The sequence below is a fragment of the Oenanthe melanoleuca genome, unplaced genomic scaffold (genome assembly GCF_029582105.1).
Source record: "Oenanthe melanoleuca isolate GR-GAL-2019-014 unplaced genomic scaffold, OMel1.0 S008, whole genome shotgun sequence".
Lineage (NCBI taxonomy): Eukaryota > Metazoa > Chordata > Aves > Passeriformes > Muscicapidae > Oenanthe > Oenanthe melanoleuca.
Window position 1 is genome coordinate 31,361 of NW_026612657.1, and position 60,948 is coordinate 92,308.

The 60,948-nt window shown below is 46.6% G+C and overlaps 1 protein-coding gene and 1 long non-coding RNA gene across 2 annotated transcripts; both read left to right on the forward strand.

The window, feature by feature from the left end:
- Positions 1-34,465: 34,465 nt before the first annotated feature.
- On the forward strand, positions 34,466-56,221 carry LOC130266274 (kinesin-like protein KIF20B). The gene is made up of 8 exons (XM_056515591.1): positions 34,466-36,727; positions 38,513-38,661; positions 40,478-40,605; positions 41,203-41,356; positions 41,563-41,710; positions 43,120-43,268; positions 45,041-45,081; positions 56,107-56,221. The coding sequence occupies exons 3-8, from the start codon at positions 40,478-40,480 to the stop codon at positions 56,219-56,221; spliced, it is 735 nt and encodes a 244-aa protein (XP_056371566.1). The 5' UTR covers positions 34,466-36,727; positions 38,513-38,661.
- A 1,937-nt stretch (positions 56,222-58,158) lies between these two features.
- Positions 58,159-59,358, forward strand: LOC130266277 (uncharacterized). The gene is made up of 2 exons (XR_008842808.1): positions 58,159-59,109; positions 59,184-59,358. It is a non-coding gene; the product is annotated as an uncharacterized LOC130266277 (long non-coding RNA).
- The last annotated feature ends 1,590 nt before the right edge of the window (positions 59,359-60,948 follow it).

Genomic DNA, 60,948 nt, shown 5'->3' on the forward strand with positions numbered 1-60,948 from the left:
GATCCTCCCATGGGGGATGGAGCTGGTGCAGAGCACGAAGCTCTTCCCACACTCGGGGCACTCACAGGGCTTCCCTTAGTGATGGCTCCGTTGGTGTTGGGTCAAGTGAGAGCTGTGTGAGAAGCTCTTCCCACACTCAGGACACTCGTAGGACCTCTCCCCAGTGTGGATGCGCTGGTGGCTCCTCAGTTGAGAGCTCAGCCCAAAGCTCTTCCCACATTCCAAGCAGGTGTAGGGCTGTTCTCCAGTGTGGATCACCTGGTGCTACATCAGGTAGTGGCTCTCTCTGAATCCCTTCCCTCCTTTCCCACACTCATAGGGCTTCTCCCCAGTGTGGATCCTCTGGTGCTGGATCAGATGGCAGCTCCAGCTGAAGCCCTTCCCATATTTCAAGCACTTGTGGGGCTTCTCCCCTCCATGAGGCTTCTCCACCAGCTCTGAGCTCTGAGCTCTGCCTGCATCTCCGGCCGCCTTCCCGGCTCAGGGAGGGTCTTTCCTCCTCATTGCAGCTCCCTGGGCTGGGTTTGCAGCCCCTCCTTGGGAGGGATCTCCGGGGCTTTTCCTCTTCCTCCATCTGCCCGCGCCTTGGGAATGAAAACTCCTGGTTTGGAAGAAAAAAAACAAGAGGAGAGGGCCTTGGGCTGGGGGTTCCTCCTCACCCAAGTGCAACTCAGGAAGACATTGGGCATCTTGCATGTATAAGAACATCCCAAACACCAAGATTCAGCCCAAAACTTCTCCAAAAATCACAACACAGATGAAAAAGCCACCAAAAAACAAGATTTGGCCAAAACCCCCTCCAAAATATAAAAATTCAGCACCTAGAAGAAAACACAAAAAACACCAACATTTAGCCCAATAAAGCTCAGAAACACCAAGATTGACCCCTGTGAAAATCCTGGATCCCCCTCTCTGGTCACCTGCTACATGTGATGGGGACAACGCTCCTGGGCTTGGGCAGAGGCTGCAGGTACAGGGAGGGATGGAACTCTGTGCTCCTTCCTGTTTCTGTTCCTCCTCCTCCTGTGTCCCTACCCTTCCTCACATTCATCTTCCTCCTCCTATTACTCCTTCTCCTGCATAATCCCACCTTTTCCTCCCACATGAATGGTTTGACCATTTGCATTGGGATTTTTTCTGTATATATGTGTGCGGTTCTTAGTGATGGCAAAATTTTGGTATGGGTTTTTCAATGTTCACATTTAGGATGGATTTTGCAAAACTGGAAGAGCCTTAAAGGTGATACTTCAACAGATAAAAAGTTAATAGAGTATTGTTAATAAGAAAAAAAAAAAAAAGCAGATTGTGGGGCAGCCACATATGAGTCATCCAATGGCTGCTCTACAAGAGAAGCAGGGTTCCAGACAGCCAGGAGAGGAGCTTTAGAAATGCAAATTAACACTGCTGGGGTAAAGTGTGGGCAAGCCACCAGGGTCTCCTTGCCTGGCGGAGGATTTGGGCTGCTTCCCTCTGGCCCTCACCCCAAGCTCTGCCTGCTTGCACAGATGGAATTTGCACAGCTAAAGGCAGAGCCCACAGTGAGTGCTCTTGAGGGGCATCCCCAGGCCAGGCCATGGCCCCTGATAGCAGCCTAGTCCCAGGGCGCCTCCAGTGCCTCTGATGCCAAAGGCTTCAGAGGCTTCAAAAAGCGCTGTGTGCTTTGCAGCTGCTCCTGAGCGGGCGTGGGCTCAGCAGCGAGCCGGGGCATGGCATTCTCTAAAGGCTTTAGAGAAATCTTTTACTAATTCGGATTTACAGACCAAGTGAGATCCTTTGGTCTTGGCACAGGGCCCAGATAATTATGAACAAAAAGTAAAGCCTAAGATAAACCCAGGCAGTTCACTGAATTGTGAGGCTCTGTAGGAGTTGTTATATTCATTGCAGACATAGTGAGTATTTTGACAAATCTAATATGTAAGGTTATGGTCCCATAGGGGAGAATTTAGGTGCTCTTTTAGTAGGAAGATCTGGTAGTACTATTCAGGGTATTAATGTCCATTTAGGTGTTATTAATTCTGATTATTTGGAACAAATTTATGCCATGGTATCGGTTAGTGACCCTATTGTTATAGCTGACTAAATGTTCTGTTCTAAATGTCAGCCAGACAAAATATATTATTTTATTGTGCTGTTTTTCTGAAGATTAATATGAAATGAATAGAAAAGGAACCTGTATTGTTCAACTGATACCTTTTGTGAGTTGTGATCCAATTGTAGTGGACTGGAGTCGTGGCATAGGAGGTTTTGGGATATGCAGGACCATCTCTGGTATTTTGGACTTAAGAAATGACAGAACATCATCTGGAACAACAGTGCATTGTCACAGCCAAGGGACATCATCCAGAGACTATAATTATCACAGCTTTGATTGACACAAGAGCAGATGTGACTGTCATTTCACTGCTTTTTTGGCCTTGGTCATGGCCCCTCACTCGAGCAGATTTTGGAGTTGTAGGATTGGGTGATGTAACTGTAGGTGGTCTGTCTGCTGTTGTAATTAATGTGAAACATGCTGAGGGCCAACAAGCTGACATCAGGTCTTGTGTTGCCAATGCTCTGTATAATTTATGGGGACAAGATTGTTTATCTCAATGGGGTGTAGAAATCACTGTGGGTTTTTAGCAAGGGCCACTGTGCTGTAGGATCCTGAATGATGGTTGTGACCTTGGCATGGTTTACAGATAAGCCTGTTTGGGCCCCCCCTATTGAAAAGCTTACTGCCCTGCAAAAATTTAGTAGCAGAACAGCTGCAAGCTGAGTATATTGAAGAATTCCTCAGCCCATGGAATACCCTAGGTTTTGTGATAAAAAGAAGTCAGGGAAATGGAGATTTTTGCAGAGTTTATGGCAGATAAATGCTGTGATGGCCAAAATGGGAGCTTTGCAAGCAGGTCTCCTAACATCCACAATGATTCTACAGAGATGGAAAATAGTTATCATTGAAATAAAATATTGTCTTTTTCCTATTCCATTGACTGAACAAGAGAAAGAAAACTTGCTTTTACTGTGCCCTCTTTAAATCATGCTGAGCCTAGGAAATCATTACATGGATGATATCTTCTTGGCATCTGAAAATGAACAACAATTGTCAGCTCTTGAACAATGTGCTGTCACAATTTTGGAAACTATTGGTTTAATTATTGTCCCAGAGAATGTACAGAAACAAATGCCTTGGAAATATTTGGGGTTGATAATGGCCAATACTCAGATTATGTCTCAACTTGTCAAATTGGACACTAAAGTTAAAACTGTTATTGATGTATAAAAATTGGTTGGTGCAATAGGTTGGATTAGGCCATATTTAGGGATAATTAATCATTAACTATTACCTTTATTTGAATTGCCATCAGGGACTACTTTCTTTACTGATAAGATATATTTGACTGCTGCAGCAGAAAAGGCTTTAGAAGAAACTGGACTGGCTTTGACGTGTAAATCTGTTAACAGGATAGATCCTTGTGTTGGAGTGTTATTATTTACCTTAAAAGATCATGAAGTGCCATGTGGAATATTGGGTCAATGGAATGATGAGTGGGGAGATACATTGCTTATTTTGGAGTGGATATTTTTATCTTTCAGATCCTGGAAAACAGCTCCAGGGCTTTATGAACTTTTTGCAGACATTATCATCAAAGGTCGCAGACGTTGTCATGAGATTTTAGGCCATGATCCTCTAACTGTTGTGATAGCTGGACAGCAATGATACTTTGAACGGTGTTTTCAAAAGCCTTATGAATTGTAATCTGCTTTGTTTTATTTTACAGGCCAAATAACATATCATTAGCTTTCTCACCCTATTTTGACTTTAACCAGGGATACTAGCTTTCAGGGGAAAAATCTATCATTTTTTCTTGTCCTGATTGTCAGATGACTCATATTTCAAAATATTACGGTACTAATCCCAGGGGTCTACTCCCTTTGCAAGAATGGCAAACTGATGTTACAAGAATGCCTGAATTTGCTCATTTAAAGTATGTTCATATTATGGTTGATACTTTTTCTCATGCTGTAGTTGCATCAGCATTTGCAGGTGAAACAGCTCAAGATGCTATTCATCATTTTTGTCATGCTTTTTCTATTTTAGGTGTTCCCTTGCATATAAAAATGAATAATGGTCCAGCATATTATTTCACAGAAATTGCAAATATTTTCAATCTGTGGGATTGAACACTCTATGGGTATCCCCCATACCCTGGCAGGCCAAGCAATTATTGAAAGTGCTCATGGTGAAGTGCCAAATTCAAAAGCAAAAATGGGGGAATGTAAAGGGGAAGCACCTCACGTGAGATTGGACAAAGCTGTTTATGTGTTAAACTTCTTGTGTCCTTTGCCTGATTCACAGATGTATCCTATATTTCTTGATTTTTCTTCTTTAAATTCTAAACAGCCGAATTTTCATAAGGATGTTAAGGTATGGGTTAAGGATTTCATTACTGGAATATGGGCTGGCCCAGTGCAATTAATAACATGGGGAAGAGGCTATGCTTGTGTTTTGGCTGAGGATGGCCCTTGTTGGGTTGCTGCTCACTGTGTTAAGCCGTACTTGGAGCACACCAGAAGGAGCAGGATGGATGATTCCACAGCCAAAGCAGAATGCATGGGAGACACTGACCATCAGGTGGATTGAAGTGTGGACTCTGAAAGAACACCGTGTGAAGGTGATCACTCAGGGCAAGTAAATGGGGACATCTGACTCAGGCTGAAAACACAAATTTAAATTGGTGGATGTTACCTTTACTTTAGGTTTTGTTCTCCTCCACAGAGAGGTTGGCAGGACTGAGTGATGTGTCTTGCACCATTTCCTTTCACACAGCATTTACTACCCCAAAAGAGAGGAACTCAATGTACCTAGGGGAAAGGTATTGCTTTTGTATAAGGGTGTTAAATTAGTAGCTGAAAGCCCACACTTTAAGCAACTAGGTTTGCTTGCATTATGATAGCAGTGGCCAGTTGTAAAGTGGATGCTGCTTAGTTCTAATTGGTGAGTGGACAGATGACTTGGTCTTTTGGCCACAAAATGCAATTCTATGTGGAGGAAAATTTATTGAACTAAAAGTGAAGGTATCATTCTGCCACAAATGTGTCATCAAGGGATTGTGGAGTCTGTAACTCTATTTGAAAGTTCATTTTCTATGTGTCTTTTTAATGTAATTTTTATTGATAATGTAAGGTTATGGATGCCGGGATTCTGAGAGTGTGTATTTTATGGATTTACCAGATTGCAATGAGTCAATTTATGGGAATATTTTAATTTTGAAGATGAGAATAATTGAATGGTTTCCTTGAGAGTTGAGGTATTGCTTTGTCTCCCAGCTGTGTGCTTGGATTTCTGCAAGAGCCCTGCAAAATCCTTAGTAGCTGCACTCTTGGTTTAAATAAAAAAAAAAAAGGGGGGGGGGTTGGATTATGGAAGGGGATTACAGCTGGTCTGTGAGCCAGAGAGAGTTAATTGATAAGGTTTACTTCTGAAAGTAGTTTTATCAAGGCCATTGGTATGGAGACTGAGAAGAGAAGAAGAAAATAAGCAAGAAGAAACAAACCTGCAGCTGAGAAAAGTATTTTTAGAAAAGTTTTGTGAGAAACAGAGGTGGAGATGGTTTTACACCAGTGAACCTCATGTCGATCTACTGTAACCAATGAATAAAGTGTAAACTTTGTAGAGTGTATGAAAGACAGCATGCTGTTCTAATAAACAGATTTTACCCTTCTGAAATGCAGTGCATCCTTTTGATGCCTTCAGATCCCAGCTTTCTGTTCTGCTTGGGTATGCTTTCTGTTGTGCTTTAGGGTGATAAAGGTGAAACAGTCTGATACCAGCTATGGGCTCAAGGACAGTTTCTTCAGACTCCAGGCCCAAAGTATAAACAACCTGAGAAGAGGAGGGCAGACCAGCCAAGAGAAGAGGAGGAGGACACCTTACAATTTGAAACTATTAATTGGATGGCTGACTCCTGTATGTAAATGGACTGAAGTCTATAAAAATGTAAAATCATGTGACCAAGCTCTCTTTTGCAGCCACCTTGGAGCCACTCGGGCAGGGCAGGGGCCACGCTGTGGCACTGTTGCTGCCAGGGTGTGGCCTTTGAAGGCCTTTCAATAGATACCCATTTATTTCCCCTAACTCTGTGTGATCTCTGTTCCAGCTCGTAAAGGCAACAGTTTCATGTGTCACATCCGCCCCCACAGCGACACACCAGTCCATCCCAGTCTCTCCCAGTGCTCCCCCACCTGTGCATCTCGGCCTCCTCAGAGCCTCCCCAGTCCTTTCAGTGTCACCAGTCTCTCCTAATTCCTCTCAGTCCACAGCCATTCCATTCCCAATCCACTCCCAGTCCTTCTAACTCCACTCCCAGACCTCCACCCTCTCCCCCAGTGCCCCTCCAGTCCCTCCCAAGTCCCTTTCAGTCCAATCCCAGACTGACATCCCCTCTCCCAGTACCCTGATCCAATCCACTCCCTCCCAGTGTTCTCCCACTCTCTCCAAGTTCATCCCCAGTCCCTCTCAGTGCCACACCACCCCTCTCCCATCACTCCCAGTTCCCCTCAGCTGATCCCAGCGTATCCTCGCTCTCTCCCAGTGCCCCCCAGCGTGTCCATCTCACTGTGGCCCTCGAGCTCCCAGCCCAGCCCTGGCTGCCTGCTCTGCTCTGTGATGGATTTCTACCCTGCCCAGATCCAGCTGAGGTGGTTCCAGGGCCAGCAGGAACTCTCAGGGCATGTAGTGGCCACCGACCTGGTCGCCAGTGGGGACTGGACTCTTTCAAGCTCCTGGTGCTGCTGGAAACCCTCCCCAGGTGTGGGGGTCACCTCCAGCTTCCAGGTGGAGCACATCAGCCTGGAGCACCCCCTGAGCCTGCACTGGGGCACAGCCTGGACCCTGCAGTGCAAGGGCAGTGTGGAGGTACTGGGGGGGCAGGGAGAGGGACTGAGATGTCCTGGGAGTAACTGGGAGCAAGTTTGAGATAACCTGGTTTAAACTGGGAGAGGGGTTTCAGGGTTTAGAATGACTGACAAGGGGTTTGAAGGATGCTGAGGAGGGTGTGATGGGGTTCAGCCGGTCCTGATGGGCACTGGGAGGGAGTTTGGGGGTGCTGGGTGTAACAGAGTGGGATTTGAGTGAGCTTGGAGGGGCTGGAAAAAGATCAGGGATTGGAAAGTAGGGTTGGAATGAGGCTGCTTCTGCTAGGAAGAGACTGGAAGGAGTCTTGTTGAGTCATGGAGAGGCTGGGAAGGGACTGGGAGAGGGTTTGGGAGTCCTGGGGTTGTGGGGGGCAACTGGGAGGGGGCTGTGGGATCCTGAGAGGGACAGGAAAGGCTTTGGTGGGTCCCGGGGAGGCTGGTACAAGACTGGGAGGAGGTTTCAGGGGGTCCTCGGTGGGTTGGGGGAGATTGGAGAGGTGCTTAGAGGGGCTTGGGGTGTCTGTGAAGGGATCTGGAGGATCCGGACCCTGCGGAACCCAATGATGTTGCCGCCGGACACCGGGTGCAGCAAAGTGCTGACGGGGATCGGGGTCTTCAAGTTGGGCGTCGTCTTCCTGACGCTGGGGCTCGGAATCTATGCAAGAAGGTGAGGGAGTGGCCGGGAGCGTGTGTGCTCCCCCTGGGGCCACCAACCCAGTGTCATCCACTTTTCTCTGCTCTGAGAGCTCCTGACCCAGCAGTGGCTGCACCCCCTCCCCGTGGCCGCAGGCCCGGCCAGGACCCCCCGCTCTGTCCCCTTGCTGATTTAGGGGGGGGGGATTGTGTGTACCCCCAGCCCTGCTGTCACTCTGCCCGTGCCCAGCTGTTCCCAGTGTTCCCACTAAGGCTTCCCAGTTAGACCCAGTTCCATTTACTGGGAGGCGGGACTTGGGGGGACCCCGCGGGGGGATCGTGGTTGCGCGGGGAGGGCGGGGTCCAGGTGGGGAACACTGGGTGCTGCGGGTCTGCCCGGCAACCGGTGAGTCATCAGAGCTGCTCTCTCTGATTGGCTGAAACTTCTCCATCGCATTGTCTGATTGGCTGAGGAGAGGCCCGGGAGTTGAGAGAAGGAACAGGAGAGATCCCGTCCCGAGCACCGACAGGGAACAACAGACCCAGCCTGGGCACAGGGAGGGAATTTATTACCAACCAAATCACAGCAGGACAAGGAGAAGAGAGAGAAATCTCGGCAACCCCGTCCCGCCACACAACGGGGATCACCACGGCCACGGATCACCAGGGCTCTGCCCAACAGGGGTCACTGGGGATCATCCAACACCGATCCTCCCATGGGGGATGGAGCTGGTGCAGAGCACGAAGCTCTTCCCACACTCGGGGCACTCACAGGGCTTCCCTTAGTGATGGCTCCGTTGGTGTTGGGTCAAGTGAGAGCTGTGTGAGAAGCTCTTCCCACACTCAGGACACTCGTAGGACCTCTCCCCAGTGTGGATGCGCTGGTGGCTCCTCAGTTGAGAGCTCAGCCCAAAGCTCTTCCCACATTCCAAGCAGGTGTAGGGCTGTTCTCCAGTGTGGATCACCTGGTGCTACATCAGGTAGTGGCTCTCTCTGAATCCCTTCCCTCCTTTCCCACACTCATAGGGCTTCTCCCCAGTGTGGATCCTCTGGTGCTGGATCAGATGGCAGCTCCAGCTGAAGCCCTTCCCATATTTCAAGCACTTGTGGGGCTTCTCCCCTCCATGAGGCTTCTCCACCAGCTCTGAGCTCTGAGCTCTGCCTGCATCTCCGGCCGCCTTCCCGGCTCAGGGAGGGTCTTTCCTCCTCATTGCAGCTCCCTGGGCTGGGTTTGCAGCCCCTCCTTGGGAGGGATCTCCGGGGCTTTTCCTCTTCCTCCATCTGCCCGCGCCTTGGGAATGAAAACTCCTGGTTTGGAAGAAAAAAAACAAGAGGAGAGGGCCTTGGGCTGGGGGTTCCTCCTCACCCAAGTGCAACTCAGGAAGACATTGGGCATCTTGCATGTATAAGAACATCCCAAACACCAAGATTCAGCCCAAAACTTCTCCAAAAATCACAACACAGATGAAAAAGCCACCAAAAAACAAGATTTGGCCAAAACCCCCTCCAAAATATAAAAATTCAGCACCTAGAAGAAAACACAAAAAACACCAACATTTAGCCCAATAAAGCTCAGAAACACCAAGATTGACCCCTGTGAAAATCCTGGATCCCCCTCTCTGGTCACCTGCTACATGTGATGGGGACAACGCTCCTGGGCTTGGGCAGAGGCTGCAGGTACAGGGAGGGATGGAACTCTGTGCTCCTTCCTGTTTCTGTTCCTCCTCCTCCTGTGTCCCTACCCTTCCTCACATTCATCTTCCTCCTCCTATTACTCCTTCTCCTGCATAATCCCACCTTTTCCTCCCACATGAATGGTTTGACCATTTGCATTGGGATTTTTTCTGTATATATGTGTGCGGTTCTTAGTGATGGCAAAATTTTGGTATGGGTTTTTCAATGTTCACATTTAGGATGGATTTTGCAAAACTGGAAGAGCCTTAAAGGTGATACTTCAACAGATAAAAAGTTAATAGAGTATTGTTAATAAGAAAAAAAAAAAAAAGCAGATTGTGGGGCAGCCACATATGAGTCATCCAATGGCTGCTCTACAAGAGAAGCAGGGTTCCAGACAGCCAGGAGAGGAGCTTTAGAAATGCAAATTAACACTGCTGGGGTAAAGTGTGGGCAAGCCACCAGGGTCTCCTTGCCTGGCGGAGGATTTGGGCTGCTTCCCTCTGGCCCTCACCCCAAGCTCTGCCTGCTTGCACAGATGGAATTTGCACAGCTAAAGGCAGAGCCCACAGTGAGTGCTCTTGAGGGGCATCCCCAGGCCAGGCCATGGCCCCTGATAGCAGCCTAGTCCCAGGGCGCCTCCAGTGCCTCTGATGCCAAAGGCTTCAGAGGCTTCAAAAAGCGCTGTGTGCTTTGCAGCTGCTCCTGAGCGGGCGTGGGCTCAGCAGCGAGCCGGGGCATGGCATTCTCTAAAGGCTTTAGAGAAATCTTTTACTAATTCGGATTTACAGACCAAGTGAGATCCTTTGGTCTTGGCACAGGGCCCAGATAATTATGAACAAAAAGTAAAGCCTAAGATAAACCCAGGCAGTTCACTGAATTGTGAGGCTCTGTAGGAGTTGTTATATTCATTGCAGACATAGTGAGTATTTTGACAAATCTAATATGTAAGGTTATGGTCCCATAGGGGAGAATTTAGGTGCTCTTTTAGTAGGAAGATCTGGTAGTACTATTCAGGGTATTAATGTCCATTTAGGTGTTATTAATTCTGATTATTTGGAACAAATTTATGCCATGGTATCGGTTAGTGACCCTATTGTTATAGCTGACTAAATGTTCTGTTCTAAATGTCAGCCAGACAAAATATATTATTTTATTGTGCTGTTTTTCTGAAGATTAATATGAAATGAATAGAAAAGGAACCTGTATTGTTCAACTGATACCTTTTGTGAGTTGTGATCCAATTGTAGTGGACTGGAGTCGTGGCATAGGAGGTTTTGGGATATGCAGGACCATCTCTGGTATTTTGGACTTAAGAAATGACAGAACATCATCTGGAACAACAGTGCATTGTCACAGCCAAGGGACATCATCCAGAGACTATAATTATCACAGCTTTGATTGACACAAGAGCAGATGTGACTGTCATTTCACTGCTTTTTTGGCCTTGGTCATGGCCCCTCACTCGAGCAGATTTTGGAGTTGTAGGATTGGGTGATGTAACTGTAGGTGGTCTGTCTGCTGTTGTAATTAATGTGAAACATGCTGAGGGCCAACAAGCTGACATCAGGTCTTGTGTTGCCAATGCTCTGTATAATTTATGGGGACAAGATTGTTTATCTCAATGGGGTGTAGAAATCACTGTGGGTTTTTAGCAAGGGCCACTGTGCTGTAGGATCCTGAATGATGGTTGTGACCTTGGCATGGTTTACAGATAAGCCTGTTTGGGCCCCCCCTATTGAAAAGCTTACTGCCCTGCAAAAATTTAGTAGCAGAACAGCTGCAAGCTGAGTATATTGAAGAATTCCTCAGCCCATGGAATACCCTAGGTTTTGTGATAAAAAGAAGTCAGGGAAATGGAGATTTTTGCAGAGTTTATGGCAGATAAATGCTGTGATGGCCAAAATGGGAGCTTTGCAAGCAGGTCTCCTAACATCCACAATGATTCTACAGAGATGGAAAATAGTTATCATTGAAATAAAATATTGTCTTTTTCCTATTCCATTGACTGAACAAGAGAAAGAAAACTTGCTTTTACTGTGCCCTCTTTAAATCATGCTGAGCCTAGGAAATCATTACATGGATGATATCTTCTTGGCATCTGAAAATGAACAACAATTGTCAGCTCTTGAACAATGTGCTGTCACAATTTTGGAAACTATTGGTTTAATTATTGTCCCAGAGAATGTACAGAAACAAATGCCTTGGAAATATTTGGGGTTGATAATGGCCAATACTCAGATTATGTCTCAACTTGTCAAATTGGACACTAAAGTTAAAACTGTTATTGATGTATAAAAATTGGTTGGTGCAATAGGTTGGATTAGGCCATATTTAGGGATAATTAATCATTAACTATTACCTTTATTTGAATTGCCATCAGGGACTACTTTCTTTACTGATAAGATATATTTGACTGCTGCAGCAGAAAAGGCTTTAGAAGAAACTGGACTGGCTTTGACGTGTAAATCTGTTAACAGGATAGATCCTTGTGTTGGAGTGTTATTATTTACCTTAAAAGATCATGAAGTGCCATGTGGAATATTGGGTCAATGGAATGATGAGTGGGGAGATACATTGCTTATTTTGGAGTGGATATTTTTATCTTTCAGATCCTGGAAAACAGCTCCAGGGCTTTATGAACTTTTTGCAGACATTATCATCAAAGGTCGCAGACGTTGTCATGAGATTTTAGGCCATGATCCTCTAACTGTTGTGATAGCTGGACAGCAATGATACTTTGAACGGTGTTTTCAAAAGCCTTATGAATTGTAATCTGCTTTGTTTTATTTTACAGGCCAAATAACATATCATTAGCTTTCTCACCCTATTTTGACTTTAACCAGGGATACTAGCTTTCAGGGGAAAAATCTATCATTTTTTCTTGTCCTGATTGTCAGATGACTCATATTTCAAAATATTACGGTACTAATCCCAGGGGTCTACTCCCTTTGCAAGAATGGCAAACTGATGTTACAAGAATGCCTGAATTTGCTCATTTAAAGTATGTTCATATTATGGTTGATACTTTTTCTCATGCTGTAGTTGCATCAGCATTTGCAGGTGAAACAGCTCAAGATGCTATTCATCATTTTTGTCATGCTTTTTCTATTTTAGGTGTTTCCTTGCATATAAAAATGAATAATGGTCCAGCATATTATTTCACAGAAATTGCAAATATTTTCAATCTGTGGGATTGAACACTCTATGGGTATCCCCCATACCCTGGCAGGCCAAGCAATTATTGAAAGTGCTCATGGTGAAGTGCCAAATTCAAAAGCAAAAATGGGGGAATGTAAAGGGGAAGCACCTCACGTGAGATTGGACAAAGCTGTTTATGTGTTAAACTTCTTGTGTCCTTTGCCTGATTCACAGATGTATCCTATATTTCTTGATTTTTCTTCTTTAAATTCTAAACAGCCGAATTTTCATAAGGATGTTAAGGTATGGGTTAAGGATTTCATTACTGGAATATGGGCTGGCCCAGTGCAATTAATAACATGGGGAAGAGGCTATGCTTGTGTTTTGGCAGAGGATGGCCCTCGTTGGGTTGCTGCTCACTGTGTTAAGCCGTACTTGGAGCACACCAGAAGGAGCAGGATGGATGATTCCACAGCCAAAGCAGAATGCATGGGAGACACTGACCATCAGGTGGATTGAAGTGTGGACTCTGAAAGAACACCGTGTGAAGGTGATCACTCAGGGCAAGTAAATGGGGACATCTGACTCAGGCTGAAAACACAAATTTAAATTGGTGGATGTTACCTTTACTTTAGGTTTTGTTCTCCTCCACAGAGAGGTTGGCAGGACTGAGTGATGTGTCTTGCACCATTTCCTTTCACACAGCATTTACTACCCCAAAAGACAGGAACTCAATGTACCTAGGGGAAAGGTATTGCTTTTGTATAAGGGTGTTAAATTAGTAGCTGAAAGCCCACACTTTAAGCAACTAGGTTTGCTTGCATTATGATAGCAGTGGCCAGTTGTAAAGTGGATGCTGCTTAGTTCTAATTGGTGAGTGGACAGATGACTTGGTCTTTTGGCCACAAAATGCAATTCTATGTGGAGGAAAATTTATTGAACTAAAAGTGAAGGTATCATTCTGCCACAAATGTGTCATCAAGGGATTGTGGAGTCTGTAACTCTATTTGAAAGTTCATTTTCTATGTGTCTTTTTAATGTAATTTTTATTGATAATGTAAGGTTATGGATGCCGGGATTCTGAGAGTGTGTATTTTATGGATTTACCAGATTGCAATGAGTCAATTTATGGGAATATTTTAATTTTGAAGATGAGAATAATTGAATGGTTTCCTTGAGAGTTGAGGTATTGCTTTGTCTCCCAGCTGTGTGCTTGGATTTCTGCAAGAGCCCTGCAAAATCCTTAGTAGCTGCACTCTTGGTTTAAATAAAAAAAAAAAAGGGGGGGGGGTTGGATTATGGAAGGGGATTACAGCTGGTCTGTGAGCCAGAGAGAGTTAATTGATAAGGTTTACTTCTGAAAGTAGTTTTATCAAGGCCATTGGTATGGAGACTGAGAAGAGAAGAAGAAAATAAGCAAGAAGAAACAAACCTGCAGCTGAGAAAAGTATTTTTAGAAAAGTTTTGTGAGAAACAGAGGTGGAGATGGTTTTACACCAGTGAACCTCATGTCGATCTACTGTAACCAATGAATAAAGTGTAAACTTTGTAGAGTGTATGAAAGACAGCATGCTGTTCTAATAAACAGATTTTACCCTTCTGAAATGCAGTGCATCCTTTTGATGCCTTCAGATCCCAGCTTTCTGTTCTGCTTGGGTATGCTTTCTGTTGTGCTTTAGGGTGATAAAGGTGAAACAGTCTGATACCAGCTATGGGCTCAAGGACAGTTTCTTCAGACTCCAGGCCCAAAGTATAAACAACCTGAGAAGAGGAGGGCAGACCAGCCAAGAGAAGAGGAGGAGGACACCTTACAATTTGAAACTATTAATTGGATGGCTGACTCCTGTATGTAAATGGACTGAAGTCTATAAAAATGTAAAATCATGTGACCAAGCTCTCTTTTGCAGCCACCTTGGAGCCACTCGGGCAGGGCAGGGGCCACGCTGTGGCACTGTTGCTGCCAGGGTGTGGCCTTTGAAGGCCTTTCAATAGATACCCATTTATTTCCCCTAACTCTGTGTGATCTCTGTTCCAGCTCGTAAAGGCAACAGTTTCATGTGTCACATCCGCCCCCACAGCGACACACCAGTCCATCCCAGTCTCTCCCAGTGCTCCCCCACCTGTGCATCTCGGCCTCCTCAGAGCCTCCCCAGTCCTTTCAGTGTCACCAGTCTCTCCTAATTCCTCTCAGTCCACAGCCATTCCATTCCCAATCCACTCCCAGTCCTTCTAACTCCACTCCCAGACCTCCACCCTCTCCCCCAGTGCCCCTCCAGTCCCTCCCAAGTCCCTTTCAGTCCAATCCCAGACTGACATCCCCTCTCCCAGTACCCTGATCCAATCCACTCCCTCCCAGTGTTCTCCCACTCTCTCCAAGTTCATCCCCAGTCCCTCTCAGTGCCACACCACCCCTCTCCCATCACTCCCAGTTCCCCTCAGCTGATCCCAGCGTATCCTCGCTCTCTCCCAGTGCCCCCCAGCGTGTCCATCTCACTGTGGCCCTCGAGCTCCCAGCCCAGCCCTGGCTGCCTGCTCTGCTCTGTGATGGATTTCTACCCTGCCCAGATCCAGCTGAGGTGGTTCCAGGGCCAGCAGGAACTCTCAGGGCATGTAGTGGCCACCGACCTGGTCGCCAGTGGGGACTGGACTCTTTCAAGCTCCTGGTGCTGCTGGAAACCCTCCCCAGGTGTGGGGGTCACCTCCAGCTTCCAGGTGGAGCACATCAGCCTGGAGCACCCCCTGAGCCTGCACTGGGGCACAGCCTGGACCCTGCAGTGCAAGGGCAGTGTGGAGGTACTGGGGGGGCAGGGAGAGGGACTGAGATGTCCTGGGAGTAACTGGGAGCAAGTTTGAGATAACCTGGTTTAAACTGGGAGAGGGGTTTCAGGGTTTAGAATGACTGACAAGGGGTTTGAAGGATGCTGAGGAGGGTGTGATGGGGTTCAGCCGGTCCTGATGGGCACTGGGAGGGAGTTTGGGGGTGCTGGGTGTAACAGAGTGGGATTTGAGTGAGCTTGGAGGGGCTGGAAAAAGATCAGGGATTGGAAAGTAGGGTTGGAATGAGGCTGCTTCTGCTAGGAAGAGACTGGAAGGAGTCTTGTTGAGTCATGGAGAGGCTGGGAAGGGACTGGGAGAGGGTTTGGGAGTCCTGGGGTTGTGGGGGGCAACTGGGAGGGGGCTGTGGGATCCTGAGAGGGACAGGAAAGGCTTTGGTGGGTCCCGGGGAGGCTGGTACAAGACTGGGAGGAGGTTTCAGGGGGTCCTCGGTGGGTTGGGGGAGATTGGAGAGGTGCTTAGAGGGGCTTGGGGTGTCTGTGAAGGGATCTGGAGGATCCGGACCCTGCGGAACCCAATGATGTTGCCGCCGGACACCGGGTGCAGCAAAGTGCTGACGGGGATCGGGGTCTTCAAGTTGGGCGTCGTCTTCCTGACGCTGGGGCTCGGAATCTATGCAAGAAGGTGAGGGAGTGGCCGGGAGCGTGTGTGCTCCCCCTGGGGCCACCAACCCAGTGTCATCCACTTTTCTCTGCTCTGAGAGCTCCTGACCCAGCAGTGGCTGCACCCCCTCCCCGTGGCCGCAGGCCCGGCCAGGACCCCCCGCTCTGTCCCCTTGCTGATTTAGGGGGGGGGGATTGTGTGTACCCCCAGCCCTGCTGTCACTCTGCCCGTGCCCAGCTGTTCCCAGTGTTCCCACTAAGGCTTCCCAGTTAGACCCAGTTCCATTTACTGGGAGGCGGGACTTGGGGGGACCCCGCGGGGGGATCGTGGTTGCGCGGGGAGGGCGGGGTCCAGGTGGGGAACACTGGGTGCTGCGGGTCTGCCCGGCAACCGGTGAGTCATCAGAGCTGCTCTCTCTGATTGGCTGAAACTTCTCCATCGCATTGTCTGATTGGCTGAGGAGAGGCCCGGGAGTTGAGAGAAGGAACAGGAGAGATCCCGTCCCGAGCACCGACAGGGAACAACAGACCCAGCCTGGGCACAGGGAGGGAATTTATTACCAACCAAATCACAGCAGGACAAGGAGAAGAGAGAGAAATCTCGGCAACCCCGTCCCGCCACACAACGGGGATCACCACGGCCACGGATCACCAGGGCTCTGCCCAACAGGGGTCACTGGGGATCATCCAACACCGATCCTCCCATGGGGGATGGAGCTGGTGCAGAGCACGAAGCTCTTCCCACACTCGGGGCACTCACAGGGCTTCCCTTAGTGATGGCTCCGTTGGTGTTGGGTCAAGTGAGAGCTGTGTGAGAAGCTCTTCCCACACTCAGGACACTCGTAGGACCTCTCCCCAGCGTGGATGCGCTGGTGGCTCCTCAGTTGAGAGCTCAGCCCAAAGCTCTTCCCACATTCCAAGCAGGTGTAGGGCTGTTCTCCAGTGTGGATCACCTGGTGCTACATCAGGTAGTGGCTCTCTCTGAATCCCTTCCCTCCTTTCCCACACTCATAGGGCTTCTCCCCAGTGTGGATCCTCTGGTGCTGGATCAGATGGCAGCTCCAGCTGAAGCCCTTCCCATATTTCAAGCACTTGTGGGGCTTCTCCCCTCCATGAGGCTTCTCCACCAGCTCTGAGCTCTGAGCTCTGCCTGCATCTCCGGCCGCCTTCCCGGCTCAGGGAGGGTCTTTCCTCCTCATTGCAGCTCCCTGGGCTGGGTTTGCAGCCCCTCCTTGGGAGGGATCTCCGGGGCTTTTCCTCTTCCTCCATCTGCCCGCGCCTTGGGAATGAAAACTCCTGGTTTGGAAGAAAAAAAACAAGAGGAGAGGGCCTTGGGCTGGGGGTTCCTCCTCACCCAAGTGCAACTCAGGAAGACATTGGGCATCTTGCATGTATAAGAACATCCCAAACACCAAGATTCAGCCCAAAACTTCTCCAAAAATCACAACACAGATGAAAAAGCCACCAAAAAACAAGATTTGGCCAAAACCCCCTCCAAAATATAAAAATTCAGCACCTAGAAGAAAACACAAAAAACACCAACATTTAGCCCAATAAAGCTCAGAAACACCAAGATTGACCCCTGTGAAAATCCTGGATCCCCCTCTCTGGTCACCTGCTACATGTGATGGGGACAACGCTCCTGGGCTTGGGCAGAGGCTGCAGGTACAGGGAGGGATGGAACTCTGTGCTCCTTCCTGTTTCTGTTCCTCCTCCTCCTGTGTCCCTACCCTTCCTCACATTCATCTTCCTCCTCCTATTACTCCTTCTCCTGCATAATCCCACCTTTTCCTCCCACATGAATGGTTTGACCATTTGCATTGGGATTTTTTCTGTATATATGTGTGCGGTTCTTAGTGATGGCAAAATTTTGGTATGGGTTTTTCAATGTTCACATTTAGGATGGATTTTGCAAAACTGGAAGAGCCTTAAAGGTGATACTTCAACAGATAAAAAGTTAATAGAGTATTGTTAATAAGAAAAAAAAAAAAAAGCAGATTGTGGGGCAGCCACATATGAGTCATCCAATGGCTGCTCTACAAGAGAAGCAGGGTTCCAGACAGCCAGGAGAGGAGCTTTAGAAATGCAAATTAACACTGCTGGGGTAAAGTGTGGGCAAGCCACCAGGGTCTCCTTGCCTGGCGGAGGATTTGGGCTGCTTCCCTCTGGCCCTCACCCCAAGCTCTGCCTGCTTGCACAGATGGAATTTGCACAGCTAAAGGCAGAGCCCACAGTGAGTGCTCTTGAGGGGCATCCCCAGGCCAGGCCATGGCCCCTGATAGCAGCCTAGTCCCAGGGCGCCTCCAGTGCCTCTGATGCCAAAGGCTTCAGAGGCTTCAAAAAGCGCTGTGTGCTTTGCAGCTGCTCCTGAGCGGGCGTGGGCTCAGCAGCGAGCCGGGGCATGGCATTCTCTAAAGGCTTTAGAGAAATCTTTTACTAATTCGGATTTACAGACCAAGTGAGATCCTTTGGTCTTGGCACAGGGCCCAGATAATTATGAACAAAAAGTAAAGCCTAAGATAAACCCAGGCAGTTCACTGAATTGTGAGGCTCTGTAGGAGTTGTTATATTCATTGCAGACATAGTGAGTATTTTGACAAATCTAATATGTAAGGTTATGGTCCCATAGGGGAGAATTTAGGTGCTCTTTTAGTAGGAAGATCTGGTAGTACTATTCAGGGTATTAATGTCCATTTAGGTGTTATTAATTCTGATTATTTGGAACAAATTTATGCCATGGTATCGGTTAGTGACCCTATTGTTATAGCTGACTAAATGTTCTGTTCTAAATGTCAGCCAGACAAAATATATTATTTTATTGTGCTGTTTTTCTGAAGATTAATATGAAATGAATAGAAAAGGAACCTGTATTGTTCAACTGATACCTTTTGTGAGTTGTGATCCAATTGTAGTGGACTGGAGTCGTGGCATAGGAGGTTTTGGGATATGCAGGACCATCTCTGGTATTTTGGACTTAAGAAATGACAGAACATCATCTGGAACAACAGTGCATTGTCACAGCCAAGGGACATCATCCAGAGACTATAATTATCACAGCTTTGATTGACACAAGAGCAGATGTGACTGTCATTTCACTGCTTTTTTGGCCTTGGTCATGGCCCCTCACTCGAGCAGATTTTGGAGTTGTAGGATTGGGTGATGTAACTGTAGGTGGTCTGTCTGCTGTTGTAATTAATGTGAAACATGCTGAGGGCCAACAAGCTGACATCAGGTCTTGTGTTGCCAATGCTCTGTATAATTTATGGGGACAAGATTGTTTATCTCAATGGGGTGTAGAAATCACTGTGGGTTTTTAGCAAGGGCCACTGTGCTGTAGGATCCTGAATGATGGTTGTGACCTTGGCATGGTTTACAGATAAGCCTGTTTGGGCCCCCCCTATTGAAAAGCTTACTGCCCTGCAAAAATTTAGTAGCAGAACAGCTGCAAGCTGAGTATATTGAAGAATTCCTCAGCCCATGGAATACCCTAGGTTTTGTGATAAAAAGAAGTCAGGGAAATGGAGATTTTTGCAGAGTTTATGGCAGATAAATGCTGTGATGGCCAAAATGGGAGCTTTGCAAGCAGGTCTCCTAACATCCACAATGATTCTACAGAGATGGAAAATAGTTATCATTGAAATAAAATATTGTCTTTTTCCTATTCCATTGACTGAACAAGAGAAAGAAAACTTGCTTTTACTGTGCCCTCTTTAAATCATGCTGAGCCTAGGAAATCATTACATGGATGATATCTTCTTGGCATCTGAAAATGAACAACAATTGTCAGCTCTTGAACAATGTGCTGTCACAATTTTGGAAACTATTGGTTTAATTATTGTCCCAGAGAATGTACAGAAACAAATGCCTTGGAAATATTTGGGGTTGATAATGGCCAATACTCAGATTATGTCTCAACTTGTCAAATTGGACACTAAAGTTAAAACTGTTATTGATGTATAAAAATTGGTTGGTGCAATAGGTTGGATTAGGCCATATTTAGGGATAATTAATCATTAACTATTACCTTTATTTGAATTGCCATCAGGGACTACTTTCTTTACTGATAAGATATATTTGACTGCTGCAGCAGAAAAGGCTTTAGAAGAAACTGGACTGGCTTTGACGTGTAAATCTGTTAACAGGATAGATCCTTGTGTTGGAGTGTTATTATTTACCTTAAAAGATCATGAAGTGCCATGTGGAATATTGGGTCAATGGAATGATGAGTGGGGAGATACATTGCTTATTTTGGAGTGGATATTTTTATCTTTCAGATCCTGGAAAACAGCTCCAGGGCTTTATGAACTTTTTGCAGACATTATCATCAAAGGTCGCAGACGTTGTCATGAGATTTTAGGCCATGATCCTCTAACTGTTGTGATAGCTGGACAGCAATGATACTTTGAACGGTGTTTTCAAAAGCCTTATGAATTGTAATCTGCTTTGTTTTATTTTACAGGCCAAATAACATATCATTAGCTTTCTCACCCTATTTTGACTTTAACCAGGGATACTAGCTTTCAGGGGAAAAATCTATCATTTTTTCTTGTCCTGATTGTCAGATGACTCATATTTCAAAATATTACGGTACTAATCCCAGGGGTCTACTCCCTTTGCAAGAATGGCAAACTGATGTTACAAGAATGCCTGAATTTGCTCATTTAAAGTATGTTCATATTATGGTTGATACTTTTTCTCATGCTGTAGTTGCATCAGCATTTGCAGGTGAAACAGCTCAAGATGCTATTCATCATTTTTGTCATGCTTTTTCTATTTTAGGTGTTTCCTTGCATATAAAAATGAATAATGGTCCAGCATATTATTTCACAGAAATTGCAAATATTTTCAATCTGTGGGATTGAACACTCTATGGGTATCCCCCATACCCTGGCAGGCCAAGCAATTATTGAAAGTGCTCATGGTGAAGTGCCAAATTCAAAAGCAAAAATGGGGGAATGTAAAGGGGAAGCACCTCACGTGAGATTGGACAAAGCTGTTTATGTGTTAAACTTCTTGTGTCCTTTGCCTGATTCACAGATGTATCCTATATTTCTTGATTTTTCTTCTTTAAATTCTAAACAGCCGAATTTTCATAAGGATGTTAAGGTATGGGTTAAGGATTTCATTACTGGAATATGGGCTGGCCCAGTGCAATTAATAACATGGGGAAGAGGCTATGCTTGTGTTTTGGCAGAGGATGGCCCTCGTTGGGTTGCTGCTCACTGTGTTAAGCCGTACTTGGAGCACACCAGAAGGAGCAGGATGGATGATTCCACAGCCAAAGCAGAATGCATGGGAGACACTGACCATCAGGTGGATTGAAGTGTGGACTCTGAAAGAACACCGTGTGAAGGTGATCACTCAGGGCAAGTAAATGGGGACATCTGACTCAGGCTGAAAACACAAATTTAAATTGGTGGATGTTACCTTTACTTTAGGTTTTGTTCTCCTCCACAGAGAGGTTGGCAGGACTGAGTGATGTGTCTTGCACCATTTCCTTTCACACAGCATTTACTACCCCAAAAGACAGGAACTCAATGTACCTAGGGGAAAGGTATTGCTTTTGTATAAGGGTGTTAAATTAGTAGCTGAAAGCCCACACTTTAAGCAACTAGGTTTGCTTGCATTATGATAGCAGTGGCCAGTTGTAAAGTGGATGCTGCTTAGTTCTAATTGGTGAGTGGACAGATGACTTGGTCTTTTGGCCACAAAATGCAATTCTATGTGGAGGAAAATTTATTGAACTAAAAGTGAAGGTATCATTCTGCCACAAATGTGTCATCAAGGGATTGTGGAGTCTGTAACTCTATTTGAAAGTTCATTTTCTATGTGTCTTTTTAATGTAATTTTTATTGATAATGTAAGGTTATGGATGCCGGGATTCTGAGAGTGTGTATTTTATGGATTTACCAGATTGCAATGAGTCAATTTATGGGAATATTTTAATTTTGAAGATGAGAATAATTGAATGGTTTCCTTGAGAGTTGAGGTATTGCTTTGTCTCCCAGCTGTGTGCTTGGATTTCTGCAAGAGCCCTGCAAAATCCTTAGTAGCTGCACTCTTGGTTTAAATAAAAAAAAAAAAGGGGGGGGGGTTGGATTATGGAAGGGGATTACAGCTGGTCTGTGAGCCAGAGAGAGTTAATTGATAAGGTTTACTTCTGAAAGTAGTTTTATCAAGGCCATTGGTATGGAGACTGAGAAGAGAAGAAGAAAATAAGCAAGAAGAAACAAACCTGCAGCTGAGAAAAGTATTTTTAGAAAAGTTTTGTGAGAAACAGAGGTGGAGATGGTTTTACACCAGTGAACCTCATGTCGATCTACTGTAACCAATGAATAAAGTGTAAACTTTGTAGAGTGTATGAAAGACAGCATGCTGTTCTAATAAACAGATTTTACCCTTCTGAAATGCAGTGCATCCTTTTGATGCCTTCAGATCCCAGCTTTCTGTTCTGCTTGGGTATGCTTTCTGTTGTGCTTTAGGGTGATAAAGGTGAAACAGTCTGATACCAGCTATGGGCTCAAGGACAGTTTCTTCAGACTCCAGGCCCAAAGTATAAACAACCTGAGAAGAGGAGGGCAGACCAGCCAAGAGAAGAGGAGGAGGACACCTTACAATTTGAAACTATTAATTGGATGGCTGACTCCTGTATGTAAATGGACTGAAGTCTATAAAAATGTAAAATCATGTGACCAAGCTCTCTTTTGCAGCCACCTTGGAGCCACTCGGGCAGGGCAGGGGCCACGCTGTGGCACTGTTGCTGCCAGGGTGTGGCCTTTGAAGGCCTTTCAATAGATACCCATTTATTTCCCCTAACTCTGTGTGATCTCTGTTCCAGCTCGTAAAGGCAACAGTTTCATGTGTCACATCCGCCCCCACAGCGACACACCAGTCCATCCCAGTCTCTCCCAGTGCTCCCCCACCTGTGCATCTCGGCCTCCTCAGAGCCTCCCCAGTCCTTTCAGTGTCACCAGTCTCTCCTAATTCCTCTCAGTCCACAGCCATTCCATTCCCAATCCACTCCCAGTCCTTCTAACTCCACTCCCAGACCTCCACCCTCTCCCCCAGTGCCCCTCCAGTCCCTCCCAAGTCCCTTTCAGTCCAATCCCAGACTGACATCCCCTCTCCCAGTACCCTGATCCAATCCACTCCCTCCCAGTGTTCTCCCACTCTCTCCAAGTTCATCCCCAGTCCCTCTCAGTGCCACACCACCCCTCTCCCATCACTCCCAGTTCCCCTCAGCTGATCCCAGCGTATCCTCGCTCTCTCCCAGTGCCCCCCAGCGTGTCCATCTCACTGTGGCCCTCGAGCTCCCAGCCCAGCCCTGGCTGCCTGCTCTGCTCTGTGATGGATTTCTACCCTGCCCAGATCCAGCTGAGGTGGTTCCAGGGCCAGCAGGAACTCTCAGGGCATGTAGTGGCCACCGACCTGGTCGCCAGTGGGGACTGGACTCTTTCAAGCTCCTGGTGCTGCTGGAAACCCTCCCCAGGTGTGGGGGTCACCTCCAGCTTCCAGGTGGAGCACATCAGCCTGGAGCACCCCCTGAGCCTGCACTGGGGCACAGCCTGGACCCTGCAGTGCAAGGGCAGTGTGGAGGTACTGGGGGGGCAGGGAGAGGGACTGAGATGTCCTGGGAGTAACTGGGAGCAAGTTTGAGATAACCTGGTTTAAACTGGGAGAGGGGTTTCAGGGTTTAGAATGACTGACAAGGGGTTTGAAGGATGCTGAGGAGGGTGTGATGGGGTTCAGCCGGTCCTGATGGGCACTGGGAGGGAGTTTGGGGGTGCTGGGTGTAACAGAGTGGGATTTGAGTGAGCTTGGAGGGGCTGGAAAAAGATCAGGGATTGGAAAGTAGGGTTGGAATGAGGCTGCTTCTGCTAGGAAGAGACTGGAAGGAGTCTTGTTGAGTCATGGAGAGGCTGGGAAGGGACTGGGAGAGGGTTTGGGAGTCCTGGGGTTGTGGGGGGCAACTGGGAGGGGGCTGTGGGATCCTGAGAGGGACAGGAAAGGCTTTGGTGGGTCCCGGGGAGGCTGGTACAAGACTGGGAGGAGGTTTCAGGGGGTCCTCGGTGGGTTGGGGGAGATTGGAGAGGTGCTTAGAGGGGCTTGGGGTGTCTGTGAAGGGATCTGGAGGATCCGGACCCTGCGGAACCCAATGATGTTGCCGCCGGACACCGGGTGCAGCAAAGTGCTGACGGGGATCGGGGTCTTCAAGTTGGGCGTCGTCTTCCTGACGCTGGGGCTCGGAATCTATGCAAGAAGGTGAGGGAGTGGCCGGGAGCGTGTGTGCTCCCCCTGGGGCCACCAACCCAGTGTCATCCACTTTTCTCTGCTCTGAGAGCTCCTGACCCAGCAGTGGCTGCACCCCCTCCCCGTGGCCGCAGGCCCGGCCAGGACCCCCCGCTCTGTCCCCTTGCTGATTTAGGGGGGGGGGATTGTGTGTACCCCCAGCCCTGCTGTCACTCTGCCCGTGCCCAGCTGTTCCCAGTGTTCCCACTAAGGCTTCCCAGTTAGACCCAGTTCCATTTACTGGGAGGCGGGACTTGGGGGGACCCCGCGGGGGGATCGTGGTTGCGCGGGGAGGGCGGGGTCCAGGTGGGGAACACTGGGTGCTGCGGGTCTGCCCGGCAACCGGTGAGTCATCAGAGCTGCTCTCTCTGATTGGCTGAAACTTCTCCATCGCATTGTCTGATTGGCTGAGGAGAGGCCCGGGAGTTGAGAGAAGGAACAGGAGAGATCCCGTCCCGAGCACCGACAGGGAACAACAGACCCAGCCTGGGCACAGGGAGGGAATTTATTACCAACCAAATCACAGCAGGACAAGGAGAAGAGAGAGAAATCTCGGCAACCCCGTCCCGCCACACAACGGGGATCACCACGGCCACGGATCACCAGGGCTCTGCCCAACAGGGGTCACTGGGGATCATCCAACACCGATCCTCCCATGGGGGATGGAGCTGGTGCAGAGCACGAAGCTCTTCCCACACTCGGGGCACTCACAGGGCTTCCCTTAGTGATGGCTCCGTTGGTGTTGGGTCAAGTGAGAGCTGTGTGAGAAGCTCTTCCCACACTCAGGACACTCGTAGGACCTCTCCCCAGTGTGGATGCGCTGGTGGCTCCTCAGTTGAGAGCTCAGCCCAAAGCTCTTCCCACATTCCAAGCAGGTGTAGGGCTGTTCTCAGTGTGGATCACCTGGTGCTACATCAGGTAGTGGCTCTCTCTGAATCCCTTCCCTCCTTTCCCACACTCATAGGGCTTCTCCCCAGTGTGGATCCTCTGGTGCTGGATCAGATGGCAGCTCCAGCTGAAGCCCTTCCCATATTTCAAGCACTTGTGGGGCTTCTCCCCTCCATGAGGCTTCTCCACCAGCTCTGAGCTCTGCCTGCATCTCCGGCCGCCTTCCCGGCTCAGGGAGGGTCTTTCCTCCTCATTGCAGCTCCCTGGGCTGGGTTTGCAGCCCCTCCTTGGGAGGGATCTCCGGGGCTTTTCCTCTTCCTCCATCTGCCCGCGCCTTGGGAATGAAAACTCCTGGTTTGGAAGAAAAAAAACAAGAGGAGAGGGCCTTGGGCTGGGGGTTCCTCCTCACCCAAGTGCAACTCAGGAAGACATTGGGCATCTTGCATGTATAAGAACATCCCAAACACCAAGATTCAGCCCAAAACTTCTCCAAAAATCACAACACAGATGAAAAAGCCACCAAAAAACAAGATTTGGCCAAAACCCCCTCCAAAATATAAAAATTCAGCACCTAGAAGAAAACACAAAAAACACCAACATTTAGCCCAATAAAGCTCAGAAACACCAAGATTGACCCCTGTGAAAATCCTGGATCCCCCTCTCTGGTCACCTGCTACATGTGATGGGGACAACGCTCCTGGGCTTGGGCAGAGGCTGCAGGTACAGGGAGGGATGGAACTTTGTGCTCCTTCCTGTTTCTGTTCCTCCTCCTCCTGTGTCCCTACCCTTCCTCACATTCATCTTCCTCCTCCTATTACTCCTTCTCCTGCATAATCCCACCTTTTCCTCCCACATGAATGGTTTGACCATTTGCATTGGGATTTTTTCTGTATATATGTGTGCGGTTCTTAGTGATGGCAAAATTTTGGTATGGGTTTTTCAATGTTCACATTTAGGATGGATTTTGCAAAACTGGAAGAGCCTTAAAGGTGATACTTCAACAGATAAAAAGTTAATAGAGTATTGTTAATAAGAAAAAAAAAAAAAAGCAGATTGTGGGGCAGCCACATATGAGTCATCCAATGGCTGCTCTACAAGAGAAGCAGGGTTCCAGACAGCCAGGAGAGGAGCTTTAGAAATGCAAATTAACACTGCTGGGGTAAAGTGTGGGCAAGCCACCAGGGTCTCCTTGCCTGGCGGAGGATTTGGGCTGCTTCCCTCTGGCCCTCACCCCAAGCTCTGCCTGCTTGCACAGATGGAATTTGCACAGCTAAAGGCAGAGCCCACAGTGAGGATACCTGACTGCAACAGAAATTGGTTAAGCTGCAAAGGGAAACAGCAAACAGAGAATGTTGTGAAAACTTTACTAAAAAAACTGGGGGGGAATCATCCCTCTCCTCACTCCAACATGTGCTGTCACTGTCTAGGTTATATAGGGTATATTAGAGCACTGGGGTGTTTTTGCTAGTCCAGAGAAATCAGTTGGGAATCCAAGTAATTGATTTAATTAGATAAAACTGGTCAATTGATGCAGCCCTGGATGGAAGGAGCTCCCAAAAATGTGGAAAAGATGAACAAACACCACAACAAATCCTACAACACCATGGAGCAGTCCTTGGGAACCCTAAGAAATACATATCAGGAGACAGAAAATTCACCCATAATTTGAGTGGCATAATTAGGTTAAAAAACTAAATATTATTATAATTATTACTACTATGATTTATATTCATGATACTATTTCTACTGTTATTATTATTAATGCTATTATTATTAACAATAATAATAATATTATGTACTATAGAGCGTATTATCAGTCCTTGAAATAATAATCAATTCGAGAGCACCAGCTATTATTATTATTATTACTATTATTATTATTATTATTACTATTAACTAAAGAACGTATTATCAGTCCTTGAAATAATAATCAATTCGAGAGCACCAGCTCCTGACTTTCCTGCCGACCAATCCAGGGAAAGGAAGAACAAGACATTTTCTGATTGAATCAGATTATCTTTCAACAGGAGGAGAAGTTTGTGGAAAATTAATGACTCAAACTGCTGTTTGCAAATAGGTGATAACTCTAAAGTGGTGAAACAGATAACAAAGGAAATAAGAAATTTGCTCATATCCTGGTCCAAATGTACAGAGGATGGGCATGGGAAACATTTTCGTGGTTCCCTGGCGGACCCTGACCACAAACGAATGCTGCTCCTCCTCTGATGTGCTGCAGCAACTCTCATCTTTTTCCCATGCACGACACCTTGCTGAGTGCAGCTCATTCAGCTGAAGCAGGGGATTTAAGGGTTACATAGAATGAAGAGTATAACATATATAGTACCAGTCACTGTGTGCTTATAAGGAAAGGAATGCACGATGTATAACATATAGTATCAGTCACTGTGTGCGTAAATAAGGAAAGGAATGCACGATAAGAGACCCCTGAAGTATAGGAAAGTGTCCCTCTCCATGAAAGTGCAAAGTCTGCGACCAAGAGACTACAAGCGCATGCGTGGAAAGACAAGGTGAAGAGTTCAACTAGTGAGGAAGACTTTTACTTCATCGTTTTCTGCCCACAGACTCATTTGAAGACCACCGACTCAATAAACTACGCAGCCGCAATGAATATGCAGCTAATTTCCATACGAGGCGGGAAAACAGGCGGGGCAGATAATCAATATGTAGAGGCGATTTAGAATATGCATGTACTTCCTAGATAAATAGAAGGTTAGAAGCATGTAAGGTACGCAGGATTTGGGAGGATGCTCTCCCCCTGCGTCCAGCGCTGAATAAAATACGTACCTACTCCACAACTTTACGGGTTGTGAAGTCTATTTTCCGCGCTTCAGGTAGAAGTCCAAATCACTGACTAAATGTAGTAGCAGACTGCTGGTAAATGTTATGAGACACAAGAAAAACAAGGAACAGGAGATCAGAGGCCAAGCAGTTGAAAACCGCAAGTGCGGTAACAAAAGGAGAAGCCTGAATGACCCCAGATTAGTGAGACCTAAGGTGTCTCTGTCAGCACAGAGAAAGAACAAGGCTGGGCTTCTCTGTGAGAGCTGGGACAGTCTGTGTTTCGAGCTCTCACAGGTGCCATTTGCACTGCGAGAGCTGAGACTTTATCAAGATACTTCAATGCTTTACACTGTTTTGAGCATTTAGAGTGGTCCCTGTTCTCTAAAGATCAGGCTTCAAATTCCAAGTGAGAGTCTCCCTTTCAGACCATCTTGAACATTCCCTGACAGAAGGACAGTTGGTGCCCAAGGGAAACGCGCCCAAGGGCCAAGACTGACTCCCTGTTCCCTTTGCTTCCCAGATCCCATCTGATAACCTCTCCAGGAGGCAGGAAGAGACAGAGGGAAGGCCTGTGACCATCAGGCAGGTGAAATCCCTCTGTCAATAGTCACATTTATAGATATGTATTGTTCTGTTTATCTATATAGTTATATTTATAGATTTATATAGGTGTATTTAAATGCCTATAGTTACGTCTATCCATTTTTATAGTTGTGTTAATAGATCTGTATAGTTTAATTTATATATAGTTGTAGATGTATGTAATTATGTTTTTATATGTGAAGTTATAAATGTGCCTAGATGCATTTATACATATGTCTAGTTACATTTACATATATATAGTTGTATTTGTACAACTATTGATACCTCTATAAATAGGTTACGAAGATTGATATCTGTACAAATAGAGGCCTTTTTTTACCTCTTTCCCTCCACGGATGCCTTCTTAATCTCTTGTTTTTGCCCTCTGTCTCCTGTTGCTGTGCTGGGTCCGAGCTGGCGGCCGGGCCGGGCGGAGCAGCAGTTCCAGCCCCGGGTGTCCCTGGAGCGGTGGCAGCTGCCGGTGGCCGCAGGCAGTGTCCCCTGAGGAGCTGCTGAGGGACGGTGAGACTGAGGGGGCTGAGGGGCTGAGGAGGCGCTGGCACTGAAGGGACGGTGACCTTGAGGTGCTGCTGGGGCTGAGGGTGTGGGGCAGCTGAGGGTGATGGTGGCACTGAGGTGACAGGGAAGTGGCACAGGCTGAGGGAGGTGGCAGCGCTAAGGGGACGGGATGGGTGAGAAGGGACTGAGGGGGGTGAGAGGACAGCGGGGTCTGAAGAAACTGAAGGGGACTCGGGGTTTGCCGAGAGCATGGCGGGGCTGAGGGGATGGAGGGGCCAGCAGGGAGCACAGAGGGGTCTGGGACTGCAGCTCTGCCAGGCCTTGGAACCAATTCCTGAGCCTCTGATTTTGCCACAGCTGCAATGAAGATCCTGAAGGCAGCAGGAGGACTGACAGGAGCCAGATGGGAGAGGCTGAAGGCCGCGAGCAGGAGCAGGAGCAGGAGCAGGGAGCTGCTGCTGGCACAGAGCCTGGGTGAGGCCCCAGGGCCGGTGAGGCAGGGTGGGGTGAGGGTGCCGTGGGCTGTGGCCGTGGGCAGTGCCCGGCACAGGGGCAGGAGCGGCCCTGCCCGTGCTGGGGCTGCTCAGCGCAGCTGCCCCGGCCGGCACAGGGGCTGTCCTGGGGCAAGGCAGCTGTGCCGGCAGGGCCCGGGAGCTGTGCCGCCTGTGCCGGGCTGCCGGGGGCTGCGGGACGGTCCCGCCGCGCTGCGCTCGCCACACCCTGGCCCGCTCGGCCTGCTTTTCCTTTCCTGCCCTCCTGGGGAGGCGCTGAGATTTTCTCTGTGCTGAGGGAAGTGCAGGTGCTGCCAGGGGAAAGGCCCTGCTCCTGACTCAGTGTTCCCTTTGCTTCCCAGATGTGCCATCTGCTGTCCCTGTCCAGGAGAGCTGCTCTGCACAGGACCAAGAGCCAGAGGGAGAAGCTTTGAAGATGGCGCTGTTGGAATCCCATTTTCTGCTTAGAGTTCTCTTTAAAGATATATGGACCTGCACATAGAGAGGGATAATTAGATGGATATTTATATGTGTAGATTGTTATTTGCATAGGAGAATTTCCATATGTCTTTTATATTTATGGATGTGCTATGTATATATACAAATATACATATATATATACAAATATATATATGTATATTTGTGTGTATATATATATATGTGTGTGTGTGTGTGTGTGTGTGTAATTTTAAATGCGTATATTGGTATTTCCATAGGTATATGTATTCTGTTTTTCTATTTTTATATGTATATTGATCAATTTCTCTGTGTGACTGCATTAACAGTTGTGTGGAGATGTATAGCTGTATATTTGTATTGATGCAGTTGCATGAATATTTAGATTTGTACAGTGATATTTGTATAATGATAGGTTTGGTTTATAGATCTACTTACATATAATATGTAATGTTTAATCTATATTTACACTTATAGATTGTTATAGTTGTATATGTATTTATTTATATGTGCATACATATGTATTTAATTCTATTTAAAGATGTATGAAGTCATGTATAACTATCAAGTTCTTAGTGTAGGGCTATTTAGAGAGGGAATGCATATTTCTGTGTTTCTATATAGGCTCTATGCTTATATGTAATAAATTAAGTTGTTAATACCTAATTGATGTTTGTGTAATAGTGAGTTGTTGTAGAGTTTGGCAATAAATTAAGTTTTTGTTAACTCAAGTGGATATTTATTTATTTTTGCATAGCATTGTTGTACGCATGCAATAAATTTCTTTTTTTAACTTGAACTGAGATTTGTATAGTTCTGTATTGTCAGCGCGGGTGTAGCAATTTGTAGTAAATTATATTTTTCAACTGAAATGGATTCTCTTACATTTGTCGACCAGCAGTGGGGCTGTCGCAATCTGCAAGAAATGACATTTGCCAGCTGAGATGGGTGTTGTGTGCTCTGTGCTATCCAAAGCAATGAGCAGATGTAAAGGTGATGGTGCTGGGGGATTTTGGCCATGGAAATCTCCAGCCATGCCCAGCACGTGCCCCACGTGCACTCAGGCTGGGCAAGGGAAGCGCAGATTTGGGATGGCAGCAGAGCCACACGTTGGCTGACAACTGCCAGGCAAAGGCAGCTGAGAAAACTCCGGGACTCCAGTGAGCGAAGAACTCCTGCTCCGTGGATTTCCAGATCATTCCATTGATGTTTGGTACTTTATATACAAACATCCATATATGCACATATATAGAAATATATGTGGGCAGTACTTAGTGACTTGGAACATACTTGATTGTGGGAACTGAAATGGATATTTCTGTCTTTATCTATAGAGTCAGCAGAGTTGTGCCATTCTGTAGCCATCTGTGAACTGAAATTGGTCATCATATATAAGCAGGGCAGTTGAAACAATCTGTGATAAATTTCCCTTTGAAACTGACATTGGCTTTGGGGCACTTCTCATTTCCATGATGAGTGACCACATCAATATTTGTCCCTATTTTTTCACTGATCCTTAAGCTCTGGTGAGTGTGTGACAGGCTGTGGCAGCCAATTCCTCACAGGTCTGTCAATCTGTGGGTAATAGAACCTGACTGAGGTTATTTGTGAGTTGTGGTCCATCACTGGAACCCCCTCAGGCAGCACCCTGGCTGGGGAGGGAAGGGTAGAAAATGTAAGGGGATTATGACATTTACTCTCTTTTCACACTGTTTGGGATTTGTTTGTTTTCCTAACCTCTCTGTGGAATTTTTTCCCATTGACATGCGAAGCAGCACTGATGGCTAATGACAGGGGAGGGGGCACAGGGAAGTGAGCCTGCGGCCAAGAAGGGCTGGAACTGGGTTACTGCTCTGTTTGGTGTTGATTTCATAGTTGTTGTTGTTTTGTTTGTCTTGTTAGATAGACTAGTAAAGAACTGTTATTTCTATCCCATATCTTTGCCTGAGAGCCCCTTAATTTCAAATTTATACTAATTCAGAGGGAAGGGTTTATTAGCTCCATTTTGAGGGAAGGCCCTGCTTTTCCCTAGCACAACTGTCTTTTCAAACCAGGACACACACATATTTGCACTAAGCTGCAGCCTCAGTTTAGTAAGGAAAAGGACAGATTTTCTTCAGTCATTCATTGTGGAATATAATGATGTAGGAATAGCCACAAACTAAGCTGCAGAAACAGCTCGTTCTTGGTCTTAGCAGGACATTGTGTGCAAGAAAGCACCACAATCTCAATGATTCACCTCTTAGGTAAAACCAAAATGGTTCATTGTGTGAAACTACCTGGTGATGGAAATAACCAATGGGCTGGGGCTGAAGTCTGGGAGTGAAACTCTTGGGAAAAGGGACCTGGCAAAGGCAGCCCAAGGTGCAGGCAGGCATTTGGCTCAAGGCAGGAGGGAGCTTGTAGTGCCAGCACTGGAAGGGACTGCAGGCAAAGGAGCTGGCCGGGGGCAGGGAGCAGCTCCTGCTGCACTGCAAGGGAAGGACTGGCAGCAGGCGGGAGGAGCGGGCACATTGCTGATGGACACCGGAGCTGCTCCTGAGCCACCAACGGGACCCCTCCTGGAACTGCAGGCTACAGCTCAGCTCCCTGTCCTGCAGGCTCTGCTTGGCCCTTGGAGCTCAAACCACTGCAGAGAGCAGGCCTGATTATAAATGATACCAATTCTAAGAGTTCAGAACTTGTTGCCCCATTGCTAACACAGTTTTTTGGATTTCTTAGACTATCTCTGCATTAAGTACCCTCTGTGTCTCAAAAGGTAGAGCTCAGCATCTTAAACCATGCATTCTGCCCTTTAGCAGATTTTATAAAATATTCGTTCTTCTCTGTGAAGAACTTAAGAAAGGGTAGTTGTTTTATGATAGCATGGTTCCATGGAACTTTATTTCCAATTATTTTCTAAAGTACTTCTAGTATGAAGACACTTTGCTAAAATGATTAAGGGTGAGAATTGCAGGGCTGGTTTAAAATTTAATACAAATTGTATTTCATTCTGTGCAATATTTCCTTTAAATCTGATTAATGTCCAGGAATCAAAACTGAGATTTCCCTTCTGTTCTCTTTTTGCTAGTAAACAAGGCATGTGTATACTTTTGATTTTGATTTTAATGTCAGTAATCCACTGGACTCATTGATACCGTGGAACTTCTTTATCATTTACATCTCCCTGTGGTTCTCAGGAACAGAAAGTTTAAAAGAAGGGGAAGAGAGCAAATCTTTTAAAGCAATGACCTGATAGTTAGTTCACATCACTTTGTAAACCCTTGCTAAATATACTATTATCTAAAAACAATGTATATATGTACTGATATGAATTATCAGCTGAATAAATGCTCATACACAAACGAGTTCTCATCGATATTTTTTGCTACCCTCATGTTTTGTTCTTTCTTAGTCAAATCAGGAAGAGAAATTCTACTGTTCTTTCAAAAATCAATTGGGTAAAAAATTTACAAGTTTGATGAAGTTTGGTTTAGAAGCATACAAACAATAATTTTAATTGTGTCACCAAAAAAAAACCAAAATTGATGTGTCATTGGTGGTGAGCAACAGACATTATTAACAGAAGCGTTGCACAAAGTATCTGTGGGATATTGTATAGCAGTTAATGTGAAGATCTCATAAAGGATGGAGGTAAGAGACCCTGATCCTTAAGATTAAAAGAATCATTTGTTAGCAATAAAAAGAGCTTATCTAGCTCATCTTAGTCATACTTAAAATGTGTTTTATATGGATTAGATTCATAGCGATTAAAAGCTTATCACTTCTTTCATATTGCTGAATAATTAATGCTGATTATTTTAGTTTCAGCCACAGATTTAAAAGATAAACATTTTGCTACAGCTTGCAGTAATGAACCAGTAGCACTTGATTTGTCACTGGAGTATCAGAAAGTGTTGTGAATGACAAATTGCCATTGTAAGGTATTCCCAGGAGCTAATGAACATTGCAAGTAAACATAGGTCTGATTTGCTGTCTGCTGCTGTCTGAGAGCAAAACAAATCTCTGAAATAGCTGTGGCTGTAAAGCAGAAAATGAGCCAGTAGGAAAAATAATATTAACAGATACTGTTAAAAATCATAAAATGACAATAAACCACATGATACAGAATGGTAAACACAAGTGGCAATGTCACCGTATCCTGTTCTGAAAGGCAGAAATAATCAGTGTATGATGTAGTTATTATTGTCCTCATTCATCTGGGAGTTGCTGAGGCAGCAGCAACATAGTTCAATATTGAAGATTTGTTATTGTTTAGAGTGCATTGTAAAATCTCTTGATTATCCACGTGCAGTATGATTTATTCTATCAGCTAATATTTGTGGTCTTGGTAATAGTGATATCGAAGGATTAAAATTTTTCTAAAACAGGGGAATTTTATGCAATAGATTCAGGGGGTGGAAAGAAAAGCTGGGTCTGGTAGGCCTGGGAAAGGGAACTGAGCCCTGGGAATGAACGTCGAGCTTTGTCTACACCTGTGAAATCATCATATCATAAATAATATGATTGTTAAATATAATGATTGTTTGGTAATTGAATATAATTATTGTTTAATCACAATAGGAATCATGAGAAACAATGGAATTGTAACAAGAATCATAAGAAAGGATGTTTGGGGGGTCCTGATGAAAACAGCAAGAATACATGCTTGGATAAAATCAATGTATGCAATAGAACAATATGGGTTTAATAATTAATATATAGCTATGTAACAAAAAGGGTATAAAAACATGTCCATCTCGAATCCATGTCGGAGTCAGATTTGGGTTTGTACCCCTGATTCCCAGAGCTCTTCAATAAAAGCACCTGCATATAATCATCCTGTGATTATGTGTTTCTACACTAACACTATGACTTTGCATCTGTCATTTCCATAATTTTGTATCTTTCAGAGGAAGCAGCACGGTTCATTTGAACTAAGCCCTTCCTTACACAAGTTGTGTGAGAGCTCTGCCTGCTGTGAATGCATGAAGTGAAGAATTGAACTGCTATGGAAAGTGCACACTATTTAACTACATTTCAGGAAAACAGCTAGTATATATGCTCATTTATGAAGGTTAGTGTGGATGCCATTGAAACCTCAGGCTCAAAATGGCGAGGGCTTGAAACATTTCTCAGGCAGGGAAGCTTTCCCAGGCTGAGACAGTTTCTCTCTCATGCAGAGGAGGTTTTCCCAGGCTGAGACAGTTTCTCAGTTCCAGCCTGAGCCTTTCCCAGGGTGATAACGCTGGGGAAAAATAAAAAGGAATTAATAACAATACTAACACCTGTGCTTCAATGATAAACAGTTCTCACGGTTTGTGAGAAAGTTTTGTTTTCTTCGATTATCCAATAGACTGCTGTTCTGTTTGTAGTTTGCGGAACACGCTATAAGAATGTGGTCCGCAGTTCAATAAACCGCTTCTTTAGCCACCTAGCTAAAGGAGTCCGTGTCGTTATTTCTGCGAAATACATCGCGGGTAGCGACATTTGGAGGTCCCACCGAGATCGCCTTTCATTGGAGCAGCGCGATCGGGACCGGCTTTGGAGCCTCGGATCGGCGAGCGAAGTCCCGCAGCCCGCGGAGCCCCTCAGCGCCAGGCCGAGAGATCCCGCAGCCCGCGGAGCCGAGCGCCGATCAAGCCCGGACGGGGAGAGCCGCGGACTGTTCTCCTTCCCTGCGAGAGAGGTACTGCGCTTTCCCCCCTCCCTCCCAGCATAGCGGCTAGGTGGGAAATTCCGGGATGATGGGGAATCAGCAGTCTAAGCAAGAACGAACCATACTCTCACTATGGAGGGACGTTCTTGAAGGCTTGGATGCCCCAATCCCAGATCAGGACTTGGTAACTTTATTGGAGTGGGCAAAAGAAAGAGGATTCCCTGAGGACGAAGGCGTGGCTTTCTCTGAAAAAGCTTGGCGAGAACTAGGGGATCGATTGTATGAAGCTGTATGTGACGGGGAACCCTCAGCTGTTTCTATAATAAAAACCTGGGGGACCATCAATGTAAAATTGATGGAGGGGGAATCAGACTCTGAATGGAGCGAAACAGGACAAAGCGGGGACGAGTTTGACTGGTACCCGGAAAAACCCCCGCAGCCGGAGTCGCCCCCCCAAAAACCCCCGAGGGCGAAGCATTTGTTGTTTAATAACTACGTTCCGGGCCCTCGATCAAAATACTTTTTAGACGAACAAAGCACCAGCAGCGCGGGACGACCCCCCCCCAGCCGCTCCGCAGCACGTCGAGGCATTCATCCCCAGGGGGGCGGGATCGCAACGGGAACAGAGACAGTCACTCGCTGACGTCACCACACCCACCGCCCCTCCATGGCCGGCAGAAGCGGCCCAAACGCCCGTTATCCCGATCGATGTTATCGAGCAGTTACTCGTGGCGGCCGCAACAGGTCGGTCAGCGGCTTTGCGCGCGGCGTTGCTGCCTTACGCGGCTGCCACCTCCGCGGAATCGCGGCGGATCGCGGGCGGCCCGGCCGTGGGGGCGGGCCCCGTACCGTCTGCGGGCCCGCCCCCGGGGGCAGGGCAGCAGACACCGCCGGCCGTGCGGGCGGCAGTGCCGCCCCCTGAGCGGCGGTCAACGTTCAGTTCCGCGATCCCGGAAGTTCCGGGTTCCCCCGCCGATCGTTTCGGGACGATGTTACCCCCCACCTCGTCTGTACGGCCGCGTCCTGCCGCGCTGACGACGGCTGGTGCCACCGTTCCTGCGTCTTCAGCAGTGCCAGAGGCTCCCATGATGTCTCCCGGCCGGCACGGATCGCCGCCATCGCTGCGGTCCGGCGCCGTGGATGCCGGCGACCTGCACCCCCCCCGCCGGAGGCGTGGTCTCGTGTAGACCAGCAGGCTTGGCAGAAATCCCCACGGGTTTTGGGAGACGGTCAGGATGGGAGCATTGGAAAAGGGGGATTGGGATCTCTTAGAGAAGGTGGGAATGCCGAGGAGTCCCTGGCAGTGACATATTCTGTGCTAAGTGCTGGGTTGGATAGCTTGGTTTGGGGAGATGCCTTTAGTTTATGGCACACACGGGTCTAAAGAAGGTGTCTGGGTGTCCCTGTGCTCTGGCACCAGCTGAGGTGCAGAGCACTTCTAGGGCTGCCTCCAGATGTGATGGGCTGAAGTTACAGCAGTGCCTGCTGCCAAGCAGCTGCTACGACCTGACAAGGAACAACTTGGCCTAATATAATAAACAGAGGCCTCTTCATTTCTTACTAAGACCCAGAGTCTGATCAAATGGGTTCTTCATCCTGTTGTCATCAGTGAGTCACAGGGTTAATCTCTACAAATGTCCCACTTTGTCTGCTTCATACCTGCCAGCTACATGAGCCATGATATCCTGCTGCTCAACTTCCTTGAGAAAAGCTGACATTTCTCTGGAACAGGGTTCTTCACTAACAGTTGGACTCAAAAGTGGCTCACTGATGTCTCTCTAATTCCCAAGGTATTTCAGATCTACAGCTGCCTTTTAGGGATATACCCAGCTGCTCCTTTGATATCTGTGGAATCTTCCTCAACTACCATTCCCAGGGTATTTTTTGGGATGTTCTGTGTCTATTTTTAGGGTGTGTTTGGATTTTGGGGTCCCTCCCCTTTCCCAGGAGGTTTTTGGGGTGCGCTGTGTCTGTTTTTGGGGTGTGTTTGGATTTTGGGGTCCCTCCCCTTTCCCAGAGTATTTTTGGGGGTGCTGTGTCTATTTTTGGGATGTGTTTGGATTTTGGGGTCCTTCCCCTTTCCCAGGGTATTTTTTGGGGTGCTCTGTGTCTCTTTTTGGGGTCCCTCCTCTTTCCCAGGTGTTTTTGGGCTGTTTTTGGATTTGGGGTCCCTCCCTTTCCCAGGGGTTTTTGGAGTGCTCTGTGTCTATTTTGGGATGTTTTTAGATTTGGGGTCCCTCCCTTTCCCAGGTTATTTTTGGGGTGCTCTGTGTTTCTATTTTTGGGCTGTTTTTGGATTTGGGGTCCCCCCCCTTTCCCAGGTGTTTTTGGGGTGCTCTGTGTGTATTTTTGGGGTGTTTTTGGATTTGGGGTCCCCCCTTTTCCCAGGGGTTTTTGGAGACCCCCCTCACCTTGTTGTACCAGCAGCAGATGCTGAGCTGCCTGCACAGGCAGTTGGAGGAGGAGCAATCGTCCTGGCAGGTGCAGTGCTGGGGGCAGAAATCACCCAAAACCACCCAAAATTCAGCCCAGAATTAATATAAAAATCACCTCCAATTTACCCAAAATTATCCCAAATTTCACCCAGTGATTTATTTTCTGAAGTTTTATTATTATTATAAAGGTTATATGCATAAATAAGAAATAATATTTGAGTGTTTCAGTTATAGGCAGAGAATAAATGTTTTGAAACTTATTTGATTATTTTCATGTATTTCTGTATAGTAACATTTAAGTTTTTGGTAGGAAAAAAATAGAGATTTCTGATGTCTATACTGTGGTCTTGTTGATGTAGTGAAGTTATCTTTAAACTTGCCTTGTTTTGCTTTTTAATTAAATCATTTAAATTATAACATCCTTTAAACATGCTATCACAGATGTTAGTGATTTTACTTACTTGTTCTGAGCTTGGCTTATCAAAGAAGCTTTGGAAAAAATTTAAATTTTAAATTTATGTTTAAAGCACCCTTGCCATTAGTGCCATAGTAAGAGTGAAACTTTAAGTCTTCAGGCTGACTGAAATTTACTAAACTTCTGATCATCTGTTCTTTTGTCTTTTAAAGGTTGCAGCGGCACATACCCTTTCGGGCAAAGTAAGCTAACTCATTTCCTTCAAGGCTTTTCAGTGGAGAAGGGAAGGTGTATATGATAGTGAACATCAGCATATGAGGAAACACACAATGTGCTAAAGTTCTCAGGCATTGCACGAAAAGTAAGTGTGGTTTAGTCTATCTTGTTGATCAGTAATTTTGATTTGCATTAAAAAGAACAGATTCTCTCACTTTTAGAAATATGAATTTAGTTACTGGATTTTTGTTTTATACTGTAATCATATTTCTAATTACAACAGACTGAGCTTTATCTCCTAGAGCTTTTAAAAATACTTTATTGGGACTTTTTTTTTCTTTGGAGTGTGGGGGTGGAAGCATCTACTGAAAATTTGTGATTCCTATGAAACATCCAGTGTAATAAGAGACTTACTATATTTGGAAGAATTTCCCTGAGATCTGGGTAAATTTCTGCTGCAGATACAACATGCTCTCACTTCTAGCTGTCCCATATACTACTGCTATCTTAGCTTGGAATATTGCTCATCTGAAGTACTGATAAAATAGATTAAGCACTAAAGAGTGTGAAAAGTCTTTACATTCACAGAGGTTTCAGTGGGAAGGTGGAAGCAGAGGAGGAGTAAGTGCAGTGATGTAACTTTGGCAAAGTTGGAAGATGTGTGTGGAGGATCGATGCTGTAGCTTTAATGGAAGCCATGGAAAAGTTTTGTTGACAGTTAAGTCCATGCCTTTGGAGTTTGGGCAGGTTAAGTGCAATACCAAAAGGAGCAGGCTGTAATGGTTATAGAGTTGTTAAAGAAATAGATTTTGTAGTATGTTGTTTGTGTAATATAACTGGAAACTCAAAGTATAGGAAATTAACAATCTGCCCCTTGTAGGTTATCAGTTAATGAAACTTGGTGTTCTTGGGATCCAAAGAAGGGTTAGGCTATAAGGTGACAAATTCTACTCTAGCTGGATACTGGTCTAAGTAGTGACTCTGAACAGAGGATAGGTAGATAAGCTGGGAGAGTGCTCTGCTCAAGAGACCTACAGGAGAGTGCAGCAGGTCTTCAAAGTGCCAGTGGAGCTTTTGTTCTTGATTTTTTTCTGGGTAGGTTTTAGTTATGGACACATCTGTTCTTCCTGAAGATCTGTCGTTTGGCCAGAAATCAGCAGGAGACTCATCACTGCTTAATGTCAGTAGAATGCCAATCCCAAGGAAAAGAGATACTATCTTGGAAGATGTGTATGAATGTGATGAAGAGATGGAGGAACAGTGCAATATGTTAAAAGAAGCAGTGCAGGAAAATTCAGAGAACGTTGTTATATCAAAAGAAAAATACATGATATGTGCCAGGGCTGCTACTTTACGAATTAGTATAGCATGGGGCCTTGAAACAATGTATTCTTCTGGTTTCCTCCATCTTGCCTTTTTTTTTTTTTTTTTTTTTTTTTGGTTTGGCATCCTATGGTCAATATACAGAAGACTTTACTTGTTTTTGAGCAACACAAGATTGTTCCTTTGTTATTTTATGCACAAGAAAACTCTGGACACTGTTCTTTAAGAAACAGCAGTTTTAGTCATTTCTGGAGAAGAGAAGGAGTAGGAGAACAGAGGACTAGGAGACCATTTCCTGGAGGTTTCATTAATACCCGAAAAGGGACATATGGAAAATAAAAGGCCAAATTCTGTGGCTCTTAAGCCTGTCATTAAAGATAACATTAGGAATTTTGTTATAAACTTTGTGCTCTTTGGAAATACCCACTCTGTGCAAACCTAAATTGCTCTGTTAGTACCAAAGAGGTAGTGCAATCTACTCATAAATCCTTCTGTTTATGAATAAGCTAATAAAAGACCTAGAAAAACTTTTTGCAGCTGCAGAGTAAAGTGTCGTAGTGTTTGAGAAATGGGAAAAAAAATCTCACTTGTGGGAAAGTATTTCTTTGTGAAAAGCATAATACTAATTGTAATTCTAGATGCTGGTGAATCTGGTAGAAGAGCTGACGTACAAACTTATTACTGAAAAGAAAAATAATTTACTGCTGGAAATGAAAATTCATGAAGAAGTGATGCATTATTTTCTTCAGCGGGAAGCGGATTTCAAGTAAGCTGGCTTTAAGTAGTTTTAAAGTTACTTGTTAGGAAAGTGAGAGTAAATTTACTTATTTCTCAAATCTCTCGTGGTTGTAAGAGACCACAATCTTCTGTGGGATCTGATCTTCTACCGCATCAGTTAATATGTTGGTTTCTGTTTGGATTATGAGTGCAGGAAAAATGCTCTTTAGAAAACTTTGGTTTTCATGTGGGATGGGTAGGAGTGTGTGTTTAATTTGCAAGCAATGTTTTTTTCCTGTAGAAGTCTTTCTAAGGGAAGAGTTGCTTTGGTAAGTTGTAGAAAGAGTGACATGTACAAATTCTTCGGTTCATTTCTGTTTTAGTGATACTCCAAACATACTGTCTCAAGCAGCTTAGAAAAAATATTTTTGGTTAAGTGCTTTCCATAATGTGTACTTGTATCCCTCTTATTCTTCTGGCATGTGTGAAATATACTTCTGGTTTAGGGAAGGAGCATTGTTTAGTGTATTGTTTTGTTGTGCCAAAATAAAGAAGCAAGAATCTTTGTTTATAGGCAACTGTGCTAATAACTTTTTAGCCTCTGTCATGGCTAGCTTTTAGCTGACTTGATTTTTTTCTACTCTAGAGAGTGCCTTGCTCAAGAACGAGCACATCTTGAAGAAGAAAATTCTGAACAATTCCTGGAAATCTTCAAGGAGCATGCAAGTAGTTCCACTGAAAATGCAGATGAAAGAAGTGAATCACAAGATGGGCCTTTCAGTTATCAAGCTGCATCTCTGGTATTTTTATGTCTGCCCTAAATATCCCTTTTAGTAACTAACTGTTGTGATTGGTATAGTGATATCATTACTAAATTGAACAAAGGTGTCTGTAGTGAAACTCCATGTGTCAGCTTGAAAATAACATTGAAGTACAATAAAATTAAATGAAACTTGAGGATTAAGTCAATTTTCAGCTTAAACAATGATCCTGTATTTCTGTACAGATGGCTGCTTCACAATCTGTTACAAAAGAATACCCCTCAAGAAGGCAGGATTCTACTCGAAATCAAAAGTCAGCTAAGAAGAAACAAGGGAGACTACAGAAAATTGGCAATTTTTTCCAAAGTTCCAGTACTGTTATTTACTCTAAAGGTTTGTACACTCTAAATAAGGCTTATTTCCTGTTCTCTGGCCGTTTTAGAATGGCAGAGAAGAAAAGATTATATTGGTTGTGAGGACCACATTATTCTAAAACTTAGGTTAAGTGTGAAATATAAACCAGGTGGAATGAAAGATGAAGTGTGAAATATATGCATATTTATCGTAAAAGCAATAATAACTGTTAAACCCAAAATGTTGTTACTCTGTACGTACTTACATCTGAAGGCAGTATTAGAAACTTGTCATGCTGCTCTAAAAAATTCAAGGGTTGAATCCAAACTCCAAATCTTACCTTGTTCACAGCAATCCCTTGTTGCTGTGGAAACTTGGTTAACGTTTTTTGATGTACATTAATTCTATGGAATGTGAAAGCCGGTGACTAATGAAAATACTTGGAAGGCTTCATTAAACTGAATATAGAGCAATTAATGGATTTTGTTAAGTTTAGGTATAGCCTTGGGGAAGATTAATTACTTGGACTTTCCATTGAAGGATATGTTTTTTTATTCTTTCCTACAGTAAGAGTGATCTCTGGGTTACTGTGACTGTGCTTTTAAAAAAAATTAAAATTAGCACAGGATTCACCAGTATTTAATTCTGAAAGACATTATTTGTTTAAAACAAAGTTGGTCATTTTGGTGGACAGTTAAAATAAACTCCTGTATCAACTTGAAAGCTTGTCCTGCTACAGAGTACATTTTAAATTATCTGACATAATACAGTTTAGATAATAACTGTGTGAAATGTTTTAACATTTCTATGTTTGTCATATTGGTTCCAGGAGGACAGTACTTATTATTATCAATGGAAGCCAAAGTCAGACCACTTAAAAGTTGAATACTTAATTTGAGCAGATGAGTTCTGCTTTGTAACCTTCATTACCATGTCCTGTATGGTTTCACTCTTTGGATAATAGTATTGCTTGTTTCTTATTTTAAAATTTTTTTCTAGTGCACATACTCTTTTCTTTATAGAGCTAGTACTAGTTTCATAAAACTATAAAAAGGTATAGAAAAAATTGACTGTACACTGTGCTTCTGTCAGCACAAAAGTTAAGCCTGTTGTTCAACTTAGTAGTCTTTAGGTGAGATTTTGGTGAGATCTGAATCCTAATTGATTTTTAATGTGCTATTTAAGTAGCACATCATTTAATTTAAATAGTATAAAAGCACATTAATTTAAATATTTAATGTGTCCTTTAAGCTTTTGCACCTGAAGATATAGAAAACTGCTTCCAGCTACAGGAAACTGGTAATCAAATACCACTTCTGAATTGTTCTATTTGGACTTTGGTCTACACTAGTTTAATTTTTAAACTGTTTTAATAAAGCCTACTTTGATCTTTAATTTTGAGGTTCACAAAACTATCACATGTATTTATAATAAAATTTGTCTTCTAGCCAAGAAGCTTATTGAGACAATAAGCTCTCCCGAAACTACAGAACCAGAAAATGTCAAAGAAAATGAAAATATTCTCAGGCCAAAGCGAGCTAAAAGAAGGCTGCGTACGACTGACATTTCTTGCCCTCTGGATAGCCCTGGTTCTTCAGTAAGTGATGAAGATTCCCTTCTTCTCCACACTAATGTTTTGCTGTAATCCTAAAATTAACTATTAGGGGAAAAAAGACAAATCTGAAGGTCTAATTGAGTTGCAGAAGAGGTTTGAAAATACCGACTTATATATTTATTCTACTTAACCATTCCTCTTGGTCTTTTCTTTCTACTGTTTTCTTTGGACATACCTTCACATCTGGGTTCGGATGAAAGCTTTACGTTGTAGTGAGTGGGTGTATATCCCAATCGTGTGTAACGTTCACGATGTGGGATAAGGGGTGGAATGTCCTGGGTTGGTATTTTGTCTGCTCCTCTCCCGCTCCCACACCTCGCTGTCTGCATGGAGCTGCCGCCGGTGCCCTTTCTCCCTCCTGGGGGGGTGGTGCCCTGGGGGCTGGGCTGCTTGGCTTGTGCTGCTGCTGCTTGCTGCTACCCCAGCCCCGCTGCTTTTGCCCTATTGCTTCTGCCCCGCTGCTGCTGCTGCTGCCCCGGCTCTGCCCTGGCTGCTGCTGCCTTCCCCTCTAAGATACCTTACTAAGATACCTTAGTTGTGGTGTCTGCAGCTTTTTCTCGGCTACAGCAGTGAAGTCCTAATTTGTTTTTCCAGTAGTTGCACTTCAATTAAGTTTAGCATAAAGGGAGAAATAGAAATAGAGACCAGTAAGGCAACTACAGATTTGGAATTGCATGACTGAAACACAGTAAAGGTCTGCACATACAATTAACTTTACAGGTGAGCACAAAAGGTATTTTTCGATTCCATTTATGCCCAGGTGATATTTGGGCATAATAGCATGTGGATACATCCATGCTTTTCAAAGCACAGTCTATTAGCCTTCTGGATGTGTTTTACTTCTCTTTCTAAACCAGTCTAAGAGTCTTGCAGGCCAGGTTTTCATGTATTGTTTCAGAAATCCAGCTTTATGGTTTAGGCAGTAACTGTAGTGCTGAGCATTCTTCTGCTCTGTTGGAAGTACATCTCTTTGTTCTGTTCATCCTTTCTTCCCTCTGCTATGATAAGCATTTGCCCATACTAAAGTAGCCTATTGAATTTCCTGTAAATTGTATGAATGGATGCAGCAGAACCCAAAATGCTGTCCATAGGAGGAAGAAGAAAATGACAGAAGTGCTGAGCAAAAAAATGAGCTATGAAGCTTGGAAGTGAAAGAAAGGGTGAATGACTGAATCCTGTGGAAGTCAGAGAAAGCTAGAGAAATCTAAGCTTAAATGTTTTCTGAACTCTTCCTGTATCACAAAATGGATATTAGAGACTAGAAGTGAGAGCTGCATTCAGATGATATTTTTCTTTGGACTTTGATATTTGTTCCAGCAAAAATGGGATTTTGTATATTTATGGAACTGTGTTGCTTATTATGATGCACTAAGATTGTCTGTCTATCCTGGATACCCCTGACAAAAAAGAGTTATAGAATCATAGAATTATTAAGGAAAAGTCTCCAAGGCCGTTGAGCCAACTGTTAACCCAACACCACTGAGTTAACTCTACAAAACCATATTCCCAAAGGCCACATCCACACATTTTTTGAACACTTCCAGGGATGGTGTTTTCACCACTTCCCTGGCTAATCTGTCCCACTGACTGACCACCCTCTCAGTGAATGACTACATTTCACCAGAGTGATTCAAGTAAACTCTGGAAACAGATTCTGGGAAAAACTATTCTGTTGAGCACACAGGTCTGTAAAGTGAATGTCATTTGTTTCTGAAGAAATGCTGAATAATTGTCTTTTAATCCATCTTTTTCAGATCTCTGTAGAACCAAAAGAGAATGAAAGTGATCTGTCCAAGTTTAGGACAAAACTGGGGAAAAGCCTCCAAAGGAGCCCCCCAAACTAAACCCCCCTCACAATTCCTCCCCCCCACTGGGCTCAGAGAGAATTTTACTCGGGGGGAAAAGTGGAAAAAACTTGTTTATTAACAAACACAAGGAAAAAAACACTTCCCAGCAACAGGAAAGTACAATCCCAGATGACAAAAGAACTGTTTTCACCGAAGTGAGAGACGGTCGCTGCTGGGAAGGGCGAGAAGCTTCTTGGGCAGGCTCCGGAGGCAGTCTCTGATGCTCAGGTCCCGTCTGGAGCCGGTACAGGTCTTGGAGCTGAAGGAGAGAAGGGGGAGGGGAAGGCAGCAGCCGGGACAGAGCCGGGGCAGCAGCAGCAGGCAGAAGCAATAGGGCAAAAGCAGCGGGGCAGAAGCAGCGGCCGGGGTAGCTAGCGCAGCAAGCAGCAGCAGCAGCAGCAGCAGCAGCAGCAGCAGCCGGGGCAGCAGCAGCAGCAGCGGGGCAGAAGCAATAGGGCAGAAGCAGCGGGGCAGCAGCAGCGGCCGGGGTAGCAGCAGCAGCAGCAGCAGCAGCAGCAGCCGGGGCAGCCGGGCAAGCCAAGCAGCCCAGCCCCCAGGGCACCACCCCCCCAGGAGGGAGAAAGGGCACCGGCGGCAGCTCCATGCAGACAGCGAGGTGTGGGGGCGGGAGAGGAGCAGACAAAATACCAACCCAGGACATTCCATCCCTTATCCCACATCGTGAACGTTACACACGATTGGGATATACACCCACTCACTACAACGTAAAGCTTTCATCCGACTTGCGCAAACCTTCATCACTTACACATTTCCTCTCATTTCACTTACTCAGACCTTCAACACTTACATATGTCTTTCTGTCTCATCCTACAATCAGTTCTCCCTGTGGTACACGCTGTGTTGTTCCATCTTCCTGCATTATCCACCATGTGCATCCTGGTCCTTGAGCAAAGACAATCCCACGAATGGGTTTGCCTGTACTCGAGGCAGGATTAACCCATACTGCCTTTCCTAACAGACCTCTAACATGGGCCACTGGGACTTTATCTCCATCCACTATATTAAGGGAGTCAGACTGGGCAGGGCCTGCTCGGTTGATGGAACCTCTGGTGTTAACTAACCAAGTAGCCTTTGCTAGATGTTGTTCCCAGTTCTTAAAAGACCCCCCACCCAATGCCTTCAAGGTGGTTTTCAGCAATCCATTGTACCTTTCCACTTTACCTGCAGCTGGTGCATGGTAAGGGATGTGGTACACCCACTCAATACCATGTTCTCTAGCCCAGGTGTTAATGAGATTCTTAAAATGAGTCCCATTGTCTGACTCAATTCTCTCAGGGGTGCCATGCCTCCACAGGACCTGCTTTTCCAGGCCCAGGATGGTGTTGCGGGCTGTAGCATGAGACACTGGGTACGTCTCTAACCATCCGGTTGTGGCTTCCACCATGGTCAGGACATAGCGCTTGCCCTGGCGGGTCTGAGGCAGTGTGATGTAATCAATCTGCCAGGCCTCTCCATACTTATACTTGGACCACCGCCCCCCATACCAGAGGGGCTTCACCCGCTTGGCCTGCTTGATGGCAGCGCACGTGTCACAGTCGTGGATAACCTGAGAGATGCTGTCCATGGTTAGATCCACCCCTCGGTCTCGTGCCCACTTGTAGGTGGCATCTCTGCCCTGATGACCCGAGGCATCATGGGCCCATCGAGCTAGGAACAATTCTCCCTTGTGTTCCCAATCTAAGTCTATCTTCGACACCCCTATTCTTGCAGCTTGATCTACTTGCTGATTATGTTGCTGCTCCTCATTGGCTCTCTTTCTGGGGACATGGGCATCTACATGGCGAACTTTTACAGGTAGTTTCTCTAATCGAGTAGCGATGTCTTTCCACTCTTCAGCAGCCCAAATTGGTTTTCCTCGGCGCTGCCAGTTCGCCTTTTTCCATTTCTTCAACCATCCCCACAGAGCATTGGCTACCACCCAGGAATCGGTGTATAAATAGAGTTTTGGCCATTTCTCTCTCTCTGCGATGTTAAGGGCCAGTTGGACAGCTTTGAGTTCGGCGAATTGACTGGATCCACCCTCTCCTTCAGTGGCCTCTGCAACCCGTCGTGTGGGGCTCCATACAGCTGCTTTCCATCTCCGGTTCATCCCCACGACGCGACAGGAGCCATCAGTGAATAGAGCATAGCGTGTTTCCTCTGCCGGTAGCTCGTTGTACGGTGGAGCTTCTTCAGCCCATGTCACTGGTTCTTGTTCTTCATCCGCGACACCGAAACTTTCACCTTCGGGCCAGTTTGTAATTATTTCCAGAATCCCAGGACGATTTAGTTTCCCGATTCTGGCACGCTGAGTGATGAGGGCTATCCACTTGCTCCACGTGGCACTGGTGGCATGGTGGGTTGAGGGAACCTTTCCGCTGAACATCCACCCCAGCACTGGCAGTCGGGGTGCCAGGAGAAGCTGTGCTTCCGTACCAATAACTTCTGAGGCGGCTTGGACTCCCTCATAGGCGGCCAAAATTTCCTTCTCCGTTGGGGTGTAATTGCCTTCAGACCCTCTGTAACTTCTGCTCCAAAATCCCAGGGGTCGGCCTCGGGTCTCACCAGGCACCTTCTGCCACAGGCTCCAGGACAGACCATGGTTCCCAGCTGCAGAGTAGAGCACATTCTTTACCTCTGGTCCCGTCCTGACTGGGCCAAGGGCCACTGCATGAGCGATCTCCTGCTTGATCTGGGCAAAAGCTTGCTGTTGTTCAGGGCCCCAGTGGAAATCGTTCTTCTTGCGAGTGACCTGGTAAAGAGGGCTTACAATTTGGCTGTACTCAGGGATGTGCATTCTCCAAAAGCCTATGGCATCTAGGAAAGCTTGGGTCTCTTTCTTGTTGGTAGGTGGGGACATAGCTGTAATTTTGTTAATGACATCAGTAGGAATCTGACGCCGTCCATCTTGCCACTTCACTCCCAGGAACTGGATCTCACGTGCAGGTCCCTTAACCTTACTCTTCTTGATGGCGAAGCCGGCTTCCAGGAGGATTTGGATAATTTTCTCTCCTTTCTCAAACACTTCTGCTGCTGTGTTCCCCCATACGATGATGTCATCAATATATTGTAGATGTTCTGGAGCCTCACCCTTTTCCAGTGCAGCCTGGATCAGTCCATGACAGATGGTGGGACTGTGTTTCCACCCCTGGGGCAGTCGATTCCAGGTGTACTGCACGCCCCTCCAGGTGAAAGCAAACTGAGGCCTGCACTCTGCGGCCAGAGGAATGGAGAAAAACGCATTGGCGATGTCAATGGTGGCATACCACCTTGCTGCCTTGGACTCCAGCTCGTACTGCAGCTCCAGCATGTCTGGCACGGCAGCGCTCAGCGGTGGAGTCACTTCATTCAAGGCACGATAGTCCACAGTTAGTCTCCATTCTCCATTAGATTTTCGCACAGGCCAGATGGGACTGTTGAAGGGTGAGTGGGCTTTGCTAACCACCCCTTGGCTCTCCAGCTCACGGATCATCTTGTGAATGGGGATCACAGCATCTCGAGTTGTTCTATATTGCCGGCGATGTACTATTGAAGTGGCAATTGGTACTCGTTGGTCTTCTCCTTTCAGAAGTCCTACTGTAATGGGATTCTCAGCCAGTCCAGGCAGGGTGTTCAATTGGCGGATGTGTTCTGCCATTACAGCCGCTATCCCGAATGCCCACTTCAGGCCTTTTGGATCCTTAAAATACCCGCTCCGAAGGTAATCTATGCCCAAAATGCATGGGGCCTCTGGACCAGTCACAACAAGATGTTTCTTCCATTCCCTTCCAGTTAAACTCACTTCAGCTTCCACCAGGGTGAAGTCCTGCGAGCCACCTGTTACACCAGCGATGGAAACGGATTCTTCCCCCACATATCTTGATGGAATTATCGTACATTGGGCACCTGTATCAACTAAAGCTCGGTACTTCTGTGGTTTCGATGTGCCAGGCCACCGAATCCACACAGTCCAAAAGACACGATTTTCCCTCGCCTCACCCTGGCTAGAGGCAGGGCCCCTCTAAGCCTGTTTATCTTTCTTCCCTGGGGCATGCATCTTAGAAGTTCCTTCGAGAGGGTCAGACATGTCATTATCACTGTCATATTTGGCACTTTGGGTACGGGCAACAGGAGCGGCTCTCCTTCGGATGGAACTTCCGCTTTCAATCTTGCCTTCCTTCAAATCCCTCACCCGTCGTGCCAGAGCAGCCGTAGGCTTTCCATCCCATCTCCTCATGTTCTCTCCAGAATCCTGCAGGAAAAACCATAGCTCGGCCCGGGGAGTGTACCTCCTCTCCCCATCGGGAGAACGTCTACGTTGGTTGCTGTAAGAGTCCATCTTTGAGCCTCTCGTTTGTTCTGCCCAACGACCCTCGCCTGAGGCCTAAAGAACTGCAGTTTAAAGGTGCTGGCCAGGGAAGAGAAGAATGCCAAGTGACTGTTCTCAGTTGGTGCCCATCCCAACCAAGGGCGATCTGCTCCCTCAGGTGTGAGAACAATGGACTGGTCACGGGGTGTTGCTCCTATGCAGGCTGCTGCAGGACTGACCGTCCTGTTTCCACCTGCTTCTTTGAGCAACGATCTCCACATACAATAGTCCATAAATCTTCCTCCCTTTTGGCCAGTCGCCCGACGCCTTGGAAAAGACTATAAAACACACCCTCAAACTGAAGACCCCTGAGATCTCCCCGGACGGCAACAGACCTCGCCTGCTTCCACGAAGATCGTCTGCCCGTAGCTATAATCCCAACCCCCTTTTTCTCTCTCTCTCTGTCTCTGTCTCTCTCTCTCTCTGTCCCTCTATCGCATTCTGTTGGCACTAAATAAAAGTGCATCTTTTGCAAAAGTAACTGGTTTTGTCCCCTGTTGTGTCTTTTGCGCTTTGAGATCCCTAAAAGAACCTATCAGGATTCCACATGTGGTGTGGACCCTGACATTTAATTGGCGTCACGGACAGGATTCCCTGATACTGGAGGAGTTGGGGGTTCTCTGTGCACTTTGTACCAGGGGAAGACCTGTGCCATTTCAGCCGCACCCAGCCTGTCAGTACTGTAAGGACTGAACAGTGTTGGAAAGCAAGGGAGGTGGTATTGGGTTCTTCCTGCAATCTGCACACAGACCCAGGTGGAGAATCAACTCCATTTCAGTTATCAGAGAATTTTTTGTAAAGGATCTCAACTGTGCAAAAGATGGGACTTGTGTTTTTGATGTGTATGTGCTGTTAAACTTCTTGTTGTAGTTGAGGAGAGAACCTCTCAGGCAGTTTTTGATCCCCTAACCCAGGCAGGGAAGAAAGGGGATTGTCCTCAGCTAAAGGCTGGGTGTTTGTGGTTTTGGACCCCTAACCCAAGCAGGGAAGAAAGGGGATTGTCCTCAGCTAAAGGCTGGGTGTTTTTTTTTTTTTGTTTTGGACCCCTAACCCAGACAGGGAAGAAAGGGGATTGTCCTCAGCTAAAGGCTGGGTGTTTTCTTGTTTTGGACCCCTAACCCAGGCAAGGAAGAAAGGGGATTGTTCTCAGCTAAAGGCTGGGTGTTTTCTTGTTTTGGACCCCTAACCCAGGCAGGGAAGAAAGGGGATTGTTCTCAGCTAAAGGCTGGGTGTTTTCTTGTTTTGGACCCCTAACCCAGGCAGGGAAGAAAGGGGTTGTCCTCAGCTAAAGGCTGGGTGTTTGTTGTTTTGTTGTTGACTACTTGGGATCGCAAAGAGACAAGCTGTTTTGTAACTAAGGTAGTACCTCCCAAGTAGTGTGGTCTCTTCACCCGCTCCAGGGACGAGAAGGGAAACACAGTTTTAGCTGTGCTTTTTGTGTAATTTTAAGTGTGCCTCCCTGAGAGTGGTTTTAGTCCCTTCGTAAAAATGTCTGAAGAAGATAAAAATGCTTTTTATGCTTTGCTAGCTAAGTACAAAGCCAGAGCCTCCCAAGGGGATGAAGATTGGGCATACAGTAACTGGTTTAATTTAGAAAATGTGATTGATAAGATACATTCTTTGCAACATGAAACAAAATTCAAACTGGGCAGAAATAAGACCATTCTCTGCTCAGTTTTGGGGGCCTGTCTTACGGCAGCTGTAGAAACTCGCTTTACGCGAAGAAGTGAAGAAAGAACAATTATTGACTCCCTACAAAATCTAGTGGAAATTTTGCAAAAACAATTAGATGAAGAAAGGAATGACAATCATGCTTTGAGAGATGAGATTCATTCTTTAAGAGATGAGAATCATTCTTTAAGAGCTGCCCTAAGACAAGAACACACCAACACTTTAAAACACACTGATTTACCAAAAGAAACAGAGGAAAAGGAAATTAATCTATTATATCCTCAAAAAGAACTGACTCTGATGAAAAATAGTGGGGAATATTGCTGCCCTAGCTTGAGACCTTTGGTTAAAACAGAATACAGTTTTATCAATTATGAGAATTTTGACCCACAAATAACCACTACAAAAATCCTGTACACTGCTACTGAATTATCAGAAGAAGCAGCTAGTGGGTACTGGGGACATGGAAGTTTCTTAACAACAGAAGTCAAACGTAACTTATGGTCCCCAACTCAGCGTGCAGTTTATTGGGCAGCAGGGCTTAACCCTTTGGAAAGGGGAGACCTTGTAGCTTTAGTTGGTACACCCGACCAACTCCTAGAAAACATTCAAAAAGCTGCTTGCTTGCAAATTATACATGAAATAAAACTCACTGCTGGCTATAAATCACCTATGCAATTACCTGTAAATGTAAAACAATACCCTCCTCCTTCTGGTGCCAAAGAAGGGCTCAAACCGGTTATACAGAACTTGCAAAACTCCCCTGTACGGCCAAACCAAAAACCCAAACCTGACAATAGGGCTGTTTGTCAATATACTGATAATACCCTTGTGGGAAGAAATGAAATAGAAGTAGTGGGGGATACCCAACAAAAAATAATCTCCCATTTGGAAAGCCCTAACTTGAAATTGCCTCAGGGAAAATGCAAACACCTTCTCAGGAAGTGAAGTTTTTGAAGACAGCCACTACTGGGACTGCCCCCCCTGACGGGGTGGCCCAGAAATTCTCAGTAACAGAAAGAACTGTAAAAAATCTGGCAATAACAGAAACTGAGAGCTTGGGTAGCAGCTATGACAAACCTGCCTCGGTAATTAAAGTAGCCTCTGCTCTCTCCCCCAAACAATTTTTGTTCACTAATTTTTTGTTCACTAATGTTGTTTCTGCAGAACAAATTATTGCTGGGGGACGGAGTGGCTCTTGGGTTGGGTTGCTAATGGTTATTTGGAATGTTTTCCAGTTTGAAGCGCGGAGTGCCTCCTTTGTCTGCAACTACACTGATTCTTATCCTGTGTTTAAAGGAGGTACAGAGTGGCTCCCTTTTTGGCAGCAAATTACTGGGAAGTTAACAGAATTCCAGTCTGCATTACATGCTGAATAGTTCCATCATTTTAACCTCCTGCCTCTTTGTGGCAGATTCTGTTGTGTTTACTTTTCACAGAATAATACCATGGAACATGAAGATTAATTGCTGAATCCCTCATCGAACCTGTATATTTTGTGAAGATTCAAAATCAAAATGGAACTGTTGTACAATTTTCCTATGAAATTATGTGTGGTAAAAACAATATAAAATACTGAGGGGAACTTGATGTTAATGTTATAACACCTACTACCCAACCACCGGTTATACTGAGCCTGAAAATCTTTAAAATTGGATCTTAGGTAATTTGGTAAAACTGGCCAACAACAAATATTGCTTAATTCGGCATGGTCTTTTAAACAAGTCAAATTGCCAATGCAAAACCAGGAGGATCCTCTCAAGAAACAAACAAGAGACATAACCGGTGTTGTGGGAACAAGATTGGGAATTTTGAATAGTATTGATTTAGAAGTATTAATGAATAAATTGGCTAACATTTCTTTAGCTCTCTGCTGTGTCCAGGTTCAATTGTGGATGCAGTCAGTTGCTGCCTCAATTATACGAGAAGTGGAGGAAACCACTTTTTCTACTGAAATTCGGAGAATAATTTGGAATAATGTTCATGATTTTGAAAAAGAATTCCAATCCTAGTGAAACTACTACCCTAGCATAAGCACAGCAACAGCCTTTGCACTGACCATATGTAATGTTTCCGTACATTCAATATTCCCTATCACTGCATTAGGGCTAAATCATGATGGAGCTATTCTCTATCCTTTTGAGCATAGAGAATGGGCCTGTCAAATCGGTGAAAAGTAACAAAGTATTAATTTGGAAACTTACATGGTCTGGAAACAACAAGGGTTTATCTGTAGAAGTAATGCAATCAGAGCTCAAGATATTTGCTTAGACATAAATCAGAATGTCTGTAACTTTGAAAGTTATCCAAAGGAGCTATTGGGGTGTATGAGCAATGGATTTGCATGCTTAAGAACTGCTTGTCATTTAGTGTTTGTAAAAAATGTAGCAGTGGATTTAAAAAAAAAAAAAAAATCATTCACATTTTTGTGTTTGTATGATTGGTATTATTCGTTTTAAATAATGTTAAGTTTTTTGTTTGAAAATGGTTTTACAAAAACAATTGTTTTAATCAATTTTGTTAAACATATTATAATCAATATTAATTTCCTTTAATATTATTTGGAAGTTTTTTTATTGATTGATTTGCTTTAATAATTGTTTGAAAGTTATTTTATTGATTAATTTTGATTGTTTGAAAGTTTTCAACTAATATAATCGGGATTTGTTTGAAAAATTGTTTTTCAATCTGTCATAATTCTGATTTGTTTGAAAAAATTGTTTTTCAATTTGTCATGATTCTGATTTGTTTGATTTGTTTGAAAAATTGTTTTTCAAAATTGTTATGAAAAAATTGGTTTTCAATCAATTTCTTGTGATTATTTTAATTTATTAATTTTGTGTCTATTTCTTTCCTTTTCCTTACCTCTTTCCCTCTTATCCCTGATTTTTCTGTCCCTGTTTTCCGGGATATGCTACCAATGACGGGTCCTGAAGATGCTACATCGTCACAACATCACACTGCTGAAGATCCTCAGCGACACTCGTTGGTCACGGGGTGGTGTAAGAGTCCATCTTTGAGCCTCTCGTTTGTTCTGCCCAACGACCCTCGCCTGAGGCCTAAAGAACTGCAGTTTAAAGGCACTGGCCAGGGAAGAGAAGAATGCCAAGTGACTGTTCTCAGGTGGTGCCCATCCCAACCAGGGGCGATCTGCTCCCTCAGGTGTGAGAACAATGGACTGGTCACGGGGTGTTGCTCCTATGCAGGCTGCTGCAGGACTGACCGTCCTGTTTCCACCTGTTTCTTTGAGCAACGATCTCCACATACAATAGTCCATAAATCTTCCTCCCTTTTGGCCAGTTGCCCGACGCCTTGGAAAAGACTATAAAACACACCCTCAAACTGAAGACCCCTGAGATCTCCCCGGACGGCAACGGACATCTATTGGCTGGTTCCACGAAGATCGTCTGCCCGTCTGGTAGCTATAATCCCAACCCCCTTTTTCTCTCTCTCTCTGTCTCTGTCTCTCTCTCTCTCCGTCCCTCTATCGCATTTTGTTGGCACTAAATAAAAGTGCATCTTTTGCAAAAGTAAACTGGTTTTGTCCCTTGTTGTGTCTCTTGCGCTTTGAGATCCCTAAAAGAACCTATCAGGACTCCGCATGTGGTGTGGACCCTGACACACCTCATGAATTTGTGCGGCCTCATGGAATCATGGAGACCATTATGACACTCCAGGGCCATACAGAACTGTGATGACACCAAGCTGGCTGTGAGTGTGGATCGAATAGAGGGACCTGGACAGGCTGGATCCAGGGCCCAAATCCAACAAGGTGAGGTTTAACAAGACCAGGTGCTGGGTCATGAACTTTGGCCAACAACCCCTGCAGAGCTCCAGGCCGGGGACAGAGTGGCTGGAGAGTGGCCAGGCAGAAAGGGACCTGGGGACACTGATGGACAGCAGGCTGGACATGAGCCAGCAGTGTGCCCAGGTGGCCAAGAAGGCCAATGGCACCTGGCCTGGATCAGGAATGGTGTGGCCAGCAGGACCAGGGCAGTCGTTCTTCCCCTGTGTTCAGCATGGCTGAGGCTGGACCTTGATTCTTCATTCTGTTCTGGGCCTCCACAATTTAAGGAAGACATGGAGGTGCTGGGGTGTGTCCAGAGAAGGTTAAAAAAGCTGGTGAGGGTTATGGAACACGAATCCTTTGACGAGTAGCTGAGGGAGCTGGGGTTGTTTGTCATGGAAGAGGCTCAAGAGAGACAAGATAGCATCAGGGCACAGGTTGTACTTGATGATCTCCAAGGACTTTTCTAGCCTGCTTGATTCTGGGATTCTCTGAAACCAGCCCTGGAGCAGCTGCAGGATGAGCCCTGGGCCTCCTCTTCAAGAGGTCCAGCAGCCCAGGTCCCTCAGCTTCTCCACACAGGCCCCAAAGCCCATCCTGTCAGTCCTGCAGAGCCTCTCCAGCCCCTCCTCACTGCCCAGAACAGAGAACCCCACACCCAGACACACCAGCCCAGATGTGCCCCCATGGCCTGTGGTGCCTCTGGCAAGGGAGCAGCACGAGGCACTGCAGGAGCCTGCAGACAATTCCTGAAGCACTTGTAGCATGATCCTGCTCCCTAAGGCACATTCCCATGGTGCCAGTTCAGGAAATGAAATGGGGAGTGGGGCTAAAGAGGAAAGGGCAAGCAGGGATGGGCTGTTTGAAGGGGACGGAACAGAGATGGGAAATAGGAAGAAATCTGGACGAGGGAAAAGTAAAGAAAGCAAAGGTGAACACAAGGAAAATGCTCAGAGAAGTTTGAGGGTGGCTGCCAGGCAGCTCTGGCTCTAAGGAATGATGTCTGCAGGGGGACAGGAAACTCACAGCTTATAGGAACAAACTTTCTGGCTGACTGCAGAGGCCACGACAAATCTGAGTGGTTTCCCTCCCATCCCCAGCCCTTGCTGGCCCCAGGGGCTGATGGCATTTGTGCTCACTCAGCTCCATCTCCCCTCGTCCGCACAGGGAGCAGAGCCCTCTGCAGCCCGGGCAGCGATTGCAGCTCCGTGCCCGGCACCTGCAGCTGCCCCTGGCGGCCCCCGCTGCCCCGAGGGCGGCTGCTCTCACTCACTCTCACTGAGGGCCTGCAGCTCCTCCTTCTTTCTGAGAAGAATGTTACATTTGTCTTTACAAATAAATTGTAAATCTGTTGGTAGATAAAGTTAGGAAAGGAGAAGAGCTCAGCACTGACTAGTCCAGGCTCAGGGGGGCAAAGGCCCAAAACTGCCCAGGGCACAAAGTTTCCGGGCAGTGTCCAGTGCCCGTGGGCACAGAGCCTTACTTTCTCAAAGTGTGGCAGGAGTGGCTCAGCCAGCTTTGGGGGCAGTGGCGCTGGGTATCTTGAGGTCTTTCTCCTGGAGCATATGGGCGAGCACAGAGAGGGTCATCCCAACCATCTCTCGATCTGGATCAGCCAGATGCTCCACCAGGTGTTGATACAGGCCGCATATTCCTCCGCTCTGTGTGCAACACAAGGCTGTGCTGTGAAGCCCTGGAGGGCTGCAGCACCAACAGGGCCCTGGCCCTGCACCCCCACCCAGCTGCCTCAGGGCTCAGAGGCCAGAGGCCTGTGCCAAGGCACTCGGGCAGCTGAAGCAGGAGGCAGGAGAGCTGGGAGCAGCTGCCTCAGCTGCCGAATCCGAAGCAAGTGCAAGGGACTGTGTTGCCCAGCCCCAAGCTGCCAGTGCAGCTTCAGCCACTGCTGCCTTCTCACCAGTGAGGGCTCCTTGCTGAGCACCATGAGGCCTCTGAGCTCCAGGCACAGCCCGTCCCTGCTCTCGCTCGGCAGCTGCCTGGACATGACCGACAGGGCACTGTGCCCGTGTTTGCTCAAGTGCAGACACTGCAGGACCTGAAAGGCACAGGGCAGTGACAGGGACCCGCCGGCAGGAGCGCGGAACCGCCCAGGGCCAGGCCCAGGCAGCGGCACCGGGTGCGCACCGTGCCAGGCGGCTGCGGCTCCCAGAGGCCAGAGAGCTGGAAGGCAGCTCAGCCAGGCAGCGCTGGCCCTCAGGCTCAGCTCCACAAAGAGCGCCAGGGCCGGCAGATCCCAGCGAGGCTGCCCCCAGATGGGCAGGCTGAGCAGGTGCGTGGCGATGCAGGAACACAAGGGGCTCAAGCCATGGCACATCTCCCTGGCAGGGGGACAAAGGCACCGAGGCCGTGAGCCAGGCGGGCAAACCTCTGCCAGGACTGACTCACAGAGGAGAGTGACCTTTGCCCAGCACTCTCTGAGGGGACGTGGGCCCTTGGGGAGGCGGCTGCTCCTGGGATTCCTCCTCTCCCAGCCTTTTCCAGTCTGCTCAGCCGTCTCTCGGTGCCAAAGCTCTCTGGCCACAACCACGGGGACTGTGTGGGGCACTCTGGGCTCAGGGCACCAATGCTGGCAGCGGGGAGAAGGGGGTCTCACCTGGCCAGCAGCCCCACTGCACAGTGCTGGGTGTCAGCACAGAGCAGGGTGTCCCAGACCTGCCTGCACTCCAGAACCACCAGCTTCTTGTCACAGCCCAGTAGGCAAGCAGAGCCTTCATGGTCTGCACTGCAAACCTGTGTGCAGAGCAAAGGCCAGGTCACGCTGGGAGCTCTGGCCCTGGCCACAAGGGCATGGGAAGGACAGGGTGACTGGCACCTGTTGGGGTTGCTGGGAAGGCGGTGCTCCTCCCAGCACACTGTCCAGAAGTTCTCAGCATCCTGTGGCATCTGCTCTGTGGTGCTGAAAATTTGGAAGAGCAGAGCCACGAACACACAGGCAGAATAAGAGACCATTGTGTGGTGCCACTCGGGCACGTGGACAGTCACTCACAGCACCAGAGTTTCCTGCAAAAGACAGAGCACCCCGAGGCAGCGCTCAGTGCTGAGGTGTCCGTGTGGCAAGCCCCAGGGGAGACGCAGGGGGAGCATGTCCGCAGGGGGTGGGATGGGATGGGATGGGATGGGATGGGATGGGATGGGATGGGATGGGATGGGATGGGATGGGATGGGATGGGATGGGATGGGATGGGATGGGATGGGGCCAAGCTGGCTGTGAGCACCAGCCCTGCGGCCTTGGCTGCAAGCTCTGCTCTGTGATGGATTTCTACCCTGCCAAGATCCAGATGAGGTGATTCCAGGGCCAGCAGGAACTCTCAGGGCATGTGGTGGCCACCGACCTGGTCCCCAGTGGGGCTGGACCCACCAGCTCCTGGTGCTGCTGGAAACACTAACCCCTCAGCGTGGGGTCACCTCCAGCTGCCAGGTGGAGCACGTCAGCCTGGAACACCTCCTCAGCTGGCACTGGGGCATGGCCTGGATCCCACAGTACAGGAGGGAGTGGGGGAGGCACTGGGGGGCTGGGAGAGGGGTTGGAGTGTGCTGGGAGTAACTGGGAGGGAGTTTGACAGAGCCTGGTTCAAACTGGGAGAGGGGTTCAGGGGTCTGGAAGGGCTGAGAAAGGGTTGTATGCATGTTGGGGAGAGTGGGATGGGGTTCGAGGGGTCCTGGTGGGCACTGGGAGGGAGTTTGGGGGTGCTGGGTGTAACTGGAAGGGATTTGAGTGAGCCTGGAGGGGATGGAAAAACACCAGGGATTGGAGATCAGGGGTTGGAATGAGGTTGGTTGTGCTGGGAAGAGACTGGGGGGATCTTGGTGAATCCTGGTGGTGCTGGGAAGGGACTGGGAGAGGGTTTGGGGGTCCTGGGGTAGTAGGTAGCAACGGGGAAGGGGTTATGGGATCCTGAGAGAGACAGGAGTGTCTTTGGTGGGTCCTGGGGAGGCTGGGAAGAGACTGGGAGGAGCTTTGGGGGCTCCTGGGTGGGCTGGAGATGAACGGGAGGGTGCTTGGAGGGGCTTGGAGTGTCTGTGAGAGGTTTTGAGGGGTCCTGCCCTGTGGACTCCCAGAGGTGCTGCTGGACGCTGCCCGCAGCCAGGTGCTGATGGGTGTTAGGCTTTGTTTTCCTGGTGCTCAGGCTCGGCTTCCACCTGTGCAAGAAGGTGAGGGGGGTCCCAGAGCATGTGTGCTCCCCCTGGGGCCCCCAGCTCGGTGTCACTCACCTTCCTATGCCCAGAGAGCTCCTGAATCAACAATGGCTGCAGCCTCTTCCCGTGGCCTCGAATCCAGCCAGGATCCCCGGCTCTGTCCCCGCGCTGATTTTGGAGGAGGTCGAGTGTCCCCTCCAGCCCAACTGTCACTCTGCCCCCGCCCAGCTGCTCCCAGTGTTCCCAATAAAGCTTCCCAGTGCGCCCCGGTCCCGTTTATTGTGGGGCGGGACTGGGGAGGGACTTGGGGGGACCCCGCGGGGGGATCGTGGTTGCGCGGGGAGGGCGGGGTCCAGGTGGGGAACACTGGGTGCTGCGGGTCTGCCCGGCAACCGGTGAGTCATCAGAGCTGCTCTCTCTGATTGGCTGAAACTTCTCCATCGCATTGTCTGATTGGCTGAGGAGAGGCCCGGGAGTTGAGAGAAGGAACAGGAGAGATCCCGTCCCGAGCACCGACAGGGAACAACAGACCCAGCCTGGGCACAGGGAGGGAATTTATTACCAACCAAATCACAGCAGTGGCCGTGGGCAGTGCCCGGCACAGGGGCAGGAGCGGCCCTGCCCGTGCTGGGGCTGCTCAGCGCAGCTGCCCCGGCCGGCACAGGGGCTGTCCTGGGGCAAGGCAGCTGTGCCGGCAGGGCCCGGGAGCTGTGCCGCCTGTGCCGGGCTGCCGGGGGCTGCGGGACGGTCCCGCCGCGCTGCGCTCGCCACACCCTGGCCCGCTCGGCCTGCTTTTCCTTTCCTGCCCTCCTGGGGAGGCGCTGAGATTTTCTCTGTGCTGAGGGAAGTGCAGGTGCTGCCAGGGGAAAGGCCCTGCTCCTGACTCAGTGTTCCCTTTGCTTCCCAGATGTGCCATCTGCTGTCCCTGTCCAGGAGAGCTGCTCTGCACAGGACCAAGAGCCAGAGGGAGAAGCTTTGAAGATGGCGCTGTTGGAATCCCATTTTCTGCTTAGAGTTCTCTTTAAAGATATATGGACCTGCACATAGAGAGGGATAATTAGATGGATATTTATATGTGTAGATTGTTATTTGCATAGGAGAATTTCCATATGTCTTTTATATTTATGGATGTGCTATGTATATATACAAATATACATATATATATATATAAATATATATATGTATATTTGTGTGTATATATATATATATGTGTGTGTGTGTGTGTGTGTGTGTAATTTTAAATGCGTATATTGGTATTTCCATAGGTATATGTATTTTGTTTTTCTATTTTTATATGTATATTGATCAATTTCTCTGTGTGACTGCATTAACAGTTGTGTGGAGATGTATAGCTGTATATTTGTATTGATGCAGTTGCATGAATATTTAGATTTGTGCAGTGATATTTGTATAATGATAGGTTTGGTTTATAGATCTACTTACATATAATATGTAATGTTTAATCTATATTTACACTTATAGATTGTTATAGTTGTATATGTATTTATTTATATGTGCATACATATGTATTTAATTCTATTTAAAGATGTATGAAGTCATGTATAACTATCAAGTTCTTAGTGTAGGGCTATTTAGAGAGGGAATGCATATTTCTGTGTTTCTATATAGGCTCTATGCTTATATGTAATAAATTAAGTTGTTAATACCTAATTGATGTTTGTGTAATAGTGAGTTGTTGTAGAGTTTGGCAATAAATTAAGTTTTTGTTAACTCAAGTGGATATTTATTTATTTTTGCATAGCATTGTTGTACGCATGTAATAAATTTCTTTTTTTAACTTGAACTGAGATTTGTATAGTTCTGTATTGTCAGCGCGGGTGTAGCAATTTGTAG

Excerpts from the sequence above, each read along its gene's own strand:
- LOC130266274 (XM_056515591.1), top strand. The coding sequence starts at position 40,478 with ATGCTGGTGAATCTGGTAGAAGAGCTGACGTACAAACTTATTACTGAA. Across the intron at positions 40,606-41,202 it reads CAGCGGGAAGCGGATTTCAA|AGAGTGCCTTGCTCAAGAAC; the intron begins GTAAGCTGGCTT and ends TTTCTACTCTAG. Across the intron at positions 41,357-41,562 it reads GTTATCAAGCTGCATCTCTG|ATGGCTGCTTCACAATCTGT; the intron begins GTATTTTTATGT and ends ATTTCTGTACAG.